At 34.9% G+C, this 72,089-nt stretch overlaps 5 protein-coding genes across 5 annotated transcripts; 1 reads left to right on the top strand and 4 right to left on the bottom strand.

The window, feature by feature from the left end:
- Positions 1-9,674: 9,674 nt before the first annotated feature.
- Positions 9,675-14,122, top strand: LOC115231946 (putative leucine-rich repeat-containing protein DDB_G0290503). Its single transcript, XM_029801827.1, has 4 exons — positions 9,675-10,655; positions 10,857-11,768; positions 13,297-13,347; positions 14,024-14,122. The coding sequence occupies exons 1-4, from the start codon at positions 9,675-9,677 to the stop codon at positions 14,120-14,122; spliced, it is 2,043 nt and encodes a 680-aa protein (XP_029657687.1).
- A 5,472-nt stretch (positions 14,123-19,594) lies between these two features.
- On the bottom strand, positions 19,595-20,305 carry LOC115231947 (general transcription factor II-I repeat domain-containing protein 2-like). The gene has a single exon (XM_029801829.1). It carries the CDS (start codon positions 20,303-20,305, stop codon positions 19,595-19,597), a length of 711 nt encoding a protein of 236 aa, XP_029657689.1.
- A 779-nt stretch (positions 20,306-21,084) lies between these two features.
- On the bottom strand, positions 21,085-21,657 carry LOC115231948 (evolutionarily conserved signaling intermediate in Toll pathway, mitochondrial-like). The gene has a single exon (XM_029801830.1). The coding sequence runs from the start codon at positions 21,655-21,657 to the stop codon at positions 21,085-21,087; it is 573 nt and encodes a 190-aa protein (XP_029657690.1).
- A 33,135-nt stretch (positions 21,658-54,792) lies between these two features.
- Positions 54,793-55,503, bottom strand: LOC115231949 (general transcription factor II-I repeat domain-containing protein 2-like). The gene has a single exon (XM_029801831.1). It carries the CDS (start codon positions 55,501-55,503, stop codon positions 54,793-54,795), a length of 711 nt encoding a protein of 236 aa, XP_029657691.1.
- A 1,039-nt stretch (positions 55,504-56,542) lies between these two features.
- LOC115231950 (evolutionarily conserved signaling intermediate in Toll pathway, mitochondrial-like) lies at positions 56,543-57,115 on the bottom strand. The gene has a single exon (XM_029801832.1). It carries the CDS (start codon positions 57,113-57,115, stop codon positions 56,543-56,545), a length of 573 nt encoding a protein of 190 aa, XP_029657692.1.
- Between the last annotated feature and the right edge of the window lie 14,974 nt (positions 57,116-72,089).

Genomic DNA, 72,089 nt, shown 5'->3' on the forward strand with positions numbered 1-72,089 from the left:
AAGCTAATAGTAACTTTAAAAAGAACCCTACAAAAGGCAGATCAATCTAATCTCAAAATCAAACACAAAATAGAATAAAACACTGAGAAATCACCCACAAATTAATTTCAAATGTCTCGTCGTTATCGAGGAGTCCCGGAACCTTAGAATGTGCCAGTTTCTTATCCTCGCGTGCTTTGGCCATCTCTTCAGCAACCTCCTCCAAATAGAGATCCTGTATATTGTCACCCCTCTCCTCCTAACAATAGACAAACCAAGAATAAACTCTGAGTTGAATTAAATCATCCTTCAAATGCATTTTAAACCGTTTAGAATCTCGGTTATAACTGAACAAACCCTCCACAAACATCCTCGCCTGCTAACTCGATCACCAACAATCAAATACATATTGAAATTGGGATTGTTGGTCGACATCATATGGACCAGACTGTCGAACACAACTTGACATTATCTGGCTGACCACCAATCGACTCCGACATTTCTTCAGCCAAGACCATAAGAGTGGACAAGAAATGAGAATAGTGTTTAATTCCTCCTACAAAATAGAGAGCAGTGCATATACCTGACGTATTCAATGGGTCAGACATTAAGACGAGAACATGCTGAAGTGTCGTCATGTAGTACTTTTTTACAAATACATTGAATTTCCCCATGTCATGTGATTTTAACTTTCCTCCAAATAGCACATTCAGACAGTCAAATCCTCTGACTGACACTGCATGAACTGGGTGTTGAACTATCCACATTATCGTGTCCATAGTCATCCCCAGGTTGTCCTCACTCAACTCCATCATTCCAGACAGACAGTTTGCGAAGACATGACAATATAAAGTCGGGCAAACTCTGTTCTATACTCAGGGTAGCTGGAAAAGTCCCCACTGATCACTTTTGCAGTGTGGCAGTCAGAATAGACCCAAATATAGTATACAAATGAGGCCGGGAGGATTCCTTAAATTAAAATAAAGGAACTACTCTAAGACAGGCAATCAATGAGGCCATCAATGTATCACTTCGGGATGGGAATGATGGACAGAATAATGGGGAAGAACTGTCGACATGAGAGGGGGAACAATATTGCTCAAAACATATTGAGAGTTATTGCACACTTCCAAATATGTGGACACCAAACGGAGTGCCTCCCCCACCAATATACCCCGACTGGAGTCCATTGTCGGTTGGTACTGCCCAAATATACGCATCAAATCAGGCAAAATTAAATCAATCTAAAACATTCAAAAAAATCGACAACCTGCACTTCAAGTGATTTCCAGCCTGTTTACACACACTAATGTTGATCTGACAATTCTGATGAGTTGTGCAGTGTTCATACTCCCAAACATAATATTCCAACAACTATTGGGATAATCCATTAGTTTGTTAATCAAGGACACACCCATCGAACACTGCTCAGGCTTGGCAATAAAGGCCACAGCCTCATAAAACACAAGAAGTTGTTGCTGTGCCAGATCATTCACATCGAACTCATATTGCTTATAATCTCGAACACAAATCGGACAGACTGTCCTTGCTGCAACTGAACAAACTTTTCCCGACACCTCTGAACCATTTGTAGAATGTGTCACAAGCCATGTCCCTCACTCCCTCGTGCATTTCTACAATCAGCCAACACACTTACCGTGCATAAACTCAAATAACTTGTAAACCACCGTCTTTAGGAATCTCCAATGCCCACGCAAGAAACGTGGATACTGTGCGACAATGTACATTATGTTGGCGGCCAGGATGGCCTTTGTGTTCTTGTTGTGGTTACTCTCACATAAAGAAAGGAGACTCTTGATGACAGTCACGATGAATCTCTTTTCATCATCCTCCACCAATGTGCCACTAATCGACCCGATGGCCCACAAGTCGTGCTCAAGTCAGTGGTGGAGTGGACTACTCCATACTCCCCTTGGTGAGAGGACAGTCTCTCTCCACCATCAATTCCAATGTAGCATTATAATCGAGGTGGGTCAGGTAGATCAACACCTCTCTCATCATCTTGTACAGAGTGACAGACTCCGTGTCCTTTATATACTCCCGCACTACAGTCGAATCCTCCAACTCGACACCAACACTTCCTCAGGTCGGGCCATTCGGGTGATCATTATTATTCTCAGTTCATTCAAACAGTCGGGCGCTCTTTCTCTCCCTCCGTACACCTCCGACACGTACTGACTCCAAAATTCAACGGACACTCTGAACACTTCCTTATCCTCCACACGGGATATCAACAACAAATAACGAATCCCCTCCACTCCACCATTCAGTCTGCTCATATGCTTCGACAAACAGTCGTTAGAAACAAATCAGATTCTGCACATATATCCTGTCATTGTGGCCTCCCTCAGAATAGGCCGTACGGATATCAATGCCCATGGGATCAACTACTTCCTCAAATTATGGAAAACTACCACTTTGACGGTCTCAATCACCCTTTCGTATATCCTGACCACATAGTCCCCGATATCATCCCACTCACCACCTCCGTGAGACATGCCAGTGCTCCGTTCCTCAATTCAGGCACCGTCAAATACTCCGCACACAAATTCTCCACCAAACCCGACTCGAGGAACATATTCAACGGAACCCACGTCACAAAACACTTTAAAGTCTTCAAAGTCTCCCAACCAAAGAAGACTGGTCTGACCTTTCCTACAAAAATGACAACAATCAAACAACCATAATAAAACGACACAAATCTATGATTGCCCACACTTTTGAACTCAATTTGTCTTTCATATGCCTTATTCTGACTTGTGTGAGAGAACGGGCTGACATAATCTCTTCACTTAGGAGAGAAAATATCTTTATTGTGTTGAGACACCTCGCCTTGTCCTGCACACTCACCGAAATCAAGTCTGTCACAAACCCAGGCCACCGTTCTGGCCACTCATGTTTAAGGATCTGCAAATTTCCTACAAATTTCGAACCTGGACGAGCACCAAGTTCAATTTATCGACATAAACGGTGTTTTCTAGTTTTGATTCCTGAAGAACGAGGCCCAAAATGAATTTCCTTAGCTGGAGCTGTGCTTCCGTCCCAAAAGATTTCCATTTGTGTTTGACACTCTCTTCCAGCATTTGAAGGGCAAAATATTTCGTATTTGTAGAGGCAGAACTGCCCAGGACTGAATCCACGTTTCTCCAAGCGGTAGGATGTTGGAGGACACAGTCGAGGACCTTGGCTGCAAGCATTTGCTAGTTTATTAGTGTGGATGTTACTTTGTCTGGGCTATCGTTGTATAGGGAGGTTACTACTGCGTCGAGTGCAGGAAGGTTTAGAGATCCTGATGAGTCAACGATAAAGTCGATGTTTGGGTTTGTCAATCATTTCTAAAAAAATATTTTTTTTTAAAATTAAACACTAGTCACACCATTCATCATTCAAATCATCAGTCAAACAACAAGCAAACACAAACAAAACACAACAAGAAACAGAAAGTTCACGATATTCTATGATTGTCTAATACTATTTAATGTTAACCGATATAAAATATTATTATTACCTATTAATTAATTAAAATTATATTAAAAACCAAGAAAATCTAATTATAAAAATTTCTATATTAATTCATTTAAGTCCATAAATTATTTTTAGCAAATCGATTTCAATTTTTTTAATTTATTTAATTAAGTTAAATTATTTTTTAATTTATTGACGTAATAAACTGTTAAATTATCGTCAAGAGACTCGAGTCTTAAATGAGAAACCAACAAAAGTCTACCTTTGCCCCTGGAATGGCCGAAACAGTGCCCAGTGTAATGAAACGATTAATGCAGACTTATAAATCCCAGTGCCTGTATCACAACACTACTCCTAACCAAAAAATTCTAAAATCTTTAAAAGACTCCATTTCGAACCAAAAAGTCATTACTGAGGTTTTAGCTTATTTCAACTTCGAGTTAGATAATTCTAGACGAAAGATCAGATCCAAAAACGACAGAAACAACTCGACTCTTCCCTCTCTGTTTTGCAGTAAAGCAGTCCTGCTACTCTTATATCAACGTCCTCCACATTTTTAATCTCCCTCTGACCTACCAATGCGTAGAACTACTGGTGATCATGGTCCATTACTACCAGAACAGGGTGATTAAAGACGGGTACTTTAAGTTGACCCAAGTCGTGCTTGTCAAGACTGATATTGACAGTTTTAAAGTAGCGAAATTAGCGAGGTTTGTCAGTTGTGACTTCCCAGTGCTTTGTCTTCCCTCGATTGCATAAAAACGGTCAACCTTGACTGCAATAAGTTGTGATATTTTTCACTCAATCAGATTTGGAGACGCGGGTTGTTCTGTCATAGCAAATCAATTGGCGGGAAACACCTCTTTGAATAATTTAAGTCTACGTTTTTGCGATTTGACAAGTACAAGTGGGAAGAATATATCAAAGCTGATCCTTTCGACGTCCATATTGTTATTTTTCTTAAACATGTCAGGGACCTCAATTTGGAGGGCAACAGGCTGAGAAATTGCGGGACCATCTCGATCATATCCTCACTTGTCGAATCTGAAAAAGTAGAAAATTCAAACAAAATTCAAAACCAAAAACAAGAAGTGAAATTTATAATTTTTACACAAAGAACGAAAAAAACAAAAACGGGATTTACCAAAAGTGAAAATTGTTCTTCCGTGGATCGAACGGCTTAATTTGGCAAACAACGAAATTGACGAGGCTTTGGCGGGAATGGATATTTCTACAATCGAGCTTTTTCAAAACATTTCTGAATTGTTGTCCCTGAGCAGGCATTTGAAAGAACTTGACTTATCGGAAAACTTTGCAGGTTGTTCAGCCTCTTCTCAGATCATTGCCGATTTGAAAAAAAGACCAAAAAGTTGTTTTTTGTTTAATTTATCAGTCAACTCAACAAATGCCTTGTGAAAACGACTCATCGAATTAGCCAAGAATTATTCCAGCAAATCCAGAAGGCCAATGCAGCAAAAATAAAAAACGTCGGAAATAATTTAATATGTCACATGGGCTACGCGATACCTATGGGCAGCCTGATAATCAAGAAATTTTCAAAGTTAAAAAATGTAACAGGCTCCCCATACGTAAAGCGCCGCCCATGTTACATACTACTTAACATACAACTCACAATAATAAACTTATTTACTTATTTGCCAGAAAAATAATTTGTTACAAAAACAATTGTCGCCATAAAAATGAAAAACGTGTTCTTTTTGAACAATATTATTTGCCTCCTCAAATAGTAAAAAACTGCATTCTAAGATTGGAATCAACATTAGTGTGTACATCAAGGAAATATAAATCTGCATTATTGTATACAGGTTGTCATAGACTAATTTTCTGCTGTTGTCTTTGACTAAGGTTAATCTCCATAAGATATCACTCAATATTTTTCTCCGATCTCAGTTCATTTCTTTCAAAACAATAAATATCTGCTACACGACTGAACAAGATGGAATCGTATTTGAGAACATGTTTGTCTCCGCAATCAACCTGCATGTACAATTTTATGGCAGATAACTCGATCACGTGTTAACACATCACCATTGAGATATTGATTCATCCTTCAGATGACTATGGGCCTATTTGTAAGTTGTTAACAACCGAGGCAACATAAAAAGTACGTAGAAAAAGGAAAAAGCAAAATTGGGTGGACTAATGTGAGTGAATTGGAAATAAGATTTATTAGCACAGCAACCAGCGAAGTCAGAAATTCTTTTCAATTACTGATAATTGGTCAAGGTGAATGAAAATAATATCAGCATGAACATGAGCACTGCCCATCCTTGATTCCAATGGGTGGAAAGAAATTAATAGTAATTTCCAACCTTAAATAAAATAACTCCCTACTCTCATCAATCCAGCGTATTGAAAAGACTGAAAAAGTTTCAAACAAAATGAAAATTTCCGAATCCTAATACGACTTCTTTCACTTAACTCAGTTCATTCCTGATTCTCCTACACAGCCTACAGTGAGTCACCGAGTCGGAAGCATATACCATTCCTGACCGTGACGTCGTCCACAAAGTGCCGATGTCTACAGCCGCAACAAAAGGCAATGATCACTTAATCTTTCGAAAAATAAACGATATTTTTTGTTTATAATAAATGGTTTAAATTGCTAATTTTAAAATGAAGAAAAATTAAAAAACCAAGGAAACGAGTGTTATGAAACCAAAGGTATTTGTTCCGCCCTTAGATTTATCCAATTTATCCTATCGAAGCAATCCACGATGCATTATAGAACAACCAAATAAACACTTTCCAGGTACAAAAATCTTCGAAAAGATTCCTAAAAACAAGAAAATAAAATCGCAAAATGTGCTAAAACCTCGTGAAATAGCAATAGAAAAAAGATGCATTGAAATTCCTCACATAAACAGACTTGATCAAAAACAATCGAATGCAACTTTCAAACCAATTATCCAAAAGAGCGGGAGGATTTACGACAGTACGATCAGTAACTACCTTACTGGATATCTCGACCCTCCTAATAGACCTCAAAACATTCACCAAATTCGTGCCGTCAAGTCAGAAGGAGCAAAAAATGCTCAAAATAACACTGGAGAGACAATGAAGGAGAATTTGGTCCACAAACCACACATCCCGTCTGTCAAAATGGAAAATTTCCAAAAAACTGTTACTCCAAACAAAACTCAAATCAACCAAAAATTGACTGTTCCCGCCAAAATGGATTTTACCGACATTTCTCCTGTGGAGAAAATAGTAAAAAGTCATTTTCGGAGTCTACACGACGACTCAGAGAATTGGATGCGTCATTCAGCAGTCCCGCATTATGTTGATTTCCCGGAGGAACCAATTTCATTTAAGCCTGTTATTCCCTCGTGGAATGAAAATGAAGTTAAAGATAAATCTAAAAAGAATTCGGCTTCTCGGCAAAGACTTTTGAGCACGTTAAATGTATCGGATAAATGGCCTCCTGAATTACCTTGGGAATGTCCTACCCCAAAATATGTTAACCAGTCGCTCCATAAAAAATCCTCCGAGTGGTAGAATAGTAATTTTGAAAATGAAATATTAGAACTTTAAAATAAAGTTATTAATTTTACGAAAAATAATTTTGTTTGATAATGGATAACCATTTTTATGATAGACGCAATAGTTTTACATTAACACATTTTCTACTAGTGCACCGCCAATGAGCAGTCCAATTGATGGAAAATTTAATTTCTCTTCTGAAATTGAGGACCAGATAAACATTCAAATTAATTATGAACTAAGAGCTTTTTACACTTACTTGAACATAGTAGAATCTTTTATTATAAAAAATTTAGGCCACTCATTTTAGTCAAACAACTGTAAATCTTCCTAAACTGGCAAAGTTCTTCGACAAAATGGCAGACGAGGAATTGTCACATGCCAGAAAATTCATTCAATACCAACAAAGACGAGGAGGAAACGTCATTTATACACCAATCGAAGTATTATTCATAACTTAGAAAAGCCCATGCACGTAAATTCGACAAAAACCGACGAAATAATTCGTTTTGCATTAAATACTGAAAAACAAATTACGGAAAAAATAGAGTATTTTTGTTCACTTGCTGCAGAAAAAAAGGACACCGACGTTGGATTGTTAATAATGAGTTTAGTTCGAAAATTTTCTTTCCGAAGTCATTAAAGAACAATATGACGATTTAGAGTCTTTGACGAGAATGGCCACGGACTGTGCTCGCTGCAAAACGGACATGGATTACATGTTTTTTGATAAAAGTCTGTGATAGTCGGGATTCCTATTCTTTAATCTAACATTTTTTCTGGATTAAAATAACACTTTCGATATTCAAGCTGAGTTCATTTCTATTCAGGATAGATAATTTGAATTTTAATCAGGCCATTGACCCAAAAATAAAAATAGCCTAAATTCATACCCTTAATAAAAAAATCAACTGCAAGAATTGTCTGTAAAGTTTATTGGATACTACATGTCGAAATTTTTGATGTTAACGATTTTATTCAACAAAAAATTTCAATCGTGAGTCATATCAAAAAATTTTTATAATCCATAAAAATAAAATAGGTAGTTTAGCTATTCAAACATAGGGCTAAAGTTTAGATATAAGATTGGATTCCATTTTTAAAAAGACTGAAAATTATTCGGCAAAAATAGTATAGTGTAAGTCACATAAAAAGCAAAAAATCTTTGAAACCCGAAATATTTTTAAATTAAAATGAATGATTTAAGACTCAAAATGATCTCAATACTCCGAAAAAATGTAATATTATTTCGAAAATAATAACTGGCTGAAATGAAAGATTCGTTATCAATTAATATCGATTAATCGAAGGGAAGGGCAGCAGCCTGGCGGATTGCCAAACTGTTTCCCCGGATAACGGCGATTGAGAACCGTTGCAATGACCAGTCCACCTCCTGAGGATCGTGAAATTTTGACATTTTCAATTAAAAAACTGGCTGAATATTTTTCAAAATTTTTTAAGCAATTTTAATTTTCAATGATTTGTTCATTTTCAACTAACAAAAATTAGATTTCGACCCCAATATAGATTTATGAAATTCATTAAAAATAAATTAGTTCAAATTAAATATTTCAAATTCCGCTATTTTTGTGCAAAAGGTTTTGTTTTTATGCTCGCATTAGCCATCATGAAGGCGTAATAGCAGATCAGTTTTCCCTTTGGGCCAAAAGAGGGTCCTTAGCCCGTTTCTTTAGTGAACTCGCACACCAATTGGACAACACGACGATTGAAACACAAATGAAGAATCGACTTTCACTTTGAGCATTCTGGAGAGTTTTCCCAACATTCGGAAACAAGCAGATTTAACATAGTTTTCTCGGGTCGTGAATCTGTTTCTTGATAGAAACAGTATTCTTGCCACCGGACGTCTCCCTCTCATATAAGGTCGGGCGGGGTATTTTATTTGTAGTTTTTGGTGGACTACAACTGCAAATCAATGCGTTATGAATCACCCCTAAACATAATCTGAAAATATAATCGTTGGACCATGTTTTGACTGATTAGATGATTTTTTAAATCCGAAAAATACAATTTACAGTTTAAACAAAAATTCGTAGACAAGCCAATCTTAAAAACCATTCGTTATTCAAATATTCTTTATCTATTAAACTAATTGATTTAAGTCGACTCTGTTTACAGAAATCCTGAATAAAAATACTCCATTTATAAAATATTTGTCCATTTTAAACAAAATAGCGACATTAATTTAAAATTATTCAATTTAATATTTGATTTAGTGGTAAATTAATATTTCCAATGTCGGTTCTCGACAATCAATCAGAAATGTTCCAAAAGCTATTTCGGTTGAGCTATTCGTTTAATCAGTAAATTCAGTCTAGAAGGAGAATTATCTGCTAAATCCGCACAAGTGGAAACTCGAGACGAAACAATTCACGCCCTTAAATCTAAAATTGCCGAAATATATTTTGAAGTATAACTAAAAATTATTTTTCAGCTCCATTCTGCGATGAATTCCAAAACCATATTGGGCGACACTATCGGGCGTTTAAACTTTACCATAAATAACCAACAAGCCCAAATCGAACAACTTCGAACTCAACTTGGAAACTTTTCCCTTCAAAATAATTATTTGGAAAATTCAAACAATCGATTCAAATCACAAATGTGTGTTCTTAGTGGCAAGATTGATGCCCTTGGCCTGAGAAGCGATAGGGTTTGGTGGTCCTGTTTATTTGGCATAGTTTATGTGTGACAAAAAGGACACTGCTCAATTACAAGGAGATTTTTATGAACCTATTTCCAATAAATTAAACCAAATCGGTGTTTTAGTGGCAGAGAGAGACCAAAAGAGTGTTGAGAATGTTTCTCTTGTAAAAATCAATGATCAAATGAAGCAAAAAGATAAGGAAAATGAAGACAAAATTGCCAAGCTTGAGGCTGAATTGACAAAATGTATAGAAAAATCTCGACTTGTTGACACACTGCAGTCTGAATTGGATGAAATAAATAAATCAAGGGAGACTGTCGCCCTAAACTTGACTCAAAAAACTTCAGATTTTGATTCACTATCAAACAATTTTTTAATCCTGGAAAGTCAATTTTTTGATTTAAAAGATCAGAAAAATCTTTGCGATCAAAAAGTTGCTGAACTTGACAAAGAGCGGACCAATCTTAATAAAGTTATTAAAGAACGCCAAATAGACTATACTAACCTTGAAATGACTGTCCATCGCTTACAAAGTGAAGTTAATCAAATAAACGAACAAAAAACGTGCCTCGTGAATCAAATGCAGTCTCAAATGGATTTTCAGAAGCAGTTAACTTGTAAATTGGAAAGTTGCCAAAGTGCCAAGGAACAGTTGCTAAAAAATTTCGAACTTGAAAAAACAACGAATTCCAAATTAAGAGATCAAAATGATTCTCTGGCTGCTCAAAATTTGACCTTGTCCTCCCAGAATGTCACAATTAACGAATTAATGAACAAAATAACCAAGGAGAGAGACAATTTTGAACAAATCAATAGCAGAAATTCTGATTGGGAGAACGCATACTACTCATTAGAAGCCCAGTTTGGACATTTGCAGTCCAAAAGAGAAAACGATCAACAGACTTTGGGGCTATTGAACGAGGAAAACAAACAGCTGAGCTGGAAATGCAATCAAATCAAAAATGACTTGTCGAAAAAAGTTCAAACATTAAACACAGAGATGGAAATGTTAAAGAAGGTTGTACAAGGCTTAGAAAATGACAAAATTAAAGCTGGGGAGGAGATAAGTCGCCTGGAACAACTTAGGACTGATACTGGAGCGATAATAAGCAATCTCCATGAAGAAAGGGACTCTGTTAGAGCTCAACTAAAGAGATTTCAGGCCGAGGAATTTGAAAAGGCGAAAAAACTTATATTGGAACGAAATGATCTCAAACAGATTTTAGAAATAACGAAAGCTGACTATATCAGATCACAAGTGGAAAATAGTCAGTTTACGACACAATTACAAAATGAAATTCAAACACTCAAACAGGAATTTGCAGAGTTGCATACAAATTTCTGTAAACTAAGCCAAGAAAGAGTCGAGATTGATCAATTGAGCAATTTGAACGATTCTTTACAGGTGGAGATATTGTGGACGCACAAAGCTAAAGAGACTCTCTCGTTTAAAGTGGATGAACTTGAGAGTGAGAACACTCAGTACAAAGAATTGCTTCACAAGCTCGAATTAGATAGAAAATCAATTAATGAGTTGAACAGCCGTTTAAATACTGAGAAGGATGAGATTAGTGAGCGTGTTAATTCTCTACAACAGCAAAATATGGTTTTGGAATCTCATTTAAAGGCAGTTAACCAACAGCAAGCTCAAGTCCACCGTGATGTCTGGTTCTTACGGGAAGAAAATGACACCATCAAGGCACAGTTACATTTGACTGAGGAAAATCTCAGCACCACAATGTTCCAATGCCATCAACTGAAATGTACAAATGACGAATTGTACTGCAAGATTGAAGAACTGGATTTATTAAAATTCCGTAACGCTGAACTTGAAAAAAATCTATATTTTATAAATCTTCAAAATTCTGAATATCTTTCTGTAATATCTCGACTCGAACAAGTGAATGTTGATAATTTAAGCGAATTACATTCAAAAGAGTCCTATGATGTGGAAGATGTTTTTTCTCACAATGAGTTCGATCGAGAAAATGAGATAAAGGCTGATTTTGTTGACGAATTGATTTGTAATGAACATGGAATGCTTCTTGAAACGATTAAAACCTTGCAAAAGCAAGAACTGCAAGCTCTACAGTATAAATTTGTCGAATTATGTGTTATAGAGTTGTTGAAAGTATTGTCGCCGGTTCGATAAACGATCTTGCTGGTGGAATTGAAAATTACATGCGAAATTTGGAATGTTTTTCAAAAGAATACACAAATGCTTCAAATACGATTGGAGAGATTAAATGTATGTTAATATCCTGATTATTATTTGATGATAAAGATTATTCTTAAATTAAGAAAGTGACTTGTTTCTTTGAACTTGATAGTTCCCACATTCACTAAGAAAGATTCATTACTTTTTCGTATTAAGTAATAATTTAACATTCAATAACTAACATGGTATTTTTATTTAATACTGTGGATAAATGGATTTTACATACAAGTATTTTTGTTACATATTCCGGAGGAAAATAAGGTCATATTCAACTGACCAATACGCTCGGCGATTTTATAATTAATAAAATTATTTTATTAATTTTTTATGCTCTTCTACCTATAAATATAAAGTATCCAGAATATAATTTCCAAAATCCATGGAAATATTAACTAAACATGTCTTTTGCAAGCAAAAAATCTGTTAGTTTAAGATAACCAATTTATTTAAGAGTCGAGGAAATTCATTCACATTAAACGTAAAAAAACCAAGAGCATCAAGACAAAGTAAGAAAAATGCTTTATCAATTGACATTGAGAAACCAGGTTAAAGGATATAATTTACAATTCAGTCCCCGATGGAATCATTTCGCTATTACTGACATCAAGCACTCAGGCCATATTCAATCTACGTGTCGAAGAAGACGTTACATCAACAAACTGGATGAAAAAAATTAAAAAAGAGGAAATTATGAAAGACATTTTTAACCGAGCTGCGGTCTCCGACTTTAAACCTTTCAAAGACGTCATTGTTAATTATCCGGAGGACGAAATCCTCATTTGCTATGACTTTAACTTTAAATATGGAAATAACTTTTATATGGCAACCACACTCGAGGCAGCAAACACACTCACGGATGGGGTTGGTCCAATTGATTGAGTCGCCAGACTGAAAATGTACTTTCTGAGGAGAGTTCAGAAGAAATTCCTTTGGTGTACATTCCTCCAGTATCTAAAAGATGGCTTTCATACGGAAGTGAGAAGGAGATCGAGGAAGAAAACATAAGACAATATTCAAAGCCAGTTGCCATCAATGAGGTGTATTTTAGATTACAGTCTTAATTTCTTGTTCAAATAAACTGCTCAACGAGAATCGGCAATTCCAAGACAGAGATGTCGAGAAAGCGAGGGACGGGCTGATTAATATAAAGTCTTCAAAATGTGATGATTTTTCTATAAAAATCCCACTTTTTCATAGAGGAACTAATGTTTGTGAATTGATGTTTTAAAAAGGCAGACAATCAACACAAAGTTGGACGGGACAAGTCAAGTAGAGTGGAAATATCCCCTCAACAAAGCTACAGAATATAAATCCCGAGAATTCGAGATCTCAGAAAAAGAAATCATCCAGGAAACTGAAGAATTTAGTCAAACTGTACGTTCTAAAGAGAAAGAGTAAATTTTGACTTTTCTGTTATCTTAGACTGTTTTGTTCTTTACAGCAAAATGAATTATTCGACATATTTAAAGACGAATGGTGGTCTCTTGGAGACGTAGGTAAGACCTTTGACAACAAGCTGGATATCCATCTGCGAGTCTTTCTTATATAATAATTCATTTAGGAGTATCAATCATTTTCTGACCTCAAATCCACGAGAGCACAAATTGTCAGTTGCATTAGGTGGCACCCGCTTTACTCAGGTTTCGTTCACTTCAGCATTTCAGGCGTCATCGCGGTTTCTTTGATTCATGGAAACACTTTCGACTACAAAATAAACAATGAACACAAACTTTTGGTAGAAAAATCCCTTATTTTGTTTTGGTGTTTTTCTGACCCAATAAATCCTCAAGTAAACGTGATTCAGACATTTCTCAGTTGATACTTGAAGCACCCAACGACGTGACAGTCTTTGACTTTAACCCTTCAAATCCCAATTATGTGGCCGCTGGGTGTATGAACGGGACAATCGTCATATGGGACATTTCAGAATATTCTCATGTACTACAACCACAGGCAGCCACTCAAAAACCTGTTGACGCATTCGTAAAAAATTTAAAAATATCCAATTCAGACTGCAGTGTGTCATGACAATGATTCAGCTTTTACAACTCCGTGTGTTGACTGCTTTTCTTCCACAGCCATTGGCTCGTCCCATACATGTGCGGTCACGGACATGATTTGGATTCCAAGTCATTTTGAAGTGATGTTTTGTAAAATATAATTTTCAGATTAGCAAAAATGGTGAACCAATGGAGAATTCAATGAATTTTTCATCACAAATAATGTCATGTGGACTTGATAGGTGGGGATATTATGACTTAGATTAGCACATTATTCTTATTCGACATTCGTAACTATCGACTACATCAATGGGAGCGGGAGAAGGTGGATTCTCCTGCCAGAACGAATACTTTCGACTATCTCAATTTGATATGGAAGCCTTTTCTTAAAGTATCGAATGATAATTAAGTAAATTGAGGTAACGACTCATCACAAGGAGAATGGGAAATTCTACTATCCAGTCAAATTCTCGATCCACGAATGCACAAATATGGGTGTTTATGATCTTTAAAGACTTTGTAGAAAATCACAGAAAACCCCAGAATCCCCCATTAACAGTGCAGGAATGTTCACAAAAATTATACACATCAGACAAAATAGTTTTGAACTCAATTGCTACCATGTTTTATGTTGGAGCAGATGTTTTACGAGCTGTCCTAATCTTATAGGACGGGGAACTTATTTATTTAAATTGGATTCCAGAAAAGGATTTTGAGTCGGGAAAATTTGAAAGTGATAATTTGTTGAGTAAAAGTATAGCTCCGAAACCTGAATTCACGGCACAAGAGCACTACGGTCCGGTCACTGCCTTAGTCAGATCTCCATTTTTGAGAGACTTGCTTCTGTGTGTCGGAGGCTGGAACTTTTCTCTTTGGAAGGAAAACTTTCATGTATCTGATATTTCTAACCACAGTTGGGACCTCTTATAAAGAGCAAAAAGTTTAGCCGACGACTCACATCAGCCGAATGGTCGCCTTCCAGGCCCGCAGTATTTTATATCGGACGTGATGATGGCTCCATCGACATTTGGGATTTGCTGGACAAGTCTCACGAGCCCACTGCTTCTCAGAGTATATCACTGTCTAACATAACATCGATAAACATCACGACTGCTAATAGTTCTCTTTTTATGTAATTTTCCCAGAAAAACAGCATTTGATGGCAGTTGGGGATGAACAGGCCACTCTGCATATAATCAAGATTCCTACCGGTCTATGTATTCCACACTCAAACGAGGTTTTGTTTTGTTGTTAAAATAGTTAAATCAATTTAAAAATTACATTGACCGAGAAATAAAAAGACGAATCTTTGTAAAAAGAAGATACGACATCAGGGAGGACGAAAAGCAAAAAGAGCATGAGGAAAATAAAAAACAGGCCGGGGTGAATTTTATTAGACTTGAATAATGTAGATGGCCCCTCTGGTTGTTCTTAGTAAAGAGGAGATTGAAGCTAGGATGAAGCTGGAATACAATAAATTCTTAGAAGAAGAAAAGCAAGTTTTATACTCGTTGGGGATTATCCAAGAGTGACTTAATCAGACTAAAACGATTTAGTTTACAACTTTTATTAACATTTAAACTATTTAATAATGCCACAAAGATTGACGTGGAAATGAAAAAATGCTGGGGTGGCCTATTTATCGCCAATTTATTATGTCGCGAGCGCAGCGAGCGACCACTCAATTTCTAGATCCGATCAATCAAAAAATCTATAAATTGACAAATACCCAGGAATGGAATGGAAAGTTTTTATTGTAAGTAAAACAGAGACTAAGTAAAAAGGTTGGACGAGGTTAAACGAGACGACTGCGAAGACAGTCGAGCTCTGCCGGTCGAGCTCTGCCGACATTTTATGGAGCAAGAATTATCTTTAGAAGGAAGGCAATTTTACGAAGGTAATTTTGAAATAATTAATTTTTTAGGTGTTGTTTATACTATTCATGGGAATGGGATTATTCTCCGAAAATGGGACGTGATTCGCGGTCATATAATTTGGGAAACTCATCTGTTTCCTATGACTGCTAAACTCAGTAAATTGTATTTTCACTAGAAACTATAATTTTAGCTTTCTTCATTTTCATGACTTTGATGACAACGTCCTTAGTTTGATTATTGACTCTCAGACAATACCCAGGCTTGTATTTGGGATTAAATATATCGATAACAAAAATTAAAATCGATGCCAAAGCAGAATGAGCTTTAAAACCGATTTCATAAATAAAAATAATATTTTAAAATTTATAATTGATATTTTAGAATAATGAGAAAAAATCTAAATGCTTCATAATTTATAAAATGTCAAAACAAGAATCTTCTGAAGGAGCAAGCCTGTCTGCACAGTTCATTTTTGATTAGAAGACCTAATTTTAGAGATTAAAACGAAAAATAGCAATGAGATCTGTCAAATTATTACCCCCCTCACAACCTAAACCAAATTAGCGTTCAGTATTCATTGATTTTACTTTTTCTATTAAGGTCTACTTATAATTATTTTATGGGATTCAATGGAAAACTTAAGTTATTTCAATTTTAATTTTAAATCATGTTAAAATTTTAATAAATAATTTGTTGATGATAGGCTTGTTAGGTGTCAAAGTCGCGTCTAGCGCTCGGTCGCGCGCTGCGCTCGCGACATATTATTTACTAGTTCTCAAATTTCGGTGTACATATATGCCATTAAATATCCACAAACCGGATCAAACATGTTTTTCTTAATAACAAAACATGGAGATTTATTAAATGGCACTGAAACTTAAGGCCCTCTCGTCCTAGAAAGACTTGAATGCGTTAAATTGGACCACTAAAAAAATATCTGGCGAGCTTAATATCCCGCGATCAACTATCGCTGACTTCATCCGAAAATTCATTAAATATGGTACGACTGAAAGAATGAAAGGTTCGGGGAGACCAAAAATTCTTAATAAGGACGATATCCTTATTTTACTCAACCTGGTTAAAGAGGACCCCCCAAAAAAAGCTGATTGCTTAAGGAATGATCTCCGTAAAATAACCGGAAGAACAGTCGGTAAAGATCCATCGCAAATTATTTAAGAAGGGAGCAAATATATGCTCGTGTATGTAGAAAAAAACCATTATTGAACAAAATAAATAGTGAAAAACGCTATAACATGGCAAAGCATTTCATTACTGTGCCAAACACTGAATGGATGAGGACAATTTTCAGTGACGAATGCAGTTTCGAAGTTTTTAATATTAAAAAACGGCAATATTGTTATCGGAAAAACAATACAGGCCTTCAAAAAAGCAACCTTTCGCCTACTGTAAAATTTGGTGGGGGGAAAGTTATGGTCTGGGGCTGTTTTTCCTATTACGGAATGGGCTCGCTTGCTTTTATACACGGGAATATGAATTCCGCACTTTATATCAACACACTATGTAACCATTTATGGGAATCTGCAAAAAAATGGAGCTTAGTGACTTTATTTTCCAACAAGACATGGCACCATGTCATACTTCCAAGATGACTATGCGATTTTTTCAAGAAAAGAAAGTAAACCTTTTACCATGGGCACCTCAATCACCGGATTTAAATCCGATCGAACATATATGGGCTCATATGAAGAGGGAATTAAACGCCTTTCATCCAAAAAATGTTTCGGAATTGAAAGAAAAAATCGAAAATATTTGGAACGAAATACCGATTAGTTTTATAAAAAAATTAATCGAAAGCATGCCGAATAGAGCACAAAAGCTTTTTAAGGCAAAAGGGGACCATATTGAATACTAACTTTAAATAATCAAAAATAAAACGGTTTTTTATTGCGTTTGATTTTTTGTTAGTTATAATTTGTTAAGTAAAAATGATTACAAGTTCAAATATAAAAATAAAACTAGTGTTAAAAAATGATAAATTATTCAATTCTTTAATAAAAACAATATAGTTGCATAGTAAATTTTTGATATTTCGAAAAAACGGTTTTTTTTTGCACCTAGTGTAGATGCCTGGAACCAACCCTCACAGACTACTTTCTGGAGTTAAATGATATCTTTTATTTTCCCCCTCATGCTTAGAATAGGTTAACTAGCTTCGAGAACAGAAAAATCATCACGACGTACGACAGGCCACAAGGCCTCAATGTTTATCGTTTTGATAAAAATTAGGGCGATGGTCAACTTGCTATCCATTTTATTTGATAGTCCACACTACACTAACGTACTTTCTCCACATGCCAATTTTCCCTCTCATTTCAACGATATTTACTATTTTGCCGCCACTCTGAATAAACTTGAGTGGAATTTGTGTTCAAGGCTTCTGAGAGAAGACAGTCTTAACTTTACAAGTCTCCTGAATACCAGCCACGACTTGATCTCCAACATTGTTGTAGATGTCCACGATTTTTGTGGCGGAGTTCTTACAAAGTTGAATAACCTGGAAATATCCGTTTCCCTTTCAATTATTAAGTCTTTGCTCCACAACCGTTTTCTTGCTTTAAAATTGATGCCTTTTTGTTTTGATGGGATAACTCGACATTTATCTTCCCGTCAAATTGCAGTTGACATTGTCTCGCTTCTATGGAGACTATATACAAATGACAATCCTTATCAAATTTTTTTAAAGTTATACTCACAAAATTTTTTGGCGATTGTCAGAAGAAGGTTGGGGGATGAGATCTTCCTTGCATTATTTACGGAGATATTTATACATACTTTGGCTGGATTTCCTGTGATGGACGAAGAGAGAGTGAATTTGTCTAACAATTCTCCATTCGACATTCCTCGTGCTTCCATACACAAGTCACAATTGTCTGAGATTTGCGAACAAAATATTTATTGGTTGTTCAAAGAGATCGGCCCAGTCATGACTGCTGTCTCGGTGACCAGGAAACTGCTGGGAGTTATGGAATTGTCCTACTACTACTCAGAGTACAGAAAGGTGCACAATTCAGCGTCAATAAACTGTTTTATTCACTTATAATTTGACTTAGCCGTATTCCATCGTGATTACCTTTCGTTTTGTGTAGTGGAAGGGGACGTGTACTCCCAGCCAGTGGTCAGGTGTTTGATGGAGGCGGCAACACCTATGGAGACGAATTTATCACCGCACAGTACTTTGAGTACGTTAAAGCCATGGTGATCTTTCTATGTTGATATTAGAACTCAATTATTGCCACTTCATATGTTTTTAACGAGAAAAAGGAAGCAGCCCTTATTGGCTCGTTTGTTCTGTTGAGGTCGTGTGTGTCCACCTTGTCGGAAAAGAAATTATTCAAATATTTGGATGTTTTATTTTCTCGTTTTTTGAGTATATAGCAGGGGTCGGCAGGATTTTTGTCTTCGCGGGCCAAAATTTTATTTTTATATGCGATCCGGGCCAAACGAAAAAAAATCCTTATCGGTCACAAAAATAAGGCAACGCTTGCACATTACGATCTTTCTTTATCAAGTTTTTTTTGCAACTTTCTTACGAAATAAAAATTTATCAGTTAAAAATGATTATAAAGAAGTGAATTTATTTTACTCATTAATCTGACTAGTTGCTAAACGTAATATATCGTTAAGATGTGAATCGGTAATCCTCGTTCTCAGACAATTTTTTACATTATTCATTTTAGAGAATAACTGTTCACATAAAAATGTGCTTCCAAATATACAAGCCATTTTCATAGCATTGTCGGTTAATTGCGGATATTTTCTGACACATACAAAATTTTTGTAGAAGCTCAAAATATCCATTGCAGAAAAATATTTTGATTTAAGTGTACTGTCGCATTGAATTTCAAGTAATTATAACATCTTCCCGTATATGAAAAAACCTTTTGAGCATTGATCCTCTACTAAGCCATCTGACATTATAAAAATATAAAAGATCCCCATATTCTGCTTCAGTGTCGATTAAAAATTGCCTGAACTGCCAATGATTCAAGCCGCGGGATAAAATAAAATTTACTGCATTAACAACAGCATCCATTGTCTCACGTAACCTGACTGATTTGGCAACTAACGCCTCTTGATGAACAATACAGTGAATCTTAACCAAATTGTACTCAATTCCAAATTTTTCCATTTCATTTTGGACTAATGTAATAGTTCCCTTTTTGTTCCCAACCATAGATGGAGCCCCGTCTGTTGTAATTCCAACTAATTTTGAAAGTGAAAGATTTAATTCTGTTAAAAGTTGCATTAAATGCAAGAAAACGTCGGTTCCTGTCACTGTACCCATAATTGGAATAACCTTGACAAATTCTTCAAAAATTTGGTATGTTTCAGTTATCCCTCGAACAAATATGACAAGTTGAGAAGTATCCCTTCTGTCAGTACTAGTATCCAATGCGATAGAAAAATATTTGAAATTCCCAAAAATGTTTTTTAAAGAGTTATTTAAATCGAATGACATTTCTTCTACTCTTCTTGTTACCGTTCTTGGAGATAAACAGATAAATTCAAAAATGTTTCTTTTTGTAGGAAATAGATTTTCAGCCACTGCCATTAAGCATTCTTTTATAAATTCTCCGTCTGAAAATGGTTTCATTCGTTTCGCAATTATCTTTGAAATTTCGTAACTTGTACGTGTGATATCATCTTTTTCACAACTTAAATTATAAAAAAATGTCGAGTTTCATAATGTCGCTTGATGTTATAAAGTTTTTTGACAGCAACTTTTTCGAAACATATTAAGCATATAGGTTTTCCATAATCCTCAATAAAGAAATATTCATGAGTCCAATCTGGATTAAACGTACGGGTTTGAAGATCTTTAGTTCTTTTCGAACAATTCGGCATTCAAATTCACCACACAAAATTATTAACACGTTTATAAATTTATTTAATTTTTAATAATAGATAAAATGTATGTATAAATCTATATTACTAAAAGTCTAGTACTTTACTAAATTTGCCCGCGGGCCATGTTAGTTAGAAAAATTTGTCGGCGGGCCAATTTCCCTTAGTATTATAAAATTTGTTCGCGGGCCGTTTTTAAATCTTCCTGGGCCTAATTTGGCCCGCGGGCCGCGATTTGCCGACCCCTGCTTTATACCCTTATTAAAAAGATTCTTCATTTTGTTCCAAAGATCTGAATTTGGTTAAAACAACCTTTTCATGAATAATGATTAGTAGTCCTTTAACGCGCCTCTTACTTAAAAAACATTTTCCTTTAAGAATTTATCCTCAATTTTATAACATTTCAAAACTATGTACAAAAGTTGTTATTAAAAAAAGTGTAAATCTCTGCTTGAAAATTATTGATGCAACAATGGAAGATTATTTTTATTCCGACAGACGTATATTCACTTGTCTGGAAACTAAACTTGGATTTTCCTCCTGTAAATAGGTCAACCACCCACTGAGAGTGGATCCAAAATCCAATTCATTTCCTACCAAAATACACAGTGCCAGGATTGTTTCATCATCTTGTTCATGTATTGTTTTTACAGGTTTTAGTTTTTTCCTATCTTCTTCACTTTCAAAGTAAAAATTAAACAAATTTTCGTCCGAATTCTCCACTCTACCAGTTGCATCAGTCCTATACCCCAACACGTAATAGCTAAGCATATGTTTTCTCAAAAAACTTTTGAACGGCCCAGAAATACAGAACTGGGAACAAGCTGGAGCCTTTTCTATCAGCTCTTTCTGCAGTGGACTTTGTGAGGAGACTATGAACAGAGAATTTGGCTGACTCCTTAGTTTGTGGCAAGAAATAACTGCTTCGATGTCAAACGACATTCTTTTTAGAGCGACTCTGGCCAAGGTGAGCTGGAAGTGATCTGATTTGACGTGTTCTTTAGGAAGAGGGGGAACATAGTGGGGGTTCATTCCTTTAAACTTTGGCATCCAATACATCGCCCTCAAATATCTCTTCATTGCAAAAGATTTGAGCCCGAATACACTGGAAATGATTTCGCCGACTTTTTCATTGGGAACGACTCCTTAAAAGTCAAGACTCGCTCATATACCGTTCTTTTCCATGTGATAGATTATGTTTCCACAGCAGTGCTGCTGTTTAGGGTAATGGACTAGTTCCCTCTGAAAAGCTGTCTCTGCAATCATCTTCCCTTTAGGAAAAACCTCCAATATTCTAATATATGAATCTAAATCTTGCTCCATTCCGAATTTCTATGAATTTAAAAGAGAATCAGTACTTTCATGTTTTCGAGTGCACTGTTAATGAATTCTACGTGGCCGCGTCGTAAATTGCCTTGTTTGTGTAAATAAAAGTCGATCGCCCCGTTAAAAATCTTTTTATTTTTATCGTAGCTCTCTGAAGGATGTGCGGGGAGGAAACGTTCAAAACTGATTAATTCTTTGGTGTCTTCAGTTATAATTCCTTTCACTCTGTCTGAGAGTGTTCTTGTTTTTTTAATTATTGATATATTTTTGGTAAGAATGTCTATGATTAGTGAATTCACACAAACTCATCGTATTTTATAAAAACAATTTTTAAATAAAACAATAATTATTAATTAATATTTTATAGAGTTTATTTTATCGAAATTTTTCGGTTCGAGATTAAAAAGATTTACAAAGCTATCATTAATTAAAATAGCAAAAATGAAAAAATGAAATTTAATATGTTAATCTGTTATTTGTTGTTAAATTTATTTTTTATGAGCTTTTTTAACATGTCGAATAAGGTTGGAAGTATTTGAATACTTTCTTTTACATAAAGTGCAATCTAGTTTTTTATCAATATTTTTATCTTCTTGAATTGATAAGTTTTTGCACTTTTGGTCCGATTTATCGCATTTTTCACTATTGATTCAATTGTATTCAAATTGTTTCGATAGATTAATGGGGTTAGATTATACATTCCCAAAGACATGAAATAGTAATAAACTAACATTTCGTTATGTTTTATAACATCTAGCATGCTCTTGTGAATATATGGCTCTGAATAATTCTCATACTTTATCGAACATTCTTCCTTTAAATACAACTAATAGTATAATTTACATTTAGTTTTTTTTCTTCGGATTCGTCATTTTCTAGTGAGTGTTGCCATCTGCTAGTATCCATCGTAGCACCAGATTTTTTTACGCTGTGCTTTTTTTTATGTCTGCATAAATTGGAGTATTGCGTATATGTTTTACTACAGACCTTGGAGCGTTGTTTTAAGTGAAAGTACCTCACAGGTAAATGGTCTATAGCTCGAATGAATGTTCATATGTTGTTTCAGTCCTTTTTGAGACAAAAATGTTTTATGGCAAATATTGCACATTTCTTTTTTTTCCATTTCTAAGTTATCACTGGACTTGATCATTCTTTCAAAATTATCATTTTTACGGTATTATTTGAATAAATTTGTATATAGATTTAGTGATAAACGTTTGTTATCTGAAACGAAATAAAAGAATTGAATTGACTAAAATTCAAATTGATTTATATTATTCATTGTTTACTGTTTAATGGGATTAGAATTAAAAGCTTGGAATCTTTTCACACGACCTAAATACTACAATTATTGATTAGAGAATTATCTCTCAAATATGGAGTTGACCCAATCAAAAACACCCCACAAGATCTTAAATGACAATTAAACAAGATATTTGTAAATATTATATTTTTATGAATCAATTTTAACAGAGATTGTAAATCTCAGAAAACATGACCAAGTTTTTCCTTAATTTGATAGAGTTACGACCACATGTCAGTTTTTTTATTCCAATTCAAGTCAAAATTTTGAACAGAGTATTGCAGAAGATTTGTGTTTGTTATTTATACTTTTTGAGAGTTTAATAATAATCCAAAACTTCTCTTGCTAATTTAAAATATAGATTTAGGTGGAAGTTCAAGTAAGTAAAATATTAATTAACAAAAATGTAAGTAACAACAAAAATACAAAGCGTCAAACACATGATAAAATTAAAAAGTTTTTTTTTCTGATTTTAGATATAATATTATCAGCACTGCGCGATGTCATCGGGCATTAAAACGCATGTGCAGCACAATAGGTCAAATTTCTGGAAAATTTTCTCCATTTCGTACCGTAACATGTAGAGTACTTTTCATTTCTAAAGTGGTTCAAATGCTCTTAAAATCCTCGTCAAGGACAATCAGTAGTGTTGTCCTTTGTCGACCTCTTAAGCATGGTCCGTTCTAGCCAAACTAATCCTCTATGGAGGCTATCTACTATGCTGAAACATATTGAATTTTTTAATTATTTTTGAAATGTGCGTTTTAAATCAGTTTAAAACAAGAATATTCTAGCATTAATGACTCACATTTGATCAAGCATCAAATGTTTAATAGAATGCTTACATAACAAATAACGACAAATAGCGTGAGTATTTATTATTTATTTAACAGAAACAACAAAGAAAAAATAAATATAAAAAATTTATAAATTTCCGTATTAATGTTCATGGCCGTGGAGACATCGGGGTATTCGCCCCGCAATCGTTTTCTTTTCTTCCTTGGTCGGGTGGGGACGAAGATTGCTAAGCAAAATAAGGATGAAAAGAGACTCGTCATCTTTTTCAAAATGTCTCTTTGGGATTTTCCGGGGGAACTCTTATAGCCCGGCAGTTCAAAATAATTTTTTGTATTTTCTTTTTCGCTGAGATGTTTCAGAAAAAACAAATTATTGGCGAATAATAGATTTTTGTGAATTACATAGTATTGTAATACGAAAAATGATGTCTCTATCAAAAAGGTGGTGACTTGCACAATTTTAAGAGTTACAGAATTGGCGAATTATATAGTCAGTGTATGCAATGTCAAATTTCGTTTCAATATCCATGTCCGGAAGTCAGAACAATTATCGAACTGGTTTTGACAAATAAAAAATCAAGATTATAGATTCTTTCAAATCAATGGATTTGATCCTTGAAACAATCCCGGAGACTAACCAGAACGAAAATCCTTAATGGTTCGTTCAATGTAGATATTAAAAAAAAACTTTCACGAAAATTAAAAGGCCATCGTATTATTTTTGAAGCTTACAGTTTTATGACGATCAAGTTTCGTTTTTGCTTTTAGGAAAGTCCAAATCCTTCTAATCATGAGAATACTAAAGGTTCGGATCCTTTGAAACGTAAACAGTGAGGTTACTAAAACAACATAAAGCTGATTATCGAGTTTATTTCAAAAAATTAATTCTCGGTCTTTATTTTCAAAACACTCATAATTGAATTTTTTGAAGCAGGTACAAAAAATGATTTTTTAGAAAAATTGACAGCAGACAAAATTAAACTCAATTTATAAAACTTTTTTACTTTTAGGTAGACTGTCTGTGTTTGCAGTCAAGAGATTCTGTATAGTTGTGTAACGAGTATTTAGGTAGTGGAAGAGCTAATAGACTACCATGAAAAGTCACATGTCTGATGTGTAATCTTCTCCTTCAGGCACAAATTGAAGATTAAATTGATTTAGAAACACAAGTGGATTATAGTGAGTCAGTGTCTCTTTCTTGGTTTACTCGAATCATATTTCCGCCTTTCTGTTATCCTTTTGTTCCTTGAATCAGTTATTTGGAGAAAGGACCCCAAATAAGTCATTTACCCACGGATTAGGAATCTCACAGAATGACTTGGATTCCCATTTCTGCCTCTACCATTAACAGGGCCACTTACTGTCTTTGATTTAAGTATTCTACCTCTTTTTCAGACCTCATACAACAAATGACTCCTAATGAGAAATTGGTCAAGCTGTGGACATAGCGCAGGCAGGAGATCTAGAAATATTTTTTCTCTAGTACATGCTTAAAGAATATTACGTTAGACACTTTGTTTCATAGACATTCAGAAGGTTTCTTAGTGGATTATTTTCCCTACAATAAAATGTAATTGTCGATTATGTTTTCAGAGGCGAAATGTAACAAAAATCTATTCTCAGAATCTACTAACTTGACAAATTTATACTTTTTAGTAAAAAATCAATTATGAAAATTCTTTAATTTTTTATTATCAAAAAATAAAAAAATGTTAAGGAAGGCAATTAAAAATAAATTTCAAACATTGATTACTCTCTGTTTATATATATTCTCTACAAGCGATGAAATCCGATCAAACAGAAGAATTGTGGTCGACTAAATATGACAACAACGACTTTACCTGGGGAATCACAAATCTCAGGCTCAACTGAGATGTCCCAATATCACTAAGAGTTCCCCGAATGAATTTGAGAACTCCATCAGCCCTAGTATAGCACCACTCATCGTATTCATGTCCAGTCTAACATTTGTAAACAAAACCTACAAGTTTTGGCGGATCAATCAGAAATAATGGAACAGTCAAGTCCACCACGTTTTGTCTTGCACAAAACTGAAGAACGTTTCCTAATGCTTCGAAAGCAACGCTTGTTGTAGGTATGAAGGCAGATTGCTTAAAAATAAAAATACAAAATACGAGATCATTCGAATTGCAGAGCACGTGAAATGCAACGTGGATTTGGTTAAGATTGGAATGTTTGGTAATCACAACATCACCAACTGTCCACGGAGACTTTGGTCTACATCTTAAAAACATGTTAAATCACGTTTTTTTAAGTTGTGAATAAATATCTTCGAACTGAAAGTCACAGTAACGATCTGCAGAATTTATCAAATCTATCAACTTAAAATAACCATTGGTCACCTTTGGCTGTCTCTAAGGTAGGAGAAATGATGTCATCAGTAAAAACTAACAGTCCATTGAACTTGTTGGCATAAAAAGACATAATAGAGTCAATCCTCTGCGGAGGAGAGATCTCTCTATGGATATTGATGACCAAATAACCCCCGGGAGTCTAGAAGGATGCTAAAGTCGATGGGCATGTTAGCAATGAGTCTTATATTATTCGTGTACATGAAGGAAGGGTCTATTTGTTAGTTTGAGTATCACCAGTACACACAGTGAAACACTCCTCCATGTACTCCTCAGATGTAAGTATCCCAGTCTCAAGTCCTCCAGTGAAAGGAATTTGGTTATTTCCCGAAACAAGGCTGTCTACATGGGCATAATAATTTTTGCGTTGTTTTTCCTTTTTTGACTCAACCCTCTGTTTCCAGCTCAAAATAATTTCCTAGTCAAAATATAGTTTATATATCACATTTTCAAAGAAAGTGTCGTCTTGAGATTTTGATGACCTTAAAAAGTTGTTTCAGTTGATTCACCTGTGGGAAATGAGATCAGTCTCACGTTGATGGTAAAGTCTGTTTATATCTTTGACCAGTTCATTTTCAAAATGAATCAATGAGTCCATTTTTGACTGCAAAACTGAATCAAATTTTTCACGAAAACTCAAATTGTTATTTGTCTGAGAGATTCCGTTTGTTTTATAGTCGGAGTTATACTTGACCCAATTCTATCATTTCTCGACAAAATAAAACGTTTTGGTACATTTCGGCAAAAGAATAAGACAAAGTGTCGATCATTTCAGAATTCACTTTAATTAGCTCAATTAAGGGTTTTATTTTTGTAAAATATTGACTTGTTTCAACCTCTCGAATAAATTTGGTAAAATTCGTTTTAAATTCTTTAAAAAATGTTTTAAAATATGTTTTACTTTCAAATAAAAAACAGGGAATGTCATATTTTTTGATAATATGAAGGCAATGTTCATTTATTGTTTTATTTAAAGGAAGTTCGGTAGGAATTGTTTGATTATATTTTTTTTGGCCTATTTCATATTCAAAAGTGAAATTAAATGAGTACATGGTTAACAACAAAACCACAGAATTAATATAAATTAGTTTAAATAAAATCTCAAATAAACGGAATAAATATATACATATATTTAAATATTTATCAATACAAACAAAATATATTTTTGAATTTATCTAAGGAAAAAGGTATAAAATATATTGATTTTCTTAAAATGAATATTTTCATTAAATTTTTTTGTTAAATGGCTAATCTACTGTGTATTTTTCGAATATCATTTGAAAAATTTGTATTGAATTTAAAAATGGGAAATTTAAGGCTCTAAAAAAGAAACGAAACAGGGTTCCTTTACAAAATAGCCCAAGAAAGTTTCCATCCATGCAATTCACCATTAAAATCACAATCACAAAAGCCTTCCAACCAAGTTTAACAATTTACTTTAATTCAAAATTTACTATTTCTTTTTTTGCTCAGAATTGTTGCTTCTAATTTTGTTTTCCGAAAAGATTTTGTTGTAATAAAATTCAAAAAAAACCTTCATAAACTAATTTAAATTTGTAATATTTTAAATCGTCGTTAGGTCCTTTTTTCAACCAATACTAAATCTCCAACTTCTTTTGCTTATTATTATTATTAAAGCAATCTCGCGGAATCAAAAAGTTAATTAAGATTCCACTTTTGCCATCCGACTCAGGATACGCTCTGTTAGTCGTATCCACGCTCCCCTGTTACGTGCGAGGTATCTCAGTTCGTCCAGATCATCGGCCGATTTCAGTTTCTTTTCAATCGACGTGAGATCATGGTCGAGCGTAGTCGGTAATGTTGTTCTTTGTCGGCCCCTATATGCCGTTTTATTTAATGAGCAGAAGTAGGATTCCATGTTCTGATTGGCCGGCGTTATTTCCGAGGCTCTTAGGACATGTCAAAAGAGCATCCACTTCGTGAAAATCACTTTCTTTGCAATCTCGGATGTATGGGTGATTCTGTAGAGTTCATTATTGGTCATCTTTTTTGGCCAGTGAATTCCCAGGAGTAGTCGTAGTTGTTTTCTGTGGAAAGAGTTGGCTGCTCCAGTTCTTTAGCGGTTAGGCCCCAGGTCCCCGCGTTGTAAAGCAAGATTGGTTCGACAAAGGAGTTGTACAGCCGAATTCGAAGGCGGGTTCCTATGTACTTGCGCCTCATCCAGATCATCCACATTTTTTTGAAGGATGCAGCAGCCAGCACTTTCCTTCGAATAACGTCCTCCGAGTCCCCAAGGAGAGATCCAACTTTCTTGCATATTCTCCACTTCTCGTTTCTCGTCCCCAGGCGGGATATGGTAGTTCTTTCCGTTTTGTCCGGGTTTATTACAAGGGACCAGTCCTTCAACGAATGAGGGATCACTTTTAATAAGTTTTCCAGTGAGTCCTGATCTCGGGAGACGAAATCAATATCGTCGGCGTAAATTACTTCCATCACGTTGGTAAAGCATTTATTCCTCCGAAGAGGTCTTAGGGCTGCCTCCAGGTAGATTATGAATAGAACCGGAAATAACGAGTCGCCCTGAGGTACGCCAGTGTCGGTTTTAAACTTCATCGAGGTATAGTTTCCCACACGCACGGATAGCGATGTGTTGGCGAGTAAGAATCTGATCATACGTAATGCATCCCCATCTAGGATGCCTTCCAATACATGCATCAGCTTTTTGCGGTTGATTGTATCGAAGGCACGGGATAGATCAATTCCAAGGATTGAGATTTCTTCTTTGTGTTTCTGGCACATTGCACACAGCCATCTGTGGCTCCATACTACGTCTGCTGTCGACCTTCCAGGTCTGAATCCACTTTGACTCGGGTTTAGGAACTTATTTAAAGGTCCTGAAATACGATCCAGCACAACAAGGGAAAGTATTTTCCTTAGCGTATTCATTAGCGTAACCGGGCGTAGGCTGTTTAGATTTCCTTTCTCCTTTCCAGGTTTCTGGATTGGGATTAAAGTGGCATTCCCCACATCAAATGGGCTGTGGCATTTGAACGTCCTGTTCAGGACTGTGCAGATCAACTCAACCACTCTGTCCGGCGCGTATTTTAATAACTCTGCAGTCACGTTGTCTGGTCTCGAAGCTCTGCCATTTTTCAGCTTGCTCAAGGCTGAGAGGACTTCATAGCGGGTGATGTCTTTATTAAGTCCTCTGGGTGTTCCTTCGAATGGTTCCAGGTGGTCATTGATATTTAGTCGTCCTTTGTAAAAGGCTGCAATTTTGTTTGCTGATTCTTGGTCATCGATTATGGTCTTTCCCGCATCATCGAAGATTACAATTCTCTCCGGTTTGGTATTCCGGGATAGTTTCTTGGCTGCAGCGAACATTTTTGCTCCATTTTTGTATCGGTCGATGTCCTTTGCCAGGTTATCTAATGTAAGCCTAGCTAGCTCTTTGACCCTTTTCTTTATTCTGTATTTAATTTCGTTGCGTTTTCTTTTAAGAGAATCAACGAGGCCAGTCGAGTTTGACGATTCAATTAGGAGACGGAGTTTCCTTTGTTCTTTTGCAAGTTTGTCTATTTTTTGTCAAAAGTCCCCTTGAATCCCCTTGGACGATTTCCCAGTACCGTCTGTGCGGCCTTCTTAACTCTGATCGAAATATGCTTCCATAGTAGTCCGGGAAACGCATTCGAGTCGATATTGTCCAACAGTTTGAGTATTTTCTCGCCATACTTTATACGAGTATGGTCTGGAACACATAGGGTCTCCACGGCAAAGTTCCTGCCCTGTGTGCGAGCTGCAAGTACTCCAGAGATTCCAAAGCAAGTACTCCATTGAATTCTACGTGGCCGCGTCGTAAATTGCCTTGTTTGTGTAAATAAAAGTCGATCGCCCCGTTAAAAATCTTTTTATTTTTATCGTAGCTCTCTGAGGGATGTGCGGGGAGGAAACGTTCAAAACTGATTAATTCTTTGGTGTCTTCAGTTATAATTCCTTTCACTCTGTCTGAAAGTGTTCTTGTTTTTTTAATTATTGATATATTTTTGGTAAGAATGTCTATAAATGATTAGTGAATTCACACAAACTCATCGTATTTTATAAAAACAATTTTTAAATAAAACAATAATTATTAATTAATATTTTATAGAGGTTATTTTATCGAAATTTTTCGGTTCGAGATTAAAAAGATTTACAAAGCTATCATTAATTAAAATAGCAAAAATGAAAAAAATGAAATTTGAATATGTTAATCTGTTATTTGTTGTTAAATTTATTTTTTATGAGCTTTTTTAACATGTCGAATAAGGTTGGAAGTATTTGAATACTTTCTTTTACATAAAGTGCAATCTAGTTTTTTATCAATATTTTTATCTTCTTGAATTGATAAGTTTTTGCACTTTTGGTCCGATTTATCGCATTTTTCACTATTGAATTCAATTGTATTCAAATTGTTTCGATAGATTAATGGGGTTAGATTATACATTCCCAAAGACATGAAATAGTAATAAACTAACATTTCGTTATGTTTTATAACATCTAGCATGCTCTTGTAAATATATGGCTCTGAATAATTTTCATACTTTATCGAACATTCTTCCTTTAAATACAACTAATAGTATAATTTACATTTAGTTTTTTTTCTTCGGATTCGTCATTTTCTAGTGAGTGTTGCCATCTGCTAGTATCCATCGTAGCACCAGATTTTTTTACGCTGTGCTTTTTTTTATGTCTGCATAAATTGGAGTATTGCGTATATGTTTTACTACAGACCTTGGAGCGTTGTTTTAAGTGAAAGTACCTCACAGGTAAATGGTCTATAGCTCGAATGAATGTTCATATGTTGTTTCAGTCCTTTTTGAGACAAAAATGTTTTATGGCAAATATTGCACATTTCTTTTTTTTCCATTTCTAAGTTATCACTGGACTTGATCATTCTTTCAAAATTATCATTTTTACGGTATTATTTGAATAAATTTGTATATAGATTTAGTGATAAACGTTTGTTATCTGAAACGAAATAAAAGAATTGAATTGACTAAAATTCAAATTGATTTATATTATTCATTGTTTACTGTTTAATGGGATTAGAATTAAAAGCTTGGAATCTTTTCACACGACCTAAATACTACAATTATTGATTAGAGAATTATCTCTCAAATATGGAGTTGACCCAATCAAAAACACCCCACAAGATCTTAAATGACAATTAAACAAGATATTTGTAAATATTATATTTTTATGAATCAATTTTAACAGAGATTGTAAATCTCAGAAAACATGACCAAGTTTTTCCTTAATTTGATAGAGTTACGACCACATGTCAGTTTTTTTATTCCAATTCAAGTCAAAATTTTGAACAGAGTATTGCAGAAGATTTGTGTTTGTTATTTATACTTTTTGAGAGTTTAATAATAATCCAAAACTTCTCTTGCTAATTTAAAATATAGATTTAGGTGGAAGTTCAAGTAAGTAAAATATTAATTAACAAAAATGTAAGTAACAACGAAAATACAAAGCGTCAAACAAATGATAAAATTAAAAAGTTTTTTTTTCTAATTTTAGATATAATATTATCAGCACTGCGCGATATCATCGGGCATTAAAACGAATGTGCAGTACAATAGGTCAAATTTCTGGAAAATTTTCTCCATTTCGTCGCGCAACATGTAGAGTTCCTCTCAATACTAAAGTGGTTCAAATGCTTTTAAAATCCTCGTCAAGGACAATCAGTAGTGTTGTCCTTTGTCGACCTCTTAAGCATGGTCCGTTCTAGCCAAACTAATCCTCTATGGAGGCTATCTACTATGCTGAAACATATTGAATTTTTTAATTATTTTTGAAATGTGCGTTTTAAATCATTTTAAAACAAGATTATTCTAGCATTAATGACTCACATTTGATCAAGCATCAAATGTTTAATAGAATGCTTACATAACAAATAACGACAAATAGCGTGAGTATTTATTATTTATTTAACAGAAACAACAAAGAAAAAATAAATATAAAAAATTTATAAATTTCCGTATTAATGTTCATGGCCGTGGAGACATCGGGGTATTCGCCCCGCAATCGTTTTCTTTTCTTCCTTGGTCGGGTGGGGACGAAGATTGCTAAGCAAAATAAGGATGAAAAGAGACTCGTCATCTTTTTCAAAATGTCTCTTTGGGATTTTCCGGGGGAACTCTTATAGCCCGGCAGTTCAAAATAATTTTTTGTATTTTCTTTTTTGCTGAGATTTTTCAGAAAAAACAAATTATTGGCGAATAATAGATTTTTGTGAATTACATAGTATTGTAATACGAAAAATGATGTCTCTATCAAAAAGGTGGTGACTTGCACAATTTTAAGAGTTACAGAATTGGCGAATTATATAGTCAGTGTATGCAATGTCAAATTTCGTTTCAATATCCATGTCCGGAAGTCAGAACAATTATCGAACTGGTTTTGACAAATAAAAAATCAAGATTATAGATTCTTTCAAATCAATGGATTTGATCCTTGAAACAATCCCGGAGACTAACCAGAACGAAAATCCTTAATGGTTCGTTCAATGTAGATATTAAAAAAAAACTTTCACGAAAATTAAAAGGCCATCGTATTATTTTTGAAGCTTACAGTTTTATGACGATCAAGTTTCGTTTTTGCTTTTAGGAAAGTCCAAATCCTTCTAATCATGAGAATACTAAAGGTTCGGATCCTTTGAAACGTAAACAGTGAGGTTACTAAAACAACATAAAGCTGATTATCGAGTTTATTTCAAAAAATTAATTCTCGGTCTTTATTTTCAAAACACTCATAATTGAATTTTTTGAAGCAGGTTACAAAAAATGATTTTTTAGAAAAATAAAAAAGTTGACAGCAGACAAAATTAAACTCAATTTATAAAACTTTTTACATTTAGGTAGACTGTCTGTGTTTGCAGTCCAGAGATTTTGTATAGTTAAATGTGACGAGTATTTAGGTAGTGGAAGAGCTAATAGACCACTATGAAAAAGTCACATGTCTAATGTGTAATCTTCTCCTTCAGGCACAAATTGAAGATTAAATTGATTTTGAAACACAAGTGGACTATAGTGAGTCAGTGTCTCTTTCTTGGTTTACTCGAATCATATTTCCGCCTTTCTGTTATCCTTTTGTTCCTTGAATCAGTTATTTAGAGAAAGGACCCCAAATAAGTCATTTTCCCACAGATTAGGGATCTCAAATCTCACAGAATGACTTGGATCGCCATTCCTGCCTCTACCATCAACAGGGCCACTTACTGTCTTTGATTTAATTATTCTACCTTTTTTTCAGACCTAACACAACAAATGACTCCTAATGAGAAATTGGTCAAGCTGTGGACATAGCGCAGGCAGGAGATCTAGAAATATTTTTTCTCTAGTACATGCTTAAAGAATATTACGTGAGACACTTTGTTTCATAGACATTCAGAAGGTTTCTTAGTTTGTGGAGATACAATACAATATAAAAAATAAACGGAATCACTAAATCAATGTATTCAAAATTGTTATTAAAAGTATGGATTATTTTCCCTACAATAAAATGTAATTGTTGATTATGTTTTCAAAGGCGAAATGTAACAAAAATCTATTCTCAGAATCTACTAACTTGACAAATTTATACTTTTTAGTAAAAAATCAATTATGAAAATTCTTTAATTTTTTATTATCAAAAAATAAAAAATGTTAAGGAAGGCAATTAAAAATGAATTTCAAACATTGATTACTCTCTGTTTATATATTCTCTACAAGCGATGAAATCCGGTCAAACAGAAGAATTGTGGTCGACTAAATATGACAACAACGACTTTACCTGGGGAATCACAAATCTCAGGCTCAACTGAGATGTCCCAATATCACTAAGAGTTCCCCGAATAAATTTGAGAACTCCATCAGCCCTAGTATAGCACCACTCATCGTATTCATGTCCAGTCTAACATTTGTAAACAAAACCTACAAGTTTTGGCGGATCAATCAGAAATAATGGAACAGTCAAGTCCACCACGTTTTGTCTTGCACAAAACTGAAGAACGTTTCCTAATGCTTCGAAAGCAACGCTTGTTGTAGGTATGAAGGCAGATTGCTTAAAAATAAAAATACAAAATACGAGATCATTCGAATTGCAGAGCACGTGAAATGCAACGTGGATTTGGTTAAGATTGGAATGTTTGGTAATCACAACATCACCAACTGTCCACGGAGACTTTGGTCTACATCTTAAAAACATGTTAAATCACGTTTTTTTAAGTTGTGAATAAATATCTTCGAACTGAAAGTCACAGTAACGATCTGCAGAATTTATCAAATCTATCAACTTAAAATAACCATTGGTCACCTTTGGCTGTCTCTAAGGTAGGAGAAATGATGTCATCAGTAAAAACTAACAGTCCATTGAACTTGTTGGCATACAAAGACATAATAGAGTCAATCCTCTGCGGAGGAGAGATCTCTCTATGGATATTGATGACCAAATAACCCCCGGGAGTCTAGAAGGATGCTAAAGTCGATGGGCATGTTAGCAATGAGTCTTATGTTATTCGTGTACATGAAGGAAGGGTCTATTTGTTAGTTTGAGTATCACCAGTACACACAGTGAAACACTCCTCCATGTACTCCTCAGATGTAAGTATCCCAGTCTCAAGTCCTACAGTGAAAGGAATTTGGTTATTTCCCGAAACAAGGCTGTCAACGTGGGCATAATAATTTTTGCGTTGTTTTTCCTTTTTTGACTCAACCCTCTGTTTCCAGCTCAAAATAATTTCCTAGTCAAAATATAGTTTATATATCACATTTTCAAAGAAAGTGTCGTCTTGAGATTTTGAAGACCTTAAAAAGTTGTTTCAGTTGATTCACCTGTGGGAAATGAGATCAGTCTCACGTTGATGGTAAAGTCTGTTTATATCTTTGACCAGTTCATTTTCAAAATGAATCAATGAGTCCATTTTTGACTGCAAAACTGAATCAAATTTTTCACGAAAACACAAATTGTTATTTGACTGAGAGATTCCGTTTGTTTTATAGTCGGAGTTATACTTAACCCAATTCTATCATTTCTCGACAAAATAAAACGTTTTGGTACATTTCGGCAAAAGAATAAGACAAAGTGTCAATCATTTCAGAATTCAATTTGATTAGCTCAATTAAGGGTTTTATTTTTGTAAAATATTGACTTGTTTCAACCTCTCGAATAAATTTGGTAAAATTCGTTTTAAATTCTTTAAAAAATGTTTTAAAATATGTTTTACTTTCAAATAAAAAACAGGGAATGTCATATTTTTTGATAATATGAAGGCAATGTTCATTTATTGTTTTATTTAAAGGAAGTTCGGTAGGAATTGTTTGATTATATTTTTTTTGGCCTATTTCATATTCAAAAGTGAAATTAAATGAGTACATGGTTAACAACAAAACCACAGAATTAATATAAATTAGTTTAAATAAAATCTCAAATAAACGGAATAAATATATACATATATTTAAATATTTATCAATACAAACAAAATATATTTTTGAATTTATCTAAGGAAAAAGGTATAAAATATATTGATTTTCTTAAAATGAATATTTTCATTAAATTTTTTTGTTAAATGGCTAATCTACTGTGTATTTTTCGAATATCATTTGAAAAATTTGTATTGAATTTAAAAATGGGAAATTTAAGGCTCTAAAAAAGAAACGAAACAGGGTTCCTTTACAAAATAGCCCAAGAAAGTTTCCATCCATGCAATTCACCATTAAAATCACAATCACAAAAGCCTTCCAACCAAGTTTAACAATTTACTTTAATTCAAAATTTACTATTTCTTTTTTTGCTCAGAATTGTTGCTTCTAATTTTGTTTCCGAAAAGATTTTTTGTAATAAAATTCAAAAAAAACCTTCATAAACTAATTTAAATTTGTAATATTTTAAATCGTCGTTAGGTCCTTTTTTCAACCAATACTAAATCTCCAACTTCTTTTGCTTATTATTATTATTAAAGCAATCTCGCGGAATCAAAAAGTTAATTAAGATTCCACTTTTGCCATCCGACTCAGGATACGCTCTGTTAGTCGTATCCACGCTCCCCTGTTACGTGCGAGGTATCTCAGTTCGTCCAGATCATCGGCCGATTTCAGTTTCTTTTCAATCGACGTGAGATCATGGTCGAGCGTAGTCGGTAATGTTGTTCTTTGTCGGCCCCTATATGCCGTTTTATTTAATGAGCAGAAGTAGGATTCCATGTTCTGATTGGCCGGCGTTATTTCCGAGGCTCTTAGGACATGTCAAAAGAGCATCCACTTCGTGAAAATCACTTTCTTTGCAATCTCGGATGTATGGGTGATTCTGTAGAGTTCATTATTGGTCATCTTTTTTGGCCAGTGAATTCCCAGGAGTAGTCGTAGTTGTTTTCTGTGGAAAGAGTTGGGCTGCTCCAGTTCTTTAGCGGTTAGGCCCCAGGTCCCCGCGTTGTAAAGCAAGATTGGTTCGACAAAGGAGTTGTACAGCCGAATTCGAAGGCGGGTTCCTATGTACTTGCGCCTCATCCAGATCATCCACATTTTTTTGAAGGATGCAGCAGCCAGCACTTTCCTTCGAATAACGTCCTCCGAGTCCCCAAGGAGAGATCCAACTTTCTTGCATATTCTCCACTTCTCGTTTCTCGTCCCCAGGCGGGATATGGTAGTTCTTTCCGTTTTGTCCGGGTTTATTACAAGGGACCAGTCCTTCAACGAATGAGGGATCACTTTTAATAAGTTTTCCAGTGAGTCCTGATCTCGGGAGACGAAATCAATATCGTCGGCGTAAATTACTTCCATCACGTTGGTAAAGCATTTATTCCTCCGAAGAGGTCTTAGGGCTGCCTCCAGGTAGATTATGAATAGAACCGGAAATAACGAGTCGCCCTGAGGTACGCCAGTGTCGGTTTTAAACTTCATCGAGGTATAGTTTCCCACACGCACGGATAGCGATGTGTTGGCGAGTAAGAATCTGATCATACGTAATGCATCCCCATCTAGGATGCCTTCCAATACATGCATCAGCTTTTTGCGGTTGATTGTATCGAAGGCACGGGATAGATCAATTCCAAGGATTGAGATTTCTTCTTTGTGTTTCTGGCACATTGCACACAGCCATCTGTGGCTCCATACTACGTCTGCTGTCGACCTTCCAGGTCTGAATCCACTTTGACTCGGGTTTAGGAACTTATTTAAAGGTCCTGAAATACGATCCAGCACAACAAGGAAAAGTATTTTCCTTAGCGTATTCATTAGCGTAACCGGGCGTAGGCTGTTTAGATTTCCTTTCTCCTTTCCAGGTTTCTGGATTGGGATTAAAGTGGCATTCCCCACATCAAATGGGCTGTGGCATTTGAACGTCCTGTTCAGGACTGTGCAGATCAACTCAACCACTCTGTCCGGCGCGTATTTTAATAACTCTGCAGTCACGTTGTCTGGTCTCGAAGCTCTGCCATTTTTCAGCTTGCTCAAGGCTGAGAGGACTTCATAGCGGGTGATGTCTTTATTAAGTCCTCTGGGTGTTCCTTCGAATGGTTCCAGGTGGTCATTGATATTTAGTCGTCCTTTGTAAAAGGCTGCAATTTTGTTTGCTGATTCTTGGTCATCGATTATGGTCTTTCCCGCATCATCGAAGATTACAATTCTCTCCGGTTTGGTATTCCGGGATAGTTTCTTGGCTGCAGCGAACATTTTTGCTCCATTTTTGTATCGGTCGATGTCCTTTGCCAGGTTATCTAATGTAAGCCTAGCTAGCTCTTTGACCCTTTTCTTTATTCTGTATTTAATTTCGTTGCGTTTTCTTTTAAGAGAATCAACGAGGCCAGTCGAGTTTGACGATTCAATTAGGAGACGGAGTTTCCTTTGTTCTTTTGCAAGTTTGTCTATTTTTTTGTCAAAAGTCCCCTTGAATCCCCTTGGACGATTTCCCAGTACCGTCTGTGCGGCCTTCTTAACTCTGATCGAAATATGCTTCCATAGTAGTCCGGGAGACGCATTCGAGTCGATATTGTCCAACAGTTTGAGTATTTTCTCGCCATACTTTATACGAGTATGGTCTGGAACACATAGGGTCTCCACGGCAAAGTTCCTGCCCTGTGTGCGAGCTGCAAGTACTCCAGAGATTCCAAAGCGTCGCTTTAGAATGAGGCGTGCCACCAGTAGTCGGTGATCACTCGAGGTAATCATGGCATTGTACGTACGGGAGTCCGTGAGTAACGCCTTCTGTGTTTGTCTGCATAGTATGTAGTCGATTTGGTTAAATATGTGAACAAGATTTCCATAGCAGTCTCTCCTCTGGCCTGTCCACGTCGTAATATGTCGAGCTGAATGTCGGAATGCCGTGTTACAGAGGAACAGACCGAATGATTCACAGAAGTGTATGAGTGCCTCCCCAGACAGATTTCTGAACCCTCGAGCGTGTCTTCCCAGGCAATTCGATTCTTCAAGCTTTTTTCCCACTTTGGCATTCCAATCCCCAGCTATAAAGAGCATGTAGGAGCTGGACAGTGATGAATAAGCCGATGATAGGGAGGAGTAGAAATCGTCGAGTTTCTCTGCGTTGGCGGATACCCTCATTGTGGTCGGTGCATATACATTAATTATCGATACGGTTGTTTTGCGATTGTTTCCAAGGCGTAGTTGAAGGATGGTAATTCTGTCGTTGATTTTCCACGCTCTATGAGTTACCACATCTGCGTCCGTGCGAACTGCGAAGCCCATCCCGTAATGTCGGCAGTCTAACGGCAGCAGCAGCAGTCGGTAGCCGTTAATCGTTTCATCAAGGCCATTGGGGACTTTGGTCTCCTGCAGACAACATACAGAGATTCCACTTCTTTTGCTTTATTATTTAAATTTCGTTTTCTCGTTATTTTCTAACTTTTGTTTTCTCATCGTTAATTTCAAAATCTAAAATAAACCGTTTTTAAATTACCTTCTTTGATTTAATTTCAGTTAAGCTTATAATTCAAGCTTGATATTTTCTTTTCATTACTTTCATAAGATTTAAACATTATAAAATGTATTTTACTTTCATTCCGTATAAATGTATTATACTTTTTAATAGAGTGAAATAGGCTGAACGAATATTTATATTGTAATAAAGACAATTGAATCAAGAATCGTAAACTAATTTTCAAGCAAAAACGCATTGCAAACAAAATGGAGGCATTATTTCCATGAGTGAGATTTTTAAAAAAGATGATTTTTAAGTAGATACATTTCTAAATGATATTTGCAGATACGATGCGTCAAAGTTATGGAAATAATGACATTTTTATTGGTTATGATAATATACAAAAGCATAATGTTTATATCAAAAACACCAAAATGATTATTTATGCTGACGATATTATGTCACATGCCCCACGCGTTACCATGCCCCACGCGTTACCATTGCTCTAAATTTCTAAAATTTCAATTAAAAATATTTAGACGATTGAAATATATTTACTTATTAATTTAAAAATTAATAATATTATGGATTTTTATTTTTTCAATGCTTAACCATTAAAATTAAAAAACAATAAATTAAGCATGCTGTTTATTGTCGGGGTTAGGGCTAAGGTAAAGATTAGGGTTAGGGTAAAGGTTAGGGTAAAGGTTGGGGTTAGGGTTAGGGTAAAGGTTAGGGTAAAGGTTGGGGTTAGGGTTAGGGTAAAGGTTAGGGCAAAGGTTGGGGTTAGGGTTTGAAAAAATTTGAAAGTGCTTGTTGTGATACTGTCACGATCAAATCAATCTTTCTTATAACCGCGTTAATGTAGAATTTTCGAATGGAGATACAAAGATAGTTTACATGAAAAGAATCAAATAAAGGACAAAATAATTAATTTTAAATTTTATAAACTATCAAATTATGTTGCTTTAAGCTTTTCACACAATTCACATCATTTAAAATATGTTTTAATGTCCGTAGCAGTCATAATGTTTTGTTGTATTAAAAATATTATTTTAATTTATTTATTATGGCTAAGACAAAGGATCGGAATAGCCATACTCCGAGGGAACTCGCTTTCCATACAGGCAGCGGGCTTCCTCAATTGATTTCTCAAATCAATCTCTTCTCTGAATTTATTAACTGACATTATTAATAAAAAAAAAAAAAATTTATTTATTTAAAGCATCTTTTAGTATATCATTAAATTGTACTCTAATTAACTTTATATATAATTTGAATTTTATTGCATTATGATTGATTTTTTAATTTTTCTTAAAAATTAAAAATCATATTTCTCAGAGGTAACGAGTGGGGCATAGTAATCGCTGAGGCATGTGACATATTATGATACTTGACTCAGGGATAAATAAGCAATAGTATGTTAGAAAAACTAAAATCTTATAAGAAGAATAGTGACATAATAATGACCTAAGTTTATCAAGACGAGGAAACAAACAAGAATAAGAATAATTTTGACTTTCGCGTTGTATATTTATCTGTTCAGGACGCTCAAGACCAGGACTCCATATTACACTGGGACACCCAAGAGCATCCCTGGATCGGCTGGAAATGGAATTTACATTCATAAGTGGAAATATGGTTTTGAGGAAATTGTGTTTTTTAAACATTTTAATAAGAAAAATGTATTGAATCAATGTATTTGCATGACTTATTATTATTAGCCTTACCACAAGAGCCATAGTATTTTATAGCCCAGAATAGGCAAGAAACACACTATTTAAGTAGAGTTAATATTTTAATCAATCTTATGGCCAAGGAATGATTTTTTAATTAATGGAAGTAGGGCCAGGGGGTCTTTACTTTTTTTTGTTTGGATTTTTTTTAGACAATGCGATCCCACAGTGGAGGGCCACTAATGATGGCGTCACTTGTCAAACCTTTTTCAAAACATCGTAGATGCAAAGACCGTCCACTAAAAGGACAACAGCCAGGCTTGAACTCAGACCTATGTCGCTTAAACCGACGCTTAATCACTGTACTATTCGCATGACTGTAAAATTAAGGTGCCTCGAAATTATAAAATGGTTTTTTTATAATTAAATAATTTAATGTATCACAAATGTGATATTGTGATTAAATTTTATTTTTTAAAATTATTTCTAAACTTATAATTTAATGCCAAACATATCCATCAATTCACCCACAGCTTGACAACTGTCCCAAATCTTTAGGCATTTCCTAAACTCAGGGACTAACCGACCCCAGTAGGTAGAGATGACCTTTTTACTGACATATTAAACTCTCCCATCTGCTCCAAAGCATCAATCTAGTTCTCAATAACTATTTGTCTTGATAATTTCAGTTTCTGCGCAATCTGTAAGATATCTCTTTTACTGTCGTTTGAAATCAGCATATTGTATAAAACACGGTTTTTTATCTTTGTGTTTTCAGTAATGACCTGACTTGTTTCCTGTGAAAAGCACTGAGATTTTTAATAAATTACTCATTCTTTCTCATATTCCTGAATTTTACAGTAAGATGAACAGGATAAAAACATATTTTTACATGGCTTGAGAGATCTGTTTTAATTTCTTGAGTGCTAATGTTGACAACATCCGAGTTTCAAGTAATCTCGAGCCAAATCGGTGAATCGGGCAGGCGGCTTGTCAATGTCGTAAATTCTCTTATAAACCAAATGCTTGCTGCTGACATCCCCCCCTTCGCTCGCAATCTCTTGTTCTCGGCCAATCTTCTTCCCTTTTCGAAAAAGGATGGTGGAGTCCGCCCAATCGCGGTTGGCAATGTCTTTCGTCGGTTGGCGTCCAAGATTGCCTGCTGGTCTGTTTCTCCCGACCTGAGCAAAACTTCGTCCCCACTCAAGTCGGAGTCGGAGTCCCTTCCGGTTGTGAGGCGGCTGTCCACGCCGCCAGGCGGTATCTCTCTACAGCAACACCGAACAGAGTCCTTGTCAAACTGGATATTTCTAACGCTTTCAACAGCGTCCGACGTGATTCCTTATTAGATGCTTGCTTGTCTCGGTGTCCATCAATTTACCGTTATGTTGATCTGTCCTACGGTTCCCCCAGTTCTTTGATTTGTGGTTCTTCAGCCATCTCTTCTGAAAACGGAGTCCAACAGGGGGACCCTCTTGGCCCTCTCCTGTTCTCTCTTGCTATTGACAGTGCCGTTAAAGCATGCCAGTCCGAGTTCAACGTCTGGTATCTGGACGATGCCACCATCGGGGGCCCCGCATGCTCAATCCTCGAAGATCTGAACAATATAATCCCCGCACTTTTTTCCCTTGGCCTGTCTATAAACCCTTCGAAATCTGAGATTTTTAACATCTCTTATGATCCCAATTATTTTAACACATCTATCTATCCATTATTTAATTCGCTTCTCCCTAATATCAAGGCTGTTACATCCTCTGATCTTATTGTCCTTGGCTCCCCAATCTTTTCCTCGGCTATCCCTTCCTTCCTGGAGCTTAAGCTCACAAAAATACAAGAATCTATAGCCACACTTAAAACAGTCGACGCACATGCTGCCTTCTTCCTGATCAAAAATTTCCTTGCTTTCCCCCGGTTACAATTTTTCTTACAGTCCGCCCCTTGTCACCGCCATCATTGTGCTCTTCAGCACTTCGATCTTTTGCTAAGAAACTCAATTTCGGCTAATACTAATGTCAATTTTGATGATGCCGGGTGGCAACAAGCGATCCTGCCAGTCCGTCACGGCGGACTAGGTCTGCAAGCTCCTTCTGTTTTGGCTCTCCCTTTCTACCTTTCTTCGTCATACCGCTGTAGTCCGCTTGTCCTTAGGATTCTTTCTCCCCATTCCGAATCCGTTCTGGACCAAGAGCTTTCTCATGGTATCGAAGTTTGGTCTTCCCGTGGCTTCGACATTCCTTGCTATCCCTGCTATACAAAGGCGTGGACGGAAACAATGTTTCTTCAGTTATACAATTCGCTATTATCCTCCTGTGATCAACACCGGCGCGCTTGTCTTTTGGCCGCATCCTCCGAATGGAGTGGCGCTTGGCTCAACGCATACCCTTCCGGAAATACGGGAACCCTGCTGGACCCAAAAAGTGTGCAAATTGGCATTTCTCTTAGACTTGGTCTGGACATCTGCTTTCCACACACTTGCCGCTGTGGTTCTGTCGTAGATCGGAAAGGTCTCCATCCACTTTCCTGTCGCAAAAGCCCTGGCCGGATTCCCAGGCATTCTGAATTAAATTCCGTAGTAAAACATGCACTTGAAGCAGCCGGATTTCCCTGTCAGCTGGAGCCTCCTGGCCTTCTAAGGGAGGATGGTAAGAGACCTGACGGGGTCTCACTCTTTCCCTACAAGAACGGGAAAGCAATCGTCTGGGATGCGACATGCTCTGATACTTTCGCATCATCATGTCTTTCCTTGTCGGCGGTCGAGGCTGGCTCAGCAGCCAAGAGGGCGGAGACGAAGAAGGCATCTAAGTACGCCTCCCTGATGGACCGTTTCATCTTCGAACCGGTGTCAGTGGAAACTTCCGGTGTACTTGGCCCGTCTACTCTCCGTTTCCTCTCGAAGATCGGAAGGTCATTGGGAAGGGCAAGGAACGACTCCCGTGAACTGATGTGGCTTTTTGAGCGCATCTCTCTCGCAGTTCTAAGGGGGAACTGTTCCTCGATCCTCCTCTCGGCTGCGGTTCCGCCTCTTAATTAGTGATTTCTTTACCTTATAAACTGTCTTGAATAATAAGATTGTTTTATCGGCCAAAAAAAAAAAAAAAAAAAAAAAAGTAATTTAGAAATGAAACATAGTGATATAATAAACTACTAATTTTTGTTAGACGTTGATTAAAGTTAAATTTAAACGTCGGTGTTTTTCTTAATAATAGAAAGTTGAAGAGCCAGTTTATTTAATCTGAGAACCGATAAACGATTGTGGAGGGGAAGTTCCGTTTTTTTCTCACAAAAGGAGCATTTAATTGTCCACCCTGTAACACTAAGTTGTTTGACAATGCATCTTCTGCATATTGTATGTCTACATTTGGGTAAGATTAGTGGCTGTCGTTGTTTCTCGTTGTAAATACGATTACAAGAACAACAGATTCCGGAATTCTCTTGTTCAACGTATGAGGAATCAGATGAGGAATTAGAGCTCATCGGTGATTTGCTATTTTCCTCTTCCTCAGTGGGAGATTCTCGAGATTTGACTTCATATCCGTCAAAAGGGTCGAAAGAATTGGAGGTATTCGAAGACCATTCGCTATTTTTTTATTAAAAAAATACCTTTGTTGTTGAAAAGATTCTTCTGATTTGGATTCCGACGTTTCACCATTTTCTGATGACATTTTCTACTGGGGCGCTAAGAAAATTTGTTTATAAAGATTTTTGTGCACATAATTCCAAAAACATAAAAATAGTTCGAAGAATTTAAAGTATTTTGATGTTTTTTGAAAAGTATAATAACCTATTTTCATCACCAAATCATTCTTTTTTCGACTAAGCTTCCAAAAAATGATCATATTTTTTGAAAATCGAATTTCACCCTTCGTTATTAGAATTGAAAATGGAAAATCACTTTTATGTAAAAAAACTAAATGGATTCACAGTATATGTAATTTCTATAATTCGGATTTCAAATGTTCTCTAACGAAAATGTTTTTTCGACAGACTAAATTTAATAGTCATTGGTGAATAATCTTATAAAACACCACATGATATTGAAGTTCCAAAATTTTTTGATTGCGTCGTTAATAGTCTATTTTAATGAAATCAATCATAAAATTGTTTATGGATTTGGACTATATTATATAGATTTTTATACACAAGAGGGTATGGTCTCGATGTCTCCTTGTGGATATAACGGTAAAACTGATCCGCCGCATCTAAAACATTTTTAGATAATATTGTGTGACATGGTTTGCGTGATACCTATGGGCCGCGTGATACCTGACGTGACCTTGAAGCTTAACTTAATGTCAATATTGTAATTAATATTAAACTTCAAAGAATAATAACTTATTAATTATTTTTTAAGTCTGGACATTGGCACAATCAAAATTTCGCTCATCGAATTTTTTATCTATTAAATTTAAATGTTTAAACTACCTCAACGCGATTGTTTGATAAAATACTGATAATTTCTGCAGATGGATAATATGGAGATTCAAACTTATCCAGTCGCAACGAAGGATTTGTTCCAAAGTCTTTTTTAACTCGAACCTAAACATCAATTTTTATGCATACTTTATCACCAACACTAAATTCATACTTACTATTGTGAACATTCATTTTTCTGTTCATCGCTTTGTAATAATTAGAATTAGGATCAATGGGGTTGATTTCGAACTGAAATCTTTTCGGACTTGTAAACGAATAATTACCATCATCTACATATAGAAATTCAAATTACATGAATTTTCAATTGGACTCGGACAATTGTTTGCATCATCAACTTGATCAGAACTCAACAAATCATTACTTGAATTATCTAAGGAATAATTTTATAATTACAACCATAAAATATTGTATTTATTCCACTTATTCCCCGGTATCTTTCAAAAGGGCTCTCATTAGAAGATGAGTGGACAGAAATGTTATAACTGTACACTGCATTTTCTAATTTTTCCAGCCACTTTTTATTATCATTGTCGATCATTTTTGCCATTTTTCTTGTAATTGACTGGTTGAAGCGTTCGACAATCCCTTGTGAGCGGGGATTGTTTGGCCTTCCGTGAATTCGTTTGATATTGAATTCCTCACATAGATTGGTCATTTCACGATTCTTGAATTCAGTCCCATTATCGGACTGAAGAAATTGACACGGACCATTTAAGAAAAATAATGATCTGAGGTTTTCACAAACTTCATTTGAGGACTTAGTGTAGAGCGGCCTCGCAAATGCAAATCTATAAAAATTGTTAAAAAAACTAACCTGTTATATACGTCAATGACCGTTAAAATCCATTTAAAATTTTTATTTATAGTAGAAAAACTTTTCAGATCTATAAGATCTATCTGAAATCTTTCATTTGGGCAAGATGCAAAGACATGGTTATTTATATCTCCAATCTAGGATTTAAAAAAGTTAAAACTTTTAAGGGTCGCGCAAATTTACAAATTTCACAGTTTCGAATGACTTTTCGAATAATCTCATTTTTAACTGTGAAATATCGTTGTCGACATTCATATTCAATTTTGTTAACTCCTCCATGCGAGAAGTCATGCAAACTTTTAGCAACGATCTCCATTTCGGGTTCATTGTCTAGACTCTAGACAAATCACTAGCTTGTGATCTGAATTCGCACATTTAAGATACAATCTATACATTTACAATTTGTATGATACCTTTCATTAATTACAGTAAAATTTTCAATTTTCTTAACTAGTCTATATTTTTTTTACTTTGTAAGATGTTCAGGAAATTTATCCTGTAAAGCATCTTTTAAAATTTGATATTCCAAACTATTCTTTACATAACCTTTGTACGAGGACATTGCTGCAAAATATACTTGCACGCTAGAAATAACTCAAGAAATTTAGGTTTTCCATCAAAAAAATTAATTTCTGATAATTAAATTCCTACAAATATAATTTTTTGTCAAAATGAGAGAGTCTTTAGCTAATTTAGTAAATTATTAAATGATAAGAATGAGTCGCGGTCTAATTAAAAGATTTATAATTTAATCCCATCAATGTCATAATTGCACATTTCAAGGTCACGTCAGGTATCACGCGGCCCATAGGTATCGCGCAGCCCATGTCACATATTGTGACTGAAAATCTGAAGCCAGATTGTTAAGTTCTTTGATTTGTACACCGAAGTAGAGGCCATTGACCACTTTGAAGGTCACCTGAGCCTATTGAAAAATAAATTCGACCAGATAACCGGGTCTATATAGTCCTCGTTTAGGCCATAGCAAAGCTTTGCGATTCGGCTTGTGATTTTATCAAGGAACACTTTTTTTGTTTTTCCGTCTAATTTGGAAATTTTTTTAAAACAGCAAAACCTCATTTCTCAACAAACATTTTTCGATTTAAAGACTTATTTATCAATATTCATTTTTTTAATTTTAAATAATAAAAATATTCAATGCTTATTTTTTTTATATTTTTGACTGCCGACAGCAAAAAAATAAATTCTCGAAAATCTATTTTGATCACATGATGCGTCTTGGTGATATTTTTTTGATTTTTGGAAATGAGAAAGCCCATCAAGAAAATAAATTTGCGAGCTTTCATTTGGAAATGTTTCAAGAACAATGGGAGTCAGCAAGAAGTCCTCCCTGATGGAATGGAATGACGTTTATTGATCAAAAACACAAACGAAATGAAAACAAGGAAAGATCGTTAACGAAGAGATTAAACGAGTCACCGAAGTGTCTTTTTCATTGCGTATCCCCAATTATGTCGACAACTTTTCTCTAAGACCACCCGGATCGTAGGCACAGAGGATTCTATAAAAGGAAATGAGAAGGCTTGATGTTGACATACTTGGAATAAGTGAACTTCACTGGATTGGCTGTAGTTTTTTGGGTTCTGATGATTTCGTCATATATCATTGTGGCTTCTCAAAATTGCGAATGATCGGGAGAGATGGAGAAAATTTGGCTTTGAGATCTCCAAGGGTTGAACACGACATAATTGGATAACCTTGTTTAATCAAATTTTATCAATTTGAGACATTTTAGTCATTTAGTTTCCATTGGGGAGGCAATCAATTTATTTGGTTAGTCATCAGTTTTAATAACAAAGTAATTTCAACGTAATCATTGGATATTAGACATTGATATTTATGAGTTTCTTTAGTGCAATATATTAACATGATTTTTACACATGTCTATCACCTCTTTTTTAATAAGCCCCTTTTAGCAGGACACATTCTCTTGTATTTTTTCCTTTAATTCTCTACACATGTGAAAATAATTTGTTTTAACTTATTTATCTCCACTATTGATATCAAAAAAAATGATGGTGGACATTGGCAAGAAACAAGGTGAATAAGTAAGCATTTGATAATTTGGAATAGACAAAATATTAAACGTGAATACTTCCAATATTGACTAAACAGTCAATTGAGTAATTGTCTGCTTTCTTTATCCCTTGTGAAGTCTTTGGAGGAAGCAACTGACTGATTTCTCACTCACCACTCTTGCCTCATCCAGAATGTGACTACTAAACAAGTAAACTCGAAAATGTGAATATCAGTCTTCCGACCGTTTTAATTTTAAAAGTTATACAGAATATAATTTTAAAAGATTTTTTCGAAATCAAGTCAAAGTATATTGTCTATTTTTGAGTAAAAATTTTTTAAATAAGTCCAAAATTAAAAAAATCATTTTATACGAACAATTTTGCAAAAATAAATTGGTCCATAATTTTCCAAAATTGATGGAAGTACAAACTGGCCAAATCCTTTAGGTGAAGAAACCATTCGAAATATTTTTCGAAAACTACTGTGGAAGACCGAAATGTCTTCAATAACAAACTTTGACTGCACTTCCATCCAATTTACGGACAAAACATAAAAAAGGCGGTCTATCAGATTATCAGTGTAGATTCCGGCAAGACTTCTGACACAATAAACAACAGAACCTCCAACAGCAACATTTCTGAGAGCATATCTAACATTAAATAAAAGTAATTTACACTAAAAGATTAATTTGTTGTTCGGCTTGCCTCACTCGTTCGACATTCCGTTTTGGATGAAGAATTTGAATATGAGAAGGGAGAACCATTCTGTCATTAACGTCAAGACAATCCACAAAAACCTTAAAAATCAAAAAAAAATTAACAACATTCATATTATTTGACGTATCCGTAAAAAAACTACTTTTCAAATTACGAATATCTGAAAACTGACCAAATGTCGAGGTTAGAACAACTGACTGAAACAGCAGCCTGGCTGAAATAAAATTTAAAAAAATTACAACATTTAGGAATAATTTTACAAAGAATTTGGAATAAATCAGATTTTTTATTCCCAATAAACATAATTTGACCCTTTGAGACATCTGCTGCAAAAAACGGCAAAATTATCGAAGGATCGATTAAGGAAAATTCACCCTCTCTACATAATAACGCAAAAAACCACCCTGATGACATTCGGGATTCAAAAACGACCCACGAGGGAAAGCAAAAAGTTGAAAACCATTAAGATTGATTTTTGTTAGACAAGATTTAACGACTTTCGGTGACTTTAAGTTATTAAGATTATTCTCCAAGTCATCCTGGCTTGTCTTGTGCATTTCTGATGGAACAAAACGGTACAAATCATTGTCGAATGTTGAAAAAGTGGTTTCAAGATCAGGTTGATGAATTGAAGGGACTATCTGACGTAAAATTGGAGTTTTAGTTGTTGTGGCGTAATGATCAGAAAAACAGAATGAGAGAAGATCTTGACATCCAGTTTGGACGTATTTTTGAACAGAAAGGTCACTTTTATCCTTATTGTGAGTGAGAACGGCGAGTTTTTGTTTACAGGTTAATGCTAATCTTATTCCTGGCCACAACTTTCCAAATGTTCTTGAATTCATAGCATCAAGAGTTCGTAATCCACTTTCAATATTTCCGTCTTCTATTGGTCGGGAAAGTTTGTTCTGTATAAATTATTTATTAATTAGTATTTTTACCCGATTACTCTTATTTCGGTAGAAACGTTGTGAATAAAATAATTTAAAACAGCCTAACCGACATAACATATATTTTTAAATTCAATACAATTAATTAAATATTCAACAAAATTAATTAAAATTAACTTCAAAGAACAAATTCTGTAACAGAAATTGGAGAAACTTGCTAAAAGATTTGCCAAAAATTTTAAGTAGTTTCAATTTACCTTTGTTCTTTCATTCTATCCCTGAATCCATAAAGCCAATTATAAAATTCCGGGATGTGTTGTTTGTTTGAATATATTTGAGGCTGAATGAAAGGAATTAAATATTCCAAAAAGATAATTATAAACTATTTTTAATACTTTCAGCACATCAAGCAGACTCCAAATTACAGTTTGAGATATCAAATTTAAAAACTGGTATTTAAGATGTCATTAATAGAATACAATAAGTAGTCGTGGTCCTTAGACTCTTCTTGGAGAAGAAGTATATAGTTTTTTTAATATAACATTTTGTATATTCATGCCCAAATTATCCACAATCACATACTCTGAAGACGGTTGAAAAACAGTTCCCAAAATGCTGAAATATGGTCTTGGAATGGCGTGTGGTCGTAAAAATGAGCTGAGTATTTTGGCAAACTATGAGTCAACTCGCAGCACAACTCGATTGAGGCCGACCATAAACTGAGAAAAGGGAACGGAATTGCTTAGGAAGGTCGAAATATGAATTTAGATGCCGTCTAATGGCCGATATTCCACACTCTCGAGAGGCACAAGAGACCCGATCTGTGCCATATAGAGTGTGAGAGCCGTCTGCTTAAAGAAGAAAATTTTGAACGGCAATTTCATTATTTTATTTTACGATAATAAAATGTAATTTTAAATATTAATTGATTTTTTTAATGACGGCTTCTCGTGGTGCAGTATCTTGGTTTCAGCTTCTCTCTGCTGGACGGTCAATAAATGCTTATGCTATCGACTGTTCAATGAAATTAACACAATTTAGAACGAGCTCTGTGCCATACACCTCAAAACCCTCCTATTTAGTAAAACATAAAAATATTTTCTTCACTACTGCAACAAAAATAATAAAATAATTTATTTGATTAATATAATAAAACTTTTCAATTTTTTTAATTTTTTGAATTAAATAAACTATTTTTTGATAATACTTTTCATAAAACGTGTTATTGTTGATAGTCTCTCGTGGTCAATATGCAAATAATTGTAAAAGGAGTTGAAAAATCATTTATCGCTAATGTCGATAAGCAGGGTACTATTCAGGATCTAAAGGTCTGTTTTCAAACTATAAAAAAATGCTAGAAATACCTTTCTTCTCATTATAAGCTGGATGGATCTGAACAGGTCTTGTTTTCCAACAGCCACGTTTATTTTGACAATGACAAACTTGCGAATATCCCCACAAAATCGGTTAATCTACTGCTAAAGTGTCATGGAGGTCTGAATGTAGTGTAGATGACAGGTCGTCAGCACGGATCGCTCATGCACGTCGGCAAAGTGCGGAATCGGACTCCCAAAGTATGAGGAAAATAAAAAACAGGCCGGGGTGAATTTTATTAGACTTGAATAATGTAGATGGCCCCTCTGGTTGTTCTTAGTAAAGAGGAGATTGAAGCTAGGATGAAGCTGGAATACAATAAATTCTTAGAAGAAGAAAAGCAAGTTTTATACTCGTTGGGGATTATCCAAGAGTGACTTAATCAGACTAAAACGATTTAGTTTACAACTTTTATTAACATTTAAACTATTTAATAATGCCACAAAGATTGACGTGGAAATGAAAAAATGCTGGGGTGGCCTATTTATCGCCAATTTATTATTTACTAGTTCTCAAATTTCGGTGTACATATATGCCATTAAATATCCACAAACCGGATCAAACATGTTTTTCTTAATAACAAAACATGGAGATTTATTAAATGGCACTGAAACTTAAGGCCCTCTCGTCCTAGAAAGACTTGAATGCGTTAAATTGGACCACTAAAAAAATATCTGGCGAGCTTAATATCCCGCGATCAACTATCGCTGACTTCATCCGAAAATTCATTAAATATGGTACGACTGAAAGAATGAAAGGTTCGGGGAGACCAAAAATTCTTAATAAGGACGATATCCTTATTTTACTCAACCTGGTTAAAGAGGACCCCCCAAAAAAAGCTGATTGCTTAAGGAATGATCTCCGTAAAATAACCGGAAGAACAGTCGGTAAAAGATCCATCGCAAATTATTTAAGAAGGGAGCAAATATATGCTCGTGTATGTAGAAAAAAACCATTATTGAACAAAATAAATAGTGAAAAACGCTATAACATGGCAAAGCATTTCATTACTGTGCCAAACACTGAATGGATGAGGACAATTTTCAGTGACGAATGCAGTTTCGAAGTTTTTAATATTAAAAAACGGCAATATTGTTATCGGAAAAACAATACAGGCCTTCAAAAAAGCAACCTTTCGCCTACTGTAAAATTTGGTGGGGGGAAAGTTATGGTCTGGGGCTGTTTTTCCTATTACGGAATGGGCTCGCTTGCTTTTATACACGGGAATATGAATTCCGCACTTTATATCAACACACTATGTAACCATTTATGGGAATCTGCAAAAAAATGGAGCTTAGTGACTTTATTTTCCAACAAGACATGGCACCATGTCATACTTCCAAGATGACTATGCGATTTTTTCAAGAAAAGAAAGTAAACCTTTTACCATGGGCACCTCAATCACCGGATTTAAATCCGATCGAACATATATGGGCTCATATGAAGAGGGAATTAAACGCCTTTCATCCAAAAAATGTTTCGGAATTGAAAGAAAAAATCGAAAATATTTGGAACGAAATACCGATTAGTTTTATAAAAAAATTAATCGAAAGCATGCCGAATAGAGCACAAAAGCTTTTTAAGGCAAAAGGGGACCATATTGAATACTAACTTTAAATAATCAAAAATAAAACGGTTTTTTATTGCGTTTGATTTTTTGTTAGTTATAATTTGTTAAGTAAAAATGATTACAAGTTCAAATATAAAAATAAAACTAGTGTTAAAAAATGATAAATTATTCAATTCTTTAATAAAAACAATATAGTTGCATAGTAAATTTTTGATATTTCGAAAAAACGGTTTTTTTTTGCACCTAGTGTAGATGCCTGGAACCAACCCTCACAGACTACTTTCTGGAGTTAAATGAGATCTTTTATTTTCCCCCTCATGCTTAGAATAGGTTAACTAGCTTCGAGAACAGAAAAATCATCACGACGTACGACAGGCCACAAGGCCTCAATGTTTATCGTTTTGATAAAAATTAGGGCGATTGTCAACTTGCTATCCATTTTATTTGATAGTCCACACTACACTAACGTACTTTCTCCACATGCCAATTTTCCCTCTCATTTCAACGATATTTACTATTTTGCCGCCACTCTGAATAAACTTGAGTGGAATTTGTGTTCAAGGCTTCTGAGAGAAGACAGTCTTAACTTTACAAGTCTCCTGAATACCAGCCACGACTTGATCTCCAACATTGTTGTAGATGTCCACGATTTTTGTGGCGGAGTTCTTACAAAGTTGAATAACCTGGAAATATCCGTTTCCCTTTCAATTATTAAGTCTTTGCTCCACAACCGTTTTCTTGCTTTAAAATTGATGCCTTTTTGTTTTGATGGGATAACTCGACATTTATCTTCCCGTCAAATTGCAGTTGACATTGTCTCGCTTCTATGGAGACTATATACAAATGACAATCCTTATCAAACTTTTTTAAAGTTATACTCACAAAATTTTTTGGCGATTGTCAGAAGAAGGTTGGGGGATGAGATCTTCCTTGCATTATTTACGGAGATATTTATACATACTTTGGCTGGATTTCCTGTGATGGACGAAGAGAGAGTGAATTTGTCTAACAATTCTCCATTCGACATTCCTTGTGCTTCCATACACAAGTCACAATTGTCTGAGATTTGCGAACAAAATATTTATTGGTTGTTCAAAGAGATCGGCCCAGTCATGACTGCTGTCTCGGTGACCAGGAAACTGCTGGGAGTTATGGAATTGTCCTACTACTACTCAGAGTACAGAAAGGTGCACAATTCAGCGTCAATAAACTGTTTTATTCACTTATAATTTGACTTAGCCGTATTCCATCGTGATTACCTTTCGTTTTGTGTAGTGGAAGGGGACGTGTACTCCCAGCCAGTGGTCAGGTGTTTGATGGAGGCGGCAACACCTATGGAGACGAATTTATCACCGCACAGTACTTTGAGTACGTTAAAGCCATGGTGATCTTTCTATGTTGATATTAGAACTCAATTATTGCCACTTCATATGTTTTTAACGAGAAAAAGGAAGCAGCCCTTATTGGCTCGTTTGTTCTGTTGAGGTCGTGTGTGTCCACCTTGTCGGAAAAGAAATTATTCAAATATTTGGATGTTTTATTTTCTCGTTTTTTGAGTATATAGCAGGGGTCGGCAGGATTTTTGTCTTCGCGGGCCAAAATTTTATTTTTATATGCGATCCGGGCCAAACGAAAAAAAATCCTTATCGGTCACAAAAATAAGGCAACGCTTGCACATTACGATCTTTCTTTATCAAGTTTTTTTTGCAACTTTCTTACGAAATAAAAATTTATCAGTTAAAAATGATTATAAAGAAGTGAATTTATTTTACTCATTAATCTGACTAGTTGCTAAACGTAATATATCGTTAAGATGTGAATCGGTAATCCTCGTTCTCAGACAATTTTTTACATTATTCATTTTAGAGAATAACTGTTCACATAAAAATGTGCTTCCAAATATACAAGCCATTTTCATAGCATTGTCGGTTAATTGCGGATATTTTCTGACACATACAAAATTTTTGTAGAAGCTCAAAATATCCATTGCAGAAAAATATTTTGATTTAAGTGTACTGTCGCATTGAATTTCAAGTAATTATAACATCTTCCCGTATATGAAAAAACCTTTTGAGCATTGATCCTCTACTAAGCCATCTGACATTATAAAAATATAAAAGATCCCCATATTCTGCTTCAGTGTCGATTAAAAATTGCCTGAACTGCCAATGATTCAAGCCGCGGGATAAAATAAAATTTACTGCATTAACAACAGCATCCATTGTCTCACGTAACCTGACTGATTTGGCAACTAACGCCTCTTGATGAACAATACAGTGAATCTTAACCAAATTGTACTCAATTCCAAATTTTTCCATTTCATTTTGGACTAATGTAATAGTTCCCTTTTTGTTCCCAACCATAGATGGAGCCCCGTCTGTTGTAATTCCAACTAATTTTGAAAGTGAAAGATTTAATTCTGTTAAAAGTTGCATTAAATGCAAGAAAACGTCGGTTCCTGTCACTGTACCCATAATTGGAATAACCTTGACAAATTCTTCAAAAATTTGGTATGTTTCAGTTATCCCTCGAACAAATATGACAAGTTGAGAAGTATCCCTTCTGTCAGTACTAGTATCCAATGCGATAGAAAAATATTTGAAATTCCCAAAAATGTTTTTTAAAGAGTTATTTAAATCGAATGACATTTCTTCTACTCTTCTTGTTACCGTTCTTGGAGATAAACAGATAAATTCAAAAATGTTTCTTTTTGTAGGAAATAGATTTTCAGCCACTGCCATTAAGCATTCTTTTATAAATTCTCCGTCTGAAAATGGTTTCATTCGTTTCGCAATTATCTTTGAAATTTCGTAACTTGTACGTGTGATATCATCTTTTTCACAACTTAAATTATAAAAAAATGTCGAGTTTCATAATGTCGCTTGATGTTATAAAGTTTTTTGACAGCAACTTTTTCGAAACATATTAAGCATATAGGTTTTCCATAATCCTCAATAAAGAAATATTCATGAGTCCAATCTGGATTAAACGTACGGGTTTGAAGATCTTTAGTTCTTTTCGAACAATTCGGCAATCGTTGTCGAGACTTCCGGCGTCTTTGGCTCCGGGACCCTCACTTCCCTAAAGAAATTGGGACATCTTTGTTCTTCGCGGTCCAAGGACCTAGGGAATTTACTTTCCTCATTCAGAGGATCCTGCTGGCTGTCATGCGTGGCAACAGCTGTTCCCTCCGTCTCGCTGGGAGAATTTATTAGTTTGTTGACTTTACTTAGTAGAAATAATAATATTGTTAGTTTTCAAAAAAAAAAAAAAAAAAAAAAAAAAATTCGGCATTCAAATTCACCACACAAAATTATTAACACGTTTATAAATTTATTTAATTTTTAATAATAGATAAAATGTATGTATAAATCTATATTACTAAAAGTCTAGTACTTTACTAAATTTGCCCGCGGGCCATGTTAGTTAGAAAAATTTGTCGGCGGGCCAATTTCCCTTAGTATTATAAAATTTGTTCGCGGGCCGTTTTTAAATCTTCCTGGGCCTAATTTGGCCCGCGGGCCGCGATTTGCCGACCCCTGCCCTATACCCTTATTAAAAAGATTCTTCATTTTGTTCCAAAGATCTGAATTTGGTTAAAACAACCTTTTCATGAATAATGATTAGTAGTCCTTTAACGCGCCTCTTACTTAAAAAACATTTTCCTTTAAGAATTTATCCTCAATTTTATAACATTTCAAAACTATGTACAAAAGTTGTTATTAAAAAAAGTGTAAATCTCTGCTTGAAAATTATTGATGCAACAATGGAAGATTATTTTTATTCCGACAGACGTATATTCACTTGTCTGGAAACTAAACTTGGATTTTCCTCCTGTAAATAGGTCAACCACCCACTGAGAGTGGATCCAAAATCCAATTCATTTCCTACCAAAATACACAGTGCCAGGATTGTTTCATCATCTTGTTCATGTATTGTTTTTACAGGTTTTAGTTTTTTCCTATCTTCTTCACTTTCAAAGTAAAAATTAAACAAATTTTCGTCCGAATTCTCCACTCTACCAGTTGCATCAGTCCTATACCCCAACACGTAATAGCTAAGCATATGTTTTCTCAAAAAACTTTTGAACGGCCCAGAAATACAGAACTGGGAACAAGCTGGAGCCTTTTCTATCAGCTCTTTCTGCAGTGGACTTTGTGAGGAGACTATGAACAGAGAATTTGGTTGACTCCTTAGTTTGTGGCAAGAAATAACTGCTTCGATGTCAAACGACATTCTTTTTAGAGCGACTCTGGCCAAGGTGAGCTGGAAGTGATCTGATTTGACGTGTTCTTTAGGAAGAGGGGGAACATAGTGGGGGTTCATTCCTTTAAACTTTGGCATCCAATACATCGCCCTCAAATATCTCTTCATTGCAAAAGATTTGAGCCCGAATACACTGGAAATGATTTCGCCGACTTTTTCATTGGGAACGACTCCTTAAAAGTCAAGACTCGCTCATATACCGTTCTTTTCCATGTGATAGATTATGTTTCCACAGCAGTGCTGCTGTTTAGGGTAATGGACTAGTTCCCTCTGAAAAGCTGTCTCTGCAATCATCTTCCCTTTAGGAAAAACCTCCAATATTCTAATATATGAATCTAAATCTTGCTCCATTCCGAATTTCTATGAATTTAAAAGAGAATCAGTACTTTCATGTTTTCGAGTGCACTGTTAATGAATTCTACGTGGCCGCGTCGTAAATTGCCTTGTTTGTGTAAATAAAAGTCGATCGCCCCGTTAAAAATCTTTTTATTTTTATCGTAGCTCTCTGAAGGATGTGCGGGGAGGAAACGTTCAAAACTGATTAATTCTTTGGTGTCTTCAGTTATAATTCCTTTCACTCTGTCTGAGAGTGTTCTTGTTTTTTTAATTATTGATATATTTTTGGTAAGAATGTCTATAAATGATTAGTGAATTCACACAAACTCATCGTATTTTATAAAAACAATTTTTAAATAAAACAATAATTATTAATTAATATTTTATAGAGTTTATTTTATCGAAATTTTTCGGTTCGAGATTAAAAGGATTTACGGAGCTATCATTAATTAAAATAGCAAAAATGCAAAAAATGAAATTTAATATGTTAATCTGTTATTTGTTGTTAAATTTATTTTTTATGAGCTTTTTTAACATGTCGAATAAGGTTGGAAGTATTTGAATACTTTCTTTTACATAAAGTGCAATCTAGTTTTTTATCAATATTTTTATCTCCTTGAATTGATAAGTTTTTGCACTTTTGGTCCGATTTATCGCATTTTTCACTATTGTATTCAATTGTATTCAAATTGTTTCGATAGATTAATGGGGTTAGATTATACATTCCCAAAGACATGAAATAGTAATAAACTAACATTTCGTTATGTTTTATAACATCTAGCATGCTCTTGTAAATATATGGCTCTGAATAATTTTCATACTTTATCGAACATTCTTCCTTTAAATACAACTAATAGTATAATTTACATTTAGTTTTTTTTCTTCGGATTCGTCATTTTCTAGTGAGTGTTGCCATCTGCTAGTATCCATCGTAGCACCAGATTTTTTTACGCTGTGCTTTTTTTTATGTCTGCATAAATTGGAGTATTGCGTATATGTTTTACTACAGACCTTGGAGCGTTGTTTTAAGTGAAAGTACCTCACAGGTAAATGGTCTATAGCTCGAATGAATGTTCATATGTTGTTTCAGTCCTTTTTGAGACAAAAATGTTTTATGGCAAATATTGCACATTTCTTTTTTTTCCATTTCTAAGTTATCACTGGACTTGATCATTCTTTCAAAATTATCATTTTTACGGTATTATTTGAATAAATTTGTATATAGATTTAGTGATAAACGTTTGTTATCTGAAACGAAATAAAAGAATTGAATTGACTAAAATTCAAATTGATTTATATTATTCATTGTTTACTGTTTAATGGGATTAGAATTAAAAGCTTGGAATCTTTTCACACGACCTAAATACTACAATTATTGATTAGAGAATTATCTCTCAAATATGGAGTTGACCCAATCAAAAACACCCCACAAGATCTTAAATGACAATTAAACAAGATATTTGTAAATATTATATTTTTATGAATCAATTTTAACAGAGATTGTAAATCTCAGAAAACATGACCAAGTTTTTCCTTAATTTGATAGAGTTACGACCACATGTCAGTTTTTTTATTCCAATTCAAGTCAAAATTTTGAACAGAGTATTGCAGAAGATTTGTGTTTGTTATTTATACTTTTTGAGAGTTTAATAATAATCCAAAACTTCTCTTGCTAATTTAAAATATAGATTTAGGTGAAAGTTCAAGTAAGTAAAATATTAATTAACAAAAATGTAAGTAACAACGAAAATACAAAGCGTCAAACACATGATAAAATTAAAAAGTTTTTTTTTCTGATTTTAGATATAATATTATCAGCACTGCGCGATGTCATCGGGCATTAAAACGCATGTGCAGCACAATAGGTCAAATTTCTGGAAAATTTTCTCCATTTCGTACCGTAACATGTAGAGTACTTTTCATTTCTAAAGTGGTTCAAATGCTCTTAAAATCCTCGTCAAGGACAATCAGTAGTGTTGTCCTTTGTCGACCTCTGAAGCATGGTCCGTTCTAGCCAAACTAATCCTCTATGGGGGCTATCTACTATGCTGAAACATATTGAATTTTTTAATTATTTTTGAAATGTGCGTTTTAAATCATTTTAAAACAAGATTATTCTAGCATTAATGACTCACATTTGATCAAGCATCAAATGTTTAATAGAATGCTTACATAACAAATAACGACAAATAGCGTGAGTATTTATTATTTATTTAACAGAAACAACAAAGAAAAAATAAATATAAAAAATTTATAAATTTCCGTATTAATGTTCATGGCCGTGGAGACATCGGGGTATTCGCCCCGCAATCGTTTTCTTTTCTTCCTTGGTCGGGTGGGGACGAAGATTGCTAAGCAAAATAAGGATGAAAAGAGACTCGTCATCTTTTTCAAAATGTCTCTTTGGGATTTTCCGGGGGAACTCTTATAGCCCGGCAGTTCAAAATAATTTTTTGTATTTTCTTTTTCGCTGAGATGTTTCAGAAAAAACAAATTATTGGCGAATAATAGATTTTTGTGAATTACATAGTATTGTAATACGAAAAATGATGTCTCTATCAAAAAGGTGGTGACTTGCACAATTTTAAGAGTTACAGAATTGGCGAATTATATAGTCAGTGTATGCAATGTCAAATTTCGTTTCAATATCCATGTCCGGAAGTCAGAACAATTATCGAACTGGTTTTGACAAATAAAAAATCAAGATTATAGATTCTTTCAAATCAATGGATTTGATCCTTGAAACAATCCCGGAGACTAACCAGAACGAAAATCCTTAATGGTTCGTTCAATGTAGATATTAAAAAAAAACTTTCACGAAAATTAAAAGGCCATCGTATTATTTTTGAAGCTTACAGTTTTATGACGATCAAGTTTCGTTTTTGCTTTTAGGAAAGTCCAAATCCTTCTAATCATGAGAATACTAAAGGTTCGGATCCTTTGAAACGTAAACAGTGAGGTTACTAAAACAACATAAAGCTGATTATCAAGTTTATTTCAAAAAATTAATTCTCGGTCTTTATTTTCAAAACAATCATAATTGAATTTTTTGAAGCAGGTCACAAAAAATGTAATAGACCACTATGAAAAAGTCACATGTCTAATGTGTAATCTTCTCCTTCAGGCACAAATTGAAGATTAAATTGATTTTGAAACACAAGTGGATTATAGTGAGTCAGTGTCTCTTTCTTGGTTTACTCGAATCATATTTCCGCCTTTCTGTTATCCTTTTGTTCCTTGAATCAGTTATTTGGAGAAAGGACCCCAAATAAGTCATTTTCCCACGGATTAGGAATCTCACAGAATGACTTGGATTCCCATTTCTGCCTCTACCATTAACAGGGCCACTTACTGTCTTTGATTTAAGTATTCTACCTCTTTTTCAGACCTCATACAACAAATGACTCCTAATGAGAAATTGGTCAAGCTGTGGACATAGCGCAGGCAGGAGATCTAGAAATATTTTTTCTCTAGTACATGCTTAAAGAATATTACGTTAGACACTTTGTTTCATAGACATTCAGAAGGTTTCTTAGTGGATTATTTTCCCTACAATAAAATGTAATTGTCGATTATGTTTTCAGAGGCGAAATGTAACAAAAATCTATTCTCAGAATCTACTAACTTGACAAATTTATACTTTTTAGTAAAAAATCAATTATGAAAATTCTTTAATTTTTTATTATCAAAAAATAAAAAAATGTTAAGGAAGGCAATTAAAAATGAATTTCAAACATTGATTACTCTCTGTTTATATATATTCTCTACAAGCGATGAAATCCGGTCAAACAGAAGAATTGTGGTCGACTAAATATAACAACAACTTTACTCTGGGAATCACAAATCTCAGGCTCAACTGAGATGTCCCAATATCACTAAGAGTTCCCCGAATGAATTTGAGAACTCCATCAGCCCTAGTATAGCACCAATCATCGTATTCGTGTCCAGTCTAACATGTGTCAACAAAACATACTAGTTTTGGCGGATCAATCAGAAATAATGGAACAGTCAAGTCCACCACGTTTTGTCTTGCACAAAACTGAAGAACGTTTCCTAATGCTTCGAAAGCAACACTTGTTGTAGGTATGAAGGCAGATTGCTTAAAAATAAAAATACAAAATACGAGATCATTAGAATTGCAGAGCACGTGAAATGCAACGTGGATTTGGTTAAGATTGGAATGTTTGGTAATCACAACATCACCAACTGTCCACGGAGACTTTGGTCTACATCTTAAAAACATGTTAAATCACGTTTTTTTAAGTTGTGAATAAATATCTTCGAACTGAAAGTCACAGTAACGATCTGCAGAATTTATCAAATCTATCAACTTAAAATAACCATTGGTCACCTTTGGCTGTCTCTAAGGTAGGAGAAATGATGTCATCAGTAAAAACTAACAGTCCATTGAACTTGTTGGCATACAAAGACATAATAGAGTCAATCCTCTGCGGAGGAGAGATCTCTCTATGGATATTGATGACCAAATAACCCCCGGGAGTCTAGAAGGATGCTAAAGTCGATGGGCATGTTAGCAATGAGTCTTATGTTATTCGTGTACATGAAGGAAGGGTCTATTTGTTAGTTTGAGTATCACCAGTACACACAGTGAAACACTCCTCCATATACTCCTCAGATGTAAGTATCCCAGTCTCAAGTCCTACAGTGAAAGGAATTTGGTTATTTCCCGAAACAAGGCTGTCAACGTGGGCATAATAATTTTTGCGTTGTTTTTCCTTTTTTGACTCAACCCTCTGTTTCCAGCTCAAAATAATTTCCTAGTCAAAATATAGTTTATATATCACATTTTCAAAGAAAGTGTCGTCTTGAGATTTTGAAGACCTTAAAAAGTTGTTTCAGTTGATTCACCTGTGGGAAATGAGATCAGTCTCACGTTGATGGTAAAGTCTGTTTATATCTTTGACCAGTTCATTTTCAAAATGAATCAATGAGTCCATTTTTGACTGCAAAACTGAATCAAATTTTTCACGAAAACTCAAATTGTTATTTGTCTGAGAGATTCCGTTTGTTTTATAGTCGGAGTTATACTTGACCCAATTCTATCATTTCTCGACAAAATAAAACGTTTTGGTACATTTCGGCAAAAGAATAAGACAAAGTGTCGATCATTTCAGAATTCACTTTGATTAGCTCAATTAAGGGTTTTATTTTTGTAAAATATTGACTTGTTTCAACCTCTCGAATAAATTTGGTAAAATTCGTTTTAAATTCTTTAAAAATGTTTTAAAATATGTTTTACTTTCAAATAAAAAACAGGGAATGTCATATTTTTTGATAATATGAAGGCAATGTTCATTTATTGTTTTATTTAAAGGAAGTTCGGTAGGAATTGTTTGATTATATTTTTTTTGGCCTATTTCATATTCAAAAGTGAAATTAAATGAGTACATGGTTAACAACAAAACCACAGAATTAATATAAATTAGTTTAAATAAAATCTCAAATAAACGGAATAAATATATACATATATTTAAATATTTATCAATACAAACAAAATATATTTTTGAATTTATCTAAGGAAAAAGGTATAAAATATATTGACTTTCTTAAAATGAATATTTTCATTAAATTTTTTTGTTAAATGGCTAATCTACTGTGTATTTTTCGAATATCATTTGAAAAATTTGTATTGAATTTAAAAATGGGAAATTTAAGGCTCTAAAAAAGAAACGAAACAGGGTTCCTTTACAAAATAGCCCAAGTAAGTTTCCATCCATGCAATTCACCATTAAAATCACAATCACAAAAGCCTTCCAACCAAGTTTAACAATTTACTTTAATTCAAAATTTACTATTTCTTTTTTTGCTCAGAATTGTTGCTTCTAATTTTGTTTCCGAAAAGATTTTTTGTAATAAAATTCAAAAAAAACCTTCATAAACTATTTTAAATTTGTAATATTTTAAATCGTCGTTAGGTCCTTTTTTCAACCAATACTAAATCTCCAACTTCTTTTGCTTATTATTATTATTAAAGCAATCTCGCGGAATCAAAAAGTTAATTAAGATTCCACTTTTGCCATCCGACTCAGGATACGCTCTGTTAGTCGTATCCACGCTCCCCTGTTACGTGCGAGGTATCTCAGTTCGTCCAGATCATCGGCCGATTTCAGTTTCCTTTCAATCGACGTGAGATCATGGTCGAGCGTAGTCGGTAATGTTGTTCTTTGTCGGCCCCTATATGCCGTTTTATTTAATGAGCAGAAGTAGGATTCCATGTTCTGATTGGCCGGCGTTATTTCCGAGGCTCTTAGGACATGTCAAAAGAGCATCCACTTCGTGAAAATCACTTTCTTTGCAATCTCGGATGTATGGGTGATTCTGTAGAGTTCATTATTGGTCATCTTTTTTGGCCAGTGAATTCCCAGGAGTAGTCGTAGTTGTTTTCTGTGGAAAGAGTTGAGCTGCTCCAGTTCTTTAGCGGTTAGGCCCCAGGTCCCCGCGTTGTAAAGCAAGATTGGTTCGACAAAGGAGCTGTACAGCCGAATTCGAAGGCGGGTTCCTATGTACTTGCGCCTCATCCAGATCATCCACATTTTTTGAAGGATGCAGCAGCCAGCACTTTCCTTCGAATAACGTCCTCCGAGTCCCCAAGGAGAGATCCAACTTTCTTGCATATTCTCCACTTCTCCTCGTTTCTCGTCCCCAGGCGGGATATGGTAGTTCTTTCCGTTTTGTCCGGGTTTATTACAAGGGACCAGTCCTTCAACGAATGAGGGATCACTTTTAATAAGTTTTCCAGTGAGTCCTGATCTCGGGAGACGAAATCAATATCGTCGGCGTAAATTACTTCCATCACGTTGGTAAAGCATTTATTCCTCCGAAGAGGTCTTAGGGCTGCCTCCAGGTAGATTATGAATAGAACCGGAGATAACGAGTCGCCCTGAGGTACGCCAGTGTCGGTTTTAAACTTCATCGAGGTATAGTTTCCCACACGCACGGATAGCGATGTGTTGGCGAGTAAGAATCTGATCATACGTAATGCATCCCCATCTAGGATGCCTTCCAATACATGCATCAGCTTTTTGCGGTTGATTGTATCGAAGGCACGGGATAGATCAATTCCAAGGATTGAGATTTCTTCTTTGTGTTTCTGGCACATTGCACACAGCCATCTGTGGCTCCATACTACGTCTGCTGTCGACCTTCCAGGTCTGAATCCACTTTGACTCGGGTTTAGGAACTTATTTAAAGGTCCTGAAATACGATCCAGCACAACAAGGGAAAGTATTTTCCTTAGCGTATTCATTAGCGTAACCGGGCGTAGGCTGTTTAGATTTCCTTTCTCCTTTCCAGGTTTCTGGATTGGGATTAAAGTGGCATTCCCCACATCAAATGGGCTGTGGCATTTGAACGTCCTGTTCAGGACTGTGCAGATCAACTCAACCACTCTGTCCGGCGCGTATTTTAATAACTCTGCAGTCACGTTGTCTGGTCTCGAAGCTCTGCCATTTTTCAGCTTGCTCAAGGCTGAGAGGACTTCATAGCGGGTGATGTCTTTATTAAGTCCTCTGGGTGTTCCTTCGAATGGTTCCAGGTGGTCATTGATATTTAGTCGTCCTTTGTAAAAGGCTGCAATTTTGTTTGCTGATTCTTGGTCATCGATTATGGTCTTTCCCGCATCATCGAAGATTACAATTCTCTCCGGTTTGGTATTCCGGGATAGTTTCTTGGCTGCAGCGAACATTTTTGCTCCATTTTTGTATCGGTCGATGTCCTTTGCCAGGTTATCTAATGTAAGCCTAGCTAGCTCTTTGACCCTTTTCTTTATTCTGTATTTAATTTCGTTGCGTTTTCTTTTAAGAGAATCAACGAGGCCAGTCGAGTTTGACGATTCAATTAGGAGACGGAGTTTCCTTTGTTCTTTTGCAAGTTTGTCTATTTTTTTGTCAAAAGTCCCCTTGAATCCCCTTGGACGATTTCCCAGTACCGTCTGTGCGGCCTTCTTAACTCTGATCGAAATATGCTTCCATAGTAGTCCGGGAGACGCATTCGAGTCGATATTGTCCAACAGTTTGAGTATTTTCTCGCCATACTTTATACGAGTATGGTCTGGAACACATAGGGTCTCCACGGCAAAGTTCCTGCCCTGTGTGCGAGCTGCAAGTACTCCAGAGATTCCAAAGCGTCGCTTTAGAATGAGGCGTGCCACCAGTAGTCGGTGATCACTCGAGGTAATCATGGCATTGTACGTACGGGAGTCCGTGAGTAACGCCTTCTGTGTTTGTCTGCATAGTATGTAGTCGATTTGGTTAAATATGTGAACAAGATTTCCATAGCAGTCTCTCCTCTGGCCTGTCCACGTCGTAATATGTCGAGCTGAATGTCGGAATGCCGTGTTACAGAGAACAGACCGAATGATTCACAGAAGTGTATGAGTGCCTCCCCAGACAGATTTCTGAACCCTCGAGCGTGTCTTCCCAGGCAATTCGATTCTTCAAGCTTTTTTCCCACTTTGGCATTCCAATCCCCAGCTATAAAGAGCATGTAGGAGCTGGACAGTGATGAATAAGCCGATGATAGGGAGGAGTAGAAATCGTCGAGTTTCTCTGCGTTGGCGGATACCCTCATTGTGGTCTCCGGCATTGGTGCATATACATTAATTATCGATACGGTTGTTTTGCGATTGTTTCCAAGGCGTAGTTGAAGGATGGTAATTCTGTCGTTGATTTTCCACGCTCTATGAGTTACCACATCTGCGTCCGTGCGAACTGCGAAGCCCATCCCGTAATGTCGGCAGTCTAACGGCAGCAGCAGCAGTCGGTACCCGTTAATCGTTTCATCAAGGCCATTGGGGACTTTGGTCTCCTGCAGACAACATACAGAGATTCCACTTCTTTTGCTTTATTATTTAAATTTCGTTTTCTCGTTATTTTCTAACTTTTGTTTTCTCATCGTTAATTTCAAAATCTAAAATAAACCGTTTTTAAATTACCTTCTTTGATTTAATTTCAGTTAAGCTTATAATTCAAGCTTGATATTTTCTTTTCATTACTTTCATAAGATTTAAACATTATAAAATGTATTTTACTTTCATTCCGTATAAATGTATTATACTTTTTAATAGAGTGAAATAGGCTGAACGAATATTTATATTGTAATAAAGACAATTGAATCAAGAATCTTAAACTAATTTTCAAGCAAAAACGCATTGCAAACAAAATGGAGGCATTATTTCCATGAGTGAGATTTTTAAAAAAGATGATTTTTAAGTAGATACATTTCTAAATGATATTTGCAGATACGATGCGTCAAAGTTATGGAAATAATGACATTTTTATTGGTTATGATAATATGCAAAAGCATAATGTTTATATCAAAAACTCCAAAATGATTATTTATGCTGACGATATTATGATACTTGACTCAGGGATAAATAAGCAATAGTATGTTAGAAAAACTAAAATCTTATAAGAAGAATAGTGACATAATAATGACCTAAGTTTATCAAGACGAGGAAACAAACAAGAATAAGAATAATTTTGACTTTCGCGTTGTATATTTATCTGTTCAGGACGCTCAAGACCAGGACTCCATATTACACTGGGACACCCAAGAGCATCCCTGGATCGGCTGGAAATGGAATTTACATTCATAAGTGGAAATATGGTTTTGAGGAAATTGTGTTTTTTAAACATTTTAATAAGAAAAATGTATTGAATCAATGTATTTGCATGACTTATTATTATTAGCCTTACCACAAGAGCCATAGTATTTTATAGCCCAGAATAGGCAAGAAACACACTATTTAAGTAGAGTTAATATTTTAATCAATCTTATGGCCAAGGAATGATTTTTTAATTAATGGAAGTAGGGCCAGGGGGTCTTTACTTTTTTTGTTTGGATTTTTTTTAGACAATGCGATCCCACAGTGGAGGGCCACTAATGATGGCGTCACTTGTCAAACCTTTTTCAAAACATCGTAGATGCAAAGACCGTCCACTAAAAGGACAACAGCCAGGCTTGAACTCAGACCTATGTCGCTTAAACCGACGCTTAATCACTGTACTATTCGCATGACTGTAAAATTAAGGTGCCTCGAAATTATAAAAATGGTTTTTTTATAATTAAATAATTTAATGTATCACAAATGTGATATTGTGATTAAATTTTATTTTTTAAAATTATTTCTAAACTTATAATTTAATGCCAAACATATCCATCAATTCACCCACAGCTCGACAACTGTCCCAAATCTTTAGGCATTTCCTAAACTTAGGGACTAACCGACCCCAGTAGGTAGAGATGACCTTTTTACTGACATATTAAACTCTCCCATCTGCTCCAAAGCATCAATCTAGTCCTCAATAGCTATTTGTCTTGATAATTTCAGTTTCTGCGCAATCTGTAAGATATCTCTTTTACTGTCGTTTGAAATCAGCATATTGTATAAAACACGGTTTTTTATCTTTGTGTTTTCAGTAATGACCTGACTTGTTTCCTGTGAAAAGCACTGAGATTTTTAATAAATTACTCATTCTTTCTCATATTCCTGAATTTTACAGTAAGATGAACAGGATAAAAACATATTTTTACATGGCTTGAGAGATCTGCGTAACTCAACCATGTCGATTTTAATTTCTTCAGTGCTAATGTTGACAACATCCGAGTTTCAAGTAATTTAGAAATGAAACATAGTGATATAATAAATTACTAATTTTTGTTAGACGTTGATTAAAGTTAAATTTAAACGTCGGTGTTTTTCTTAATAATAGAAAGTTGAAGAGCCAGTTTATTTAATCTGAGAACCGATAAACGATTGTGGAGGGGAAGTTCCGTTTTTTTCTCACAAAAGGAGCATTTAATTGTCCACCCTGTAACACTAAGTTGTTTGACAATGCATCTTCTGCATATTGTATGTCTACATTTGGGTAAGATTAGTGGCTGTCGTTGTTTCTCGTTGTAAATACGATTACAAGAACAACAGATTCCGGAATTCTCTTGTTCAACGTATGAGGAATCAGATGAGGAATTAGAGCTCATCGGTGATTTGCTATTTTCCTCTTCCTCAGTGGGAGATTCTCGAGATTTGACTTCATATCCGTCAAAAGGGTCGAAAGAATTGGAGGTATTCGAAGACCATTCGCTATTTTTTTATTAAAAAAATACCTTTGTTGTTGAAAAGATTCTTCTGATTTGGATTCCGACGTTTCACCATTTTCTGATGACATTTTCTACTGGGGCGCTAAGAAAATTTGTTTATAAAGATTTTTGTGCACATAATTCCAAAAACATAAAAATAGTTCGAAGAATTTAAAGTATTTTGATGTTTTTTGAAAAGTATAATAACCTATTTTCATCACCAAATCATTCTTTTTTCGACTAAGCTTCCAAAAAATGATCATATTTTTTGAAAATCGAATTTCACCCTTCGTTATTAGAATTGAAAATGGAAAACACTTTTATGTAAAAAACTAAATGGATTCACGGTATATGTAATTTCTATAATTCGGATTTCGAATGTTCTCCAACGAAAATGTTTTTTCGAAAGACTAAATTGAATAGTCATTGGTGAATAATTTTATAAAAAACCACATGATATTGAAGTTCCAAAATTTTTTGATTGCGTCGTTAATAGTCTATTTTAATGAAATCAATCATAAACTTGTTTATGGATTTGGACTATATTATATAGATATACACAAGGGGGTATGGTCTCGATGTCTCCTTGTGGATATAACGATAAAACTGATCCGCCGCATCTAAAACATTTCTAGATAATATTGTGACTGAAAATCTGCAGCCAGATTGTTAAGTTCTTTGATTTTTACACCGGAGTAGAGGCCATTGACCACTTTGAGGGTCACCTGAGCCTATTGAAAAATAAATTCGCTCGTTTAGGCCATAGCAAAGCTTTGTGATTCGGCTTGTGATTTTATCAAGAAACACTTTTTTTGTTTTTCCGTCTAATTTGAAAATTTTTTTAAAACAGCAAAACCTCATTTCTCAACAAACAATTTTCGATTTAAAGACTTATTTATCAATATTCATTTTTTTAATTTTAAATAATAAAAATATTCAAAGCATATATTTTTGACTGCCGACAGCAAAAAAATAAATTCTCGAAAATCTATTTTGATCACATGATGCGTCTTAGTGATTTTTCTTGATTTTTGGAAATGAGAAAGCCCATCAAGGAAATGAATTTGCGAGCTTTCATTTGGAAAAGTTTCAACAACAATTGGAGTCAGAAAGAATTTTTCCCTGAGGGAATGGAATGTCGTTTATTGATTAAAAACACAAGCGAAATGAAAACAAGGAAAGATCGTTAACGAAGAGATTAAACGAATCACCGAAGTGTCTCTTTCATTACGTATCCCCAATTATGTTGACAACTTTTCTCTAAGACCACCCGGATTGTAGGCACAGAGGATTCTATAAAGGGAAATGAGAAGGCTTGATGTTGACATACTTGGAATAAGTGAACTTCACTGGATTGACTGTAGTTTTTTGGTTCTGATGATTTCGTCATATATCATTGTGGCTTCTCAAAATTGCGAATGATCGGGAGAGATGGAGAAAATTTGGCTTTGAGATCTCCAAGGGTTGAACACGACATAATTGGATAACCTTGTTTAATCAAATTTTATCAATTTGAGACATTTTAGTCATTTAGTTTCCATTGGGGAGGCAATCAATTTATTTGGTTAGTCATCAGTTTTAATAACAAAGTAATTTCAACGTAATCATTGGATATTAGACATTGATATTTATGAGTTTCTTTAGTGCAATATATTAACATGATTTTTACACATGTCTATCACCTCTTTTTTAATAAGCCCCTTTTAGCAGGACACATTCTCTTGTATTTTTTCCTTTAATTCTCTACACATGTGAAAATAATTTGTTTTAACTTATTTATCTCCACTATTAATATCAAAGAAAAATGATAGTGGACATTGGCAAGAAACAAGGTGAATAAGTAAGCATTTGATAATTTGGAATAGACAAAATATTAAACGTGAATACTTCCAATATTGACTAAACAGTCAATTGAGTAATTGTCTGCTTTCTTTATCCCTTGTGAAGTCTTTGGAGGAAGCAACTGACTGATTTCTCACTCACCACTCTTGCCTCATCCAGAATGTGACTACTAAACAAGTAAACTCGAAAATGTGAATATCAGTCTTCCGACCGTTTTAATTTTAAAAGTTATACAGAATATAATTTTAAAAGATTTTTTCGAAATCAAGTCAAAGTATATTGTCTATTTTTGAGTTAAAAGTTTTTTAAATAAGTCCAAAATTAAAAAAATCATTTTATACGAACAATTTTGCAAAAATAAATTGGTCCATAATTTTCCAAAATTGATGGAAGTACAAACTGGCCAAATCCTTTAGGTGAAGAAACCATTCGAAATATTTTTTGAAAACTACTGTGGAAGACCGAAATATCTTCAATAACAAACTTTGACTGCACTTCCATCCAATTTACGGACAAAACATAAAAAAGGCGGTCTATCAGATTATCAGTGTAGATTCCGGCAAGACTTCTGACACAATAAACAACAGAACCTCCAACAGCAACATTTCTAAGAGCATATCTAACATTTAATAAAAGTAATTTACACTAAAAGATTGATTTGTTGTTCGGCTTGCCTCACTCGTTCGACATTCCGTTTTGGATGAAGAATTTGAATATGAGAAGGGAGAACCATTCTGTCATTAACGTCAAGACAATCCACAAAAACCTTAAAAATCAAAAAAAATTAACAACATTTATATTATTTGACAAACTACTTTTCAAATTACGAATATCTGAAAACTGACCAAATGTCGAGGTTAGAACAACTGACTGAAACAGCAGCCTGGCTGAAATAAAATTTAAAAAAATTACAACATTTAGGAATAATTTTACAAAGAATTTGGAATAAATCAGATTTTTTATTCCCAATAAACATAATTTGACCCTTTGAGACATCTGCTGCAAAAAACGGCAAAATTATCGAAGGATCGATTAAGGAAAATTCACCCTCTCTACATAATAACGCAACAAACCACCCTGATGACATTCTGGATTCAAAAACGACCCACGAGGGAAAGCAAAAAGTTGAAAACCATTAAGATTGATTTTTGTTAGACAAGATTTAACGACTTTCGGTGACTTTAAGTTATTAAGATTATTCTCCAAGTCATCCTGGCTTGTCTTGTGCATTTCTGATGGAACGAAACGGTACAAATCATTGTCGAATGTTGAGAAAGTGGTTTCAAGATCAGGTTGAGGAGTGGAAGGGACTATCTGACGTAAAATTGGAGTTTTGGTTGTTGTGGCGTAATGATCAGAAAAACAGAATGAGAGAAGATCTTGACATCCAGTTTGAACGTATTTTTGAACAGAAAAGTCACTTTTATCCTTATTGTGAGTGAGTACGGCGAGTTTTTGTTTACAGGTTAATGCTAATCTTATTCCTGGCCACAACTTTCCAAATGTTCTTGAATTCATAGCATCAAGAGTTCGTAATCCACTTTCCATATTTCCGTCTTCTATTGGTCGGGAAAGTTTGTTCTGTATAAATTATTAATTAGTATTTTTACCCGATTACTCTTATTTCGGTAGAAACGTTGTGAATAAAATAATTTAAAACAGCCTAACCGACATAACATATATTTTTAAATTCAATACAATTAATTAAATATTCAGCAAAATTAATTAAAATTAACTTCAAAGAACAAATTCTGTAACAGAAATTGAAGAAACTTCTAAAAGA

Source organism: Octopus sinensis, unplaced genomic scaffold (assembly GCF_006345805.1).
Source record: "Octopus sinensis unplaced genomic scaffold, ASM634580v1 Contig18963, whole genome shotgun sequence".
In the NCBI taxonomy this organism is placed as follows: Eukaryota; Metazoa; Mollusca; class Cephalopoda; order Octopoda; family Octopodidae; genus Octopus; species Octopus sinensis.

Coding starts and splice junctions, on each gene's coding strand:
- LOC115231946 (XM_029801827.1), top strand. CDS start 9,675: ATGTGTGACAAAAAGGACACTGCTCAATTACAAGGAGATTTTTATGAA. Junction 10,656..10,856: donor AGATGGAAATGTTAAAGAAG/GTTGTACAAGGC, acceptor GATCTCAAACAG/ATTTTAGAAATAACGAAAGC. Junction 13,348..14,023: donor AATGGTGGTCTCTTGGAGAC/GTAGGTAAGACC, acceptor TATAATTTTCAG/ATTAGCAAAAATGGTGAACC.
- LOC115231947 (XM_029801829.1), bottom strand. CDS start 20,305: ATGGCAGTGGCTGAAAATCTATTTCCTACAAAAAGAAACATTTTTGAA.
- LOC115231948 (XM_029801830.1), bottom strand. CDS start 21,657: ATGTATTGGATGCCAAAGTTTAAAGGAATGAACCCCCACTATGTTCCC.
- LOC115231949 (XM_029801831.1), bottom strand. CDS start 55,503: ATGGCAGTGGCTGAAAATCTATTTCCTACAAAAAGAAACATTTTTGAA.
- LOC115231950 (XM_029801832.1), bottom strand. CDS start 57,115: ATGTATTGGATGCCAAAGTTTAAAGGAATGAACCCCCACTATGTTCCC.